The following is a 72,089-nucleotide window of genomic DNA, read 5'->3' on the forward strand; positions in this document are numbered from 1 at the left end:
GCAGCCAGCAAAGCAGCCTGCCCTGAAGTCTGTCCGGAAGTCTACCCGAGAACCTCAGAGGCAGTCAGTTCGATAGCCAGCACAGCAGCCAGCACAACAGCAGCCTCAAGATGAGGATGATGATGAGGACCTTGAGTTGAGTGACTTTGAAGTCACTGATGAAGAAGAAGAAGACATCTTCACTTAAAGTGAAGAAAATGTTTTACGGCAGGCAAGGGAAGAAACTAGCAAATGGTATCAGTCATGGGATAAACCATCTACATCAAATGAGGGATGTGATGCAATAAAAGACCCAGATGACATGTCCCCAAATAGTGAGACATTTGACAGTATGAGCAGTGAAGAGGATGATGAAGGTGAACATCATCCGAGAAGAGTGAAGAGGTATCCCGAGTGGATGTCGAAGGGGGACCTTAAAGAAAAAGTGCAATTATCAGTTGGGTTGAAGTTCAGCAACCCTACTAAGTTCAAGAAAGCCTTACAAGTGTTTGCGGTGCAAAATTCATTTGACTACAAATTCCAGCACAATGAGAAGACGCAGGTCTCCGCAGTTTGCAAGAAAAATTGTCCATGGAGAATACACGCAAGCTGGTCCAACTGCAAATCATTCTTCCATATCAAAACCTTCTACGCAAATCATAATTGTGGCAGCCATTACCATAACAAGCGGGCATCAATACCTTGGGCTGCTAATAGATACTTAGACAGTTTTCGGGACAATAGAGACTTGAAACCGAAAGCTCTGAGGGAGATGATCAGGAGGGATTACCATGTTGGGATGAACCCGTTGAGCTTCCACCGTGCAAAAAGAAAGGCACTAGAGATCTTGGATGGTATAGATGGTGAGCAATACAAGCACACCAGGGAGTACGCCAATGCATTACTGCATTGGAATCAGGGTTCCTCAGCGTACATTCAGCGGGATGGAGTGTTCTTCCAGCGGATGTATGTCTCGTTGGCTGCTTGCAAGCAAGGCTTCTTGGCTGGCTGTAGGCCGATGATCTGTGTAGATGCTTGTTTCTTGAAGGGGAAGTGGGGAGGTCAGTTGCATGCAGTAGTTGCAAGGGATGCAAATGATGACATATTTCTGATAGCATATGCTGTATGCGAGTCTGAAACCAGGGAAACATGGACCTGGTTCTTGCAGGCACTGTTGGAAGTTATTGGGTACCCTCGTGAGCGTATGTGGTCATTCATGTCCGACCGTTAAAAGGTAATATTTATGTAATTGTCTTGTGCTCCTACAAAATGTAGTAAAAAATATTTTAACATGTCTATACTGAATATTATCAAACATGGGTTGATTCAGGCTTTAGAGGAACTGAAGCCTGGCTTGGAGCACAGCTACTGTGTTAAGCACTTGCATGCCAACCTAAAAAGGAAAGGCTTTAAGGGGAAGGAGTACAAGGATGCTCTTTGGGGTGCAGCCAGGGCACCCAACGAGATACAATTCAAGTTTTACCTTGAGGTAATCAAAGGAATGCACCAGGGTGCATACAACTACCTTGAGAAGGTTGACCCTAAGATGTGGTCACGCCATGCTTTTAGACCGAGCAGCTGTAGTGACATATTGTTGAACAACATTGCGGAGAGCTTCAATGCATGGGTGATGGAAGCGAGGGACCAACCGATTCTATCTTGTTTGGAGACAATACGGAGGCAGTTGATGAATCGATTTGATAAGAAAATGGCTGGAGCTGCAAATACAACTAATATAATATGCCCTAAGATCATGAAAAACCTGGAGTGAAATAAGAAAGAGGCTGATGATTATATATGTAATTGGAGTAATAACCTCCAGTTTGAGGTTGGCCACAGCCATTAGCCCAGGAGGGTCGTTGACCTTGAAGCAAAAACTTGTGGATGTGGCCGGTGGCAGCTAAACGGTATTCCCTGCCCTCGTGTAATTTGTGCAATATACAGAAACATGCGATACCCTGAAGAGTACATCAGCAAATAGTACTTAATGGACACATAAAGATTGTCATATGCCCCTAGTATTCATCCAATGCCTGGACCCAGTGACTGGCCTATTGACTGCGATGTAGACCCTATACAGCCACCGATTCCAAAGCCACAATGCGGTAGGCCAAAAAAGCTCAAGAGAAGAGGCATTGATGAGATAGAGGCATATGAAAGTGTTAAGGTCACTCGAAAGGGCTACGATGTATGTTGTGGAAATTGTGGTAAAAAATGCTATAATGCTAGAAGCTGCAGCCAACCTAAAAATCCAAACAGGAAGAAGTATCCCAAGAGGGTTAGGGAACCGAAGCCGAAGCCAACCACTGTGAGTTCTAATATAATTTTTTTTTAACTATACGAAATAAGCATGAATTGATTTATAATTGAATGTTATGTGTTTTCTATGTCCCAGGGACGAACCTCGGAAACAGTATCTACCCCTGGAAACAGTGACCCTAGAACACTTTTGGTCAACCATCTACAAGTCAACCATTAGGCAACCCTCAAACTACATCTCAGCCCATCAGGAATAGAGAAAGGCGGGTCTCTGTCCTATACCGGAGGTTGAGACAGGTGAGCTTCTCATAAAGTTTGTGTGGATTTTCCTTTAGGGACAAAATATTAATTTGATACTTATTACTTACAGCTACGGGAACAAAATTGAAACCCAGTGCATCAGCTGCAAGGAGGATCGCAACAGTATTACAAAACTGATTGTAATCTTTGACATTTAGTTAATTAGTGGTATATGTAAATTTTGAGATCTAGCCTTTGTGAAAGATGTGGATATGTAGAGTAGTGCACAAGTTGGTCATTTTTTAAAACAGATTTAATTGTAATAGATTATTATTAGTTTTGGTCATTCAAAGTAGTGAATGTAAATTTTGTGAATCTACACATTGAATGTGAATGAATGTGAAGTTATGAACCAGTTGGTTATTATTGGTTTTGGTCATTTAAAGTGGTGTATGTACATTTTGAGATCTAGACATTGAATGTGAATGAATGTGAAGTTGTGAAACATGTGGGCATGTTATTAAAGTTTTTTGGTCAAGTTCATTTTTTTTTTTTTTTTTTGTTTACAGCTTCAATTGTTTCATCAGGTTGGTTTATGAACAGGTTATTTTGTGAAAAGGTAAGAACCGAGGTACCATTTATGATAAATTTGAAAACCCCAGGTACCATTTATTGTACATTTGAAAACCTCAAGTACCATTTATTGTACATTTGAAAACCCCAGGTACCATTTATGATACATTTGAAAACCCCAGGTAAAAACCCGAGGTACTATTTCGTGTAGTGTTTGTTTCAAAATACTACTTTGTTACAAAATTTGTTACAAAACATGTTGCAAAATATGCAACATGTTTTGTAAGCAAATTATTTTGTGTAAGTAGGTACCATTTATGATACATTTGAAAACCCCAGGTACCATTTATGTACATTTGAAAAGCCCAAGTACTATTTATGGTACATTTGAAAACCCCGCGTAAAAACCCGAGGTACCATTTCGTGTCAAGTGTTTGTTTCAAAATGCTACTTTGTTACAAAATTTGTTACAAAACATGTTGCAAAACATGCAACATGTTTGTAAGCAAATTATTTTGTGTCAGTAGGTACCATTTTTGCTAAAGTAACAAAGCTTAGGTACCTATTTTGTTACATTTTAAAAACGCAGGTACCATAACTGTTATATTTATGAAACTGAGGTACCATAAATGTTACATTTAAAAAACTCAGGTACTATATGTGGCAATATGAATATTTTTTTCAAAATGCTACTTTGTTACAACATGTTGCAAAACACAATTAAGTGGCCACACATATTGCATTGTGTTCCCAATTGTTGCATATGACTGATTGTGTATTGTTCATTTTTTGCTAACAAATGGATTAATTGTTTCGTTTCAAAATGTTAGTTTGATACAGGACAATTTAAACTTAGACTTTTCAAAACTTACATAATTCACATACATATGTGAAACTACCAAGTCACTTTAGAAGTGCAACACAAGCAACTAACAACATTGTAAACCATGACAACAACAAAGCACACATAAAAATTTTCTCTCTTGCCCTATATATGTCATTTTCCTTTTGTAGACACTTCATGATTTCCATGTGTTTATCATCCGCCTTCCCTAACTGATTAGCCCTTTCTATGCAACTTTCCATTTCATTCTCCAAGTTTTTCATCATTGCCACCAATGTTCCATTTTCATCCTTCAGGTCATTAACTTTCTTCATAATTTGTTTTAAGACCTCCACACCCCTTGCACAAGTTGGTTTGTCCAGCCATTTGAAAAATTTGCATGCAGATTTTGTCTGCATGTTTAAGTATAGGAAGTCAGTAAGAACTTACTCAAATTATCTTGTGGAAGTTCTTTAGTCATAACAACAACAAAGCATACATGAAATTGCGAGGATGAGCTTACTCTTGAGTTGTAGGTGGCGCAACCCCAAAATCTTCAACCAGGGTTTTCCTCAGTCCAGGAGGTCTTTAATGGTGCTGGTAAATCGCAATAACATATGAACGACATCCCAACACGCCCCACCGAGGAAGATCCAGTTGATAACTATGTATGTTTGACTCAAATGCCAAAACAACAAAACAAAAAATAATAAAAAAAAAATAAATCCCAACTCAAAAACAAACCAATGGGTGAAGAACACACCATGTCTAAAGAACGGGAAACTTCTTTCCCCTCGGAATTTCGTAGGCGACTTGATGATGCCATTCGTCCGATTGTTCATCAGTTGCTCGGGAGAAAAGGTTGTGCAGGACCTGTGGGACACCACAGAAATATGCGTCGGTCTTACCTGCTTTAGTTCCTAAGTTTGATTTGGGGAGATTCGTCGGGCCGGAGCTGGTTAGGGTTAGGGGTCAGGATTTTCAGACATTTGGGGAAATGGGGAGGAGGAAGACGACTTGTTCAGTTTTTAAATTTCTCTCTTTTTTAAATAATTGAATGTGATTATGTGGATTTTCATAAGCACGTAGGATGGCTGAGGTGTGCACGGAGACAGGTGTCACGCATGTACACCGACACCTGTCCAATGACGTGGGTGAACGTTAGTTTTGGACGGGAAATCAGACGGATGTACCATTTTCGTCTTTTCATATACTACAGGTACCAAATTTGAAAAAAAGAGAAACTGATGGGGCAAAAATTAAAGGTCGTAAAGCACAGGGGTGTACATGGTATTTAACCCTAAAATATATTATGTGTGCATTATTTTTGTTTTTGTGTTTTTGTGTTTTTTTTGGAATTGTTGGACTTATTCCGAAAGAGTGGGCCCAAGTTAGCGGCAACGGTTAGAAGTCCAGGCCCAGAGTAATCTTTATCTTTACCCTCACCGCCAAGCCAGAAGCAGAAACAGCTCCAACTAGCAATCTCTGCCACAGTAATCCTAACTCTTCTTCTTCTTCTTCCTAGTTATTATTGAGAAATACAAGAGAAGCAGAGGAAATGCTGCTGGCAAAAGCTCCTCCTGCTCCAATACCTGTGAACTTGAGCGCCAAACCTAAACCAAGGCTCCTTGAACCCAACTGGAAGTCATCGAGGGGGCTCAAATTGGTTGTTAGAGCTGGGTATACTCGCACACCCCTGGAAACTTCTGGAGCTTATCAGCTTATCGATGATGACACCGGTGAAAAGTTCATTGTTTGGGGAGGAAGTGATGATGATAATCATGGCTCTTCTATTCCTTCCAAACACACTCTCTCCTGGAAACCATCCACCGCTAAAATTTTGAAAAAAAAGGAACGCTACAATGGTCCGGATGATGCTGGAGATACAACGACTTCCATAACTGGTAATTATGCTAATGAACCTGCTCTTTCTGCCCAATTATTGAATTTCTGCACAATGCATTGGAACCCTACCCCAATTGAAATAATTTCTGGCTGAATCCCTTAAACCAGCGCGCAGAAACGATCGAAATGTATGACCATTCCATACTAATGCCATACGCTTAACGTTCAAATTCTACCGAGGCATTTATTTAACATCTTAATGCCATATGCTTCTAGCTTCAGAGTTAGAGAAGCTATGTCAATAAAGAGGAAAGTCTTAAGTTTTCTCTGCTTCTATCTGCTAAGAAAATCATATTAGTAGCAAATCATGGGGCCGGTGGGTGGTGGCTAGTGAGGAGTGGGTTGGCTCAACTTTCCATGCAATGGGCTCCAATGAAGAAGTGGATTGCTGGGTAGTTCTGCCTTTTATCCCTGTTAAAATCATTTCTTGTCTTGGCCCCAAAATGAATTGAACTTATTGGTCTTGCGTTCCAAATGTATGGTTTTGAAAGAATTCAATTGCAATTGGATTTTAGACCTCATCTACAGGGAGGTTCGAAGAGGCTGAATGATTTATTTTTCTCATGTTTATTCATTTAATCCATTGCCCTCATAGGTTTTTTCTTGTTTGACAGGAAATGAGTGTGTGCCAGCTACTACAGCCAGTGGTTCTCGAACAGCATTTCAGAGGGGCTTTGCAGGAAATTTTGGGAGACTAAAACCACAGAGAGTGAGAGCTGCTGTAAAAAATACTTCTCAGACGAAGCAAAATGCAAGTGAAAATGATGACAAGCTATTTATAGAAAATAAGTCATTTGGTAAGTCTGTCATTTCACACCCTAAACTTGAACATATTGGGAGAAAGCAGAAAGAAAATGCCTTCAGAAATAGAGGAATAGTTGCAGGAGCTTCCCAGTCACAAGAAGTCAGCGACATGATGAAAATAAGGGGGACATCAGATGATTTTGATCATTCTGACATAACTCTGAAACAAGGTTTTGAACCATGCTTAGACAATCTAAACAAACCGGCTAAACATTCCAAATCTGACACTGAAACTCGGATGTCGGAAATTTCAGCTCCAAGAGTTTCTGCTCGTAACTTAAGAGGTTGGGGCAGTGGAGGTTCTACGCATAACTTTAGATCTGAATCGTCTGACTTTCTAAAGCAAAGGAGGAAGTTGTCCAGTGGCAGTGGCTTTTTTAGTAAAAGATCCTTTAGAGACTTGGGCTGCAGTGACTTTATGATTGAATCTCTAAAGGAGCTGCTTTTCTTGCGCCCTTCACATATACAGGTATATCGACATTATCTTCATGTTGGGAACATATAGGTACATAAGAAATGTAATCAACGTTTATTCGAAAAAGCAACCCCAAAGATTTGGGATCTCCATTCAAAGAATTTGGTTGGGCACATGATTTGGGTCCTATTAAATTTCAGAATTGTCCAATTCGTAATATTTGCCTGAAAATTTACTAGGTTCTTTTCAATTATCTGGTCTATGAATTAGTTCCACTGCTATTCTAGTACTTCAGAGCTTCTTACTTGCAAGTAACAGGTATCTGACTTTATGGCCATCTTATCTGCTCAGTTGCCATTTGACCATAAATACGTGGCCTTATGCATGCTCTATTTTCTTCCTATCTGATTGTATTTCAAGAGCTTGCTTCTTTTGCGATATGGTAGATCTTTCATAAAATTTATCATTGTAGTTGTTCTTTTATACTTCTGTAATTAGGTTTTAACCACCTTGTCCTTTTATGTAAATTCAATCTTTGGAAAAGCTGTTTACTTCCTTTGGGATAACATCACTCTTCTTTCTCTCTCTCTCCCTCTGTGTACCGCCCCCTCCGCCCGTGTGGGGGAACAAAACTGAGTTGTACATTGTCTTCTGGTTCATTTTGGTTTGGCTTATGTAATTGCATTACAAAACTGAGATGCTTTTACTGTCTGTGCCGACAATCATATTGCATTCCAATTTCCGGGAGGTGATCTCAGACACCTTGCATCTGTCTGGATTTAACACCATACCAGTATTTTTATGACAACCTCCTGCCTTAGGTTCAAGTAAAAGTGTACCTTACCTGTTACATTTCAGATGGCAGTTTGTAAGAAAGTACCTATCGTTGTTAACGCTTTATGATTTCTTAGAGGATATGATATACATCTACTTCAATTGGAACTAAGTCGTAGTTGAATTAAGTTTTGTATGATTTACATCTAATATAGTGTGAAGTTATGTAATTCAAACTGTACAAAGGTGTGCCCTAAACCATTTTTTTATTGGCTAAAACTCATATTTGTCAAAGAAAGCTCATTAAGCTTAAGTGTTGAGTGCAACTTATGCCGATGGTGGACATCTTGAATAACAGGCAATGACATTTCCACCTGTTATTGAGGGGAAGAGCTGTATTATAGCCGATCAAAGTGGATCTGGGAAGACATTGGCATATCTTGCACCAATAATTCAGCGTCTTAGGGAAGAAGAACTGCAAGAAGTTAGCAAAAGCTCATCACAAAATCCTCGAGTTGTTATCATGGTACCAACTGCTGAGTTGGCTTCTCAGGTCAGTTGCTCTTGTGCTCAACTCATATCAGCACACTGCTTTGCTGTATCACTTTTGCACGTTTTTCTTCATTTTGCTATATTTGGCTTTTAGTTTTCTATTAAATTTTGCTCAATCGGCTAGAGACTACGCCTCATGAAGCGGAAGTCACTAGTTTGAATCTCTCATTCCCTCCCCTTGGCGATAAAAAATTACTTAAAAAAAAAAAAAAAATTTAACTTCTGGATTTTGTTCTTTTAAGCATTAATGACGATTATCTCTTGTATAGATCTTGAATACTAGGGTTGCACCCCTCTGCACTTATTAATAATATGCTTTACCTATGTAAAAAATAAAAAATAAAAAATCTCTGTTTAATTCTGGCATGTTGTTGCTTAGATGACAGTTGACCAACCATCTCATGTTTCCATCTCTTCAATTTGTTTGACCTAAGTCTCCCTGCACAAGAAAGATGCACTGTTACATTTAGTGTATGAAATTTTTTTTTGTTTTTACTTTTTAGTTGTATTCACTTGCACTTTCTCTTTGATTAATCTTCCATCACTCTTATGGACCTCCGAAACTTGTACACTGACAGTAAACTTCAAATCTTGAAGGAAATAAGTTTGTGAATTGTAAATTTTGTAGACTTGAACCAGAACCATAACCATAATCATGACTTTGTTAATATTAGATCTAATTCTAGAACCATAACGATTAACGAATACTTTGTTAATATTAGATCTAATTCCTTTCTCATTTTCCTTCTTTGTGTCCTTTCTTCTTGAACTAATCCAAGAATATCTCATCTCCAATAAATTAAGCGATTAGGAATGTCAAGTTGCAGGGCTGCTTGGATGAGTGAAAAAAGAGGACCTGGAAGAGGTAGTTTGATGCAGGACAACCCCACAAAAATTAAGGAACTATGAAAGAGGGAGAGAAGCCAGAGAAAGAAGAGAAGAAGCCCTGAAGGGAGGGAGAAACATGAAACAAGGGGGGGATAATTGACAAACCATCACTCAGTTTTCATTCATCATAAGCTGTCAATTACAATAGAAATTTATACTTAAATAGACTAAGAGACTAAACCCTAGCCCTAGGGCAACACGGTCAACACCCATTTAATAACTTGCTTAACATATTTTTATTCACTTACCTAACATAACCTAAGACACTGACAATTTACTTTTATTGAATTACAATAAGAACCGACTCATAAAAATTAAATAAAACATAAACTAATACACTAAATTAAAACTGAAATAAAAATGAAAAATCTTGCTACCGCACTCTGCATCATAGTTACTCCTACCCAAAAAATCAAAAAGAAAAAGAAAAAGAGATGAGGTAGTTACAAAAGACGCGTGTATAATATTTTACAGATTGAATGTCCCTAGATAAGGGTACTTACCAAAAGAGGTAAAGGTGAAAAAAAAAAAAAAAAAAAAACTGTATATATCGCAGAATTGTGATTTGGAAGTCATGAAGCCTGAACAAATAGTAGGGATCAAGAGATATTTGAGTTTGTGGATTTAAAAATGGATTTTGTCCATTATTGAGATGATACTCCATGAAACTCATTTGATATTGGTTATCTTGATGCCATGTGATTGTATAATACGATAGTACGCTGCCGCACATGCATCAATGTAATCTCTAATACTATTTCCTTTCAAGTATGTTAGTACTACCTTGAGTTCGATGATTTGTATGAGCCCATAATTAACTTCTTGAATATATAAGTTTCATTGTGATGTAGAATCTCTAACCCTATTTCCTTATAAGTGTATTGTAGACCACCCTGATTTGATGAACTTTTGATTTGTATGAAGCCAAACTTCACTTTTTGAATATAAAACTTTCGTTGTACATAATGACTTCCTACAAATTGGACCCTTGTTCTCTATATTTTCTATAACAAAAACCATCTCAATATCCTTATACTGGGAATAGGAATTTTTATTAGGGATGTGTGTTGCATCATTTCTACTATGGGCCCTTTGCTTGTAGGGAAACTAGTTGTTATGCTATATAGAATATGTAAGTGTTAATTGAATAGGTAATCAAGACCCATGATGAAAAAATGTCACCATTTATAAATGCAATGTGATGCTTGTTTACATTTAAGTTAATAAAAATATTTTGACATATGGTTCTGGATATGTTATGACTGTTAATTTAAATGAAAACCTTTGCAGGTTTTGTGTAATTGCAGATCGATCTCAAAATTTGGGGTACCATTCAAATCTATGGTTGTGACCGGCGGTTTTCGGCAGAGAACTCAATTGGAAAATTTACAACAAGATGTCGATATTCTAATTGCGACGCCTGGTCGGTTCTTGTTTCTGATCAAAGAAGGCTTCTTGCAGTTAACAAATCTAAGATGGTAACCTAATTTCCCGTTAATTTATAACATATTTCTTTGTCCTATAATTGTGCCCATTTGTGATTTTTGAGAATTATAAGCATTTTAATATGAATTTTTGTGCAGTGGGTGTCATCCCATTTGATCTTGTATATTGTTCTCTAAGTGTACAATAAGTAGCAGCATAGTCTTCGTCATACTTGTAATCTTTGACAGGACAGCCTTTAAAGGTCAGAATCCTTTAGAATTCCTAGGGGATACACTACAATGTTGAGAGTGATGTGGTTCCTCAGGTTCTTTATAAGATACTCTATGATGTAGTTCCTAGGGTACTCTATAAGATAGAGTTCCTTAAATTTGAATGATTGTTTTCAGTTCATATGGTTATAATTTTGCCACCTCAACATTTATCACTTTTAAAATGTTCTTAATTTCTGATAAACATGAATTTTGGTTTGATGAAGTTAAGGTTGAGTTATTAAATGCAGTAAGTGCTTAGGTGGCAAAATATGAACCATTTGTTTGAAAACAATAGTTGGGCTTTTAAGAACTTGACAAAGTAGAGTATGCTAGGAACTTTAGAGGATTCTGATCTGTCTACAAAAACCTATTGTTAGTTAGAGGGTAAAATGGGACAAACTTAACTTATCATGTTTTAGATATTGTGAAGTATCTTGCATTGGGTGATAAAGGCTATTAAATAGGGGAAAAATCATGGGTGTAAGCTTAATTTTGAACGTGGAGAGAAGTTTTTAATGCAAACATGTATATGCTTTGCACAGTAATTTAGGGGATTTTGAGAGTTGTTGGTTAGCAACCACTTACCACATTAGTTATTTTCATATTCAATAATTTATAGGAAGAGAAAGAGTGAGGGGGGTTTCTCCAATATAAAGTGGAGTGGATGAAGTAGAAGTTGAATGGGAGTGCTATGTGATTAATGAAATATTTGTATCTACATGTACACAGTATAGTATGAATATACATATGTAGTTATGTTCCTGAAAATTTTGAGGATTTTAATGTATGTTGTATTAGAAATAATTAAAAAGGAGTTATGGAGAATAAATGTATTTTCTCAGTCCCAATGTAATCAATGAATTCATTATGACTCCAGCTGGTATTAATCTACTTTGTTTACAAGCATAGCCTCCAGACTCTTCTGTATTCATGTTCAAATTTCAACCTGTTGTTCCACTCATTGATTTTAATCTAAAATTGTCCTTCTCAGTAGTTCAGCTAATCTTCTCACTTTATGCATATAGTATGAAGTGAACTTGTAGTAACATGCTATAAGAGTGTCGATACTTGGCAACCAATTTTACTTTTGATGTGGAATTGCTCTCAATATAAAATTGTTTAATGCATGTAATTGGCTGAGAACTAGAGCTGACATGCTATGTAGTGAGTAAATAAGTGCCTTTCACCCATTTAATAGGGATATTTATATAGTACATGCTTGCCTCATGGCTGCTCAGAAAATGAAGGTGATTCAACTTATGTTTTCCTTATGGCCATGATTAGGACATACTTCATGTTGGTTTCTTTCACTGGCTGGTATGTGTCCATACTAATCTGACAAAAGCTAAACAGTAGCTGTGCTGAATGTACCTTGTATCTTCCTTTGGTGCTGCAGCTGTACTGTTATTGTCTTCCACTGGAACAAATTTTAGTTTGGGGAACTCCTAGTTGTGACCCATCAAATAATCTTTATTACCTGCATTGATGGATCTACCAGCATGGCACAGCTATGTTTTACAAGATATTAAGCCAGTGCTAAAATTAATTAAAACGTTGTGTTGCAGCGCTGTGTTGGATGAGGTTGATATACTCTTTAATGATGAGGGTTTTGAAGTAGCATTGAAAAGTTTGATAAATTCTGCACCTGTTACCGCACAATATCTATTTGTGACTGCAACTTTACCACGAGAGATATACAACAAACTAGTTGAAGTATTTCCCGATTGTGAAGTGATCATGGGACCTGGTATGCACCGTATAAGCCCTGGCCTTGAAGAGGTTGGTTTCAATTGTTCTTTTCTTTTCTTTTCTTTTCTCTTTCTTTATTATTGTTGTTATTAGGCCTAATTACATTTTGATCCTTCCAAGTTAGCTTAATTGTCAGTTTGGGTCATTTAGTTTCTAGTTTGGGTGATGGTCACGCTAAAGTTTCATATTGTTGTCAATTTAATCCATCCTTCCATTTCTGTCGCTTAGATTCATTAAATATTGTGAGACTTACATGTGATTGCCAAAACAACGTCCTACTGTTAAAAGAAAAATTGTGAAAGAAAAATTGCTCTAGGAATAAGAAAAGAGAGCAAAATAACTGTCTTTCCTTCTCTCTTCTGTCTCTCTATTCTCCAGCCCTCATGCGTGGCTACAATCCTACAATCATCAAGTTTGTTCAGTACCACAGAAACCTCAAACCTCTTTCTCCGTCAAAACCTTCAAGACACATTGACAATTCCACATTGGATGACAACAGCAAAGGCGAGCTCATAGTTCCCTCGTTTTGGGCTCATTTCTGGCCCCATTTTGATTGTACTGCCACAGATGACGATGACAAGGTTGAAAGGTAGCTAACTGGGGTGTGAAAAGAAAAGAGAATGAGCTTGAGCAGTTGAGGATGTTGGGATGAGAGTACCAGGTGGTCTAAGTTCTTATGACTGAGAAGAAAGTTCGACGGTGGTACAGTTTCTATGGGATAGTGATGGATTTGGCAGTGGTGGGTGGCTAGCTTCAGTAGGAATTGGACTCAGCTTTTCCCCCTTCTTGCAAAGTGCTCCATCATATTCGAAGTATTAAATTGTAATAGCAAAAAAAAAAAAAAGTGAAAAAGAAAGAAATACCTGGAAGAAAGCAAAGTAGTGATAAAGTTTGGCCAGTAACCATTGAAAACTTGAGACTCTTTTTTTTTTTTTGATAAGTAAAAACTTGAGACTCTTTTAATGGTATGGAGTTGGTGATTTTATTTTTTTTGCTGCCATAGGTGTCTGAGCTAAAATTCAGGTGGGTCCAATAATGCACAGCACACAAAAATTTCTTCTTTAAGCATTAAAGATATACATGGGTAAGCATTGAATATAAAAATGTGTAAAATGTTCTAATCATGATTATTAATTACAAGGTCGCATGTCCAGGTTCTTGTAGACTGCAGTGGAGAAGATGGGATTGAAAAAAATCCAGAAACTGCTTTCTTGAATAAGAAATCTGCTCTTCTGCGGCTGGTGGAGGGAAGCCCAGTGTCCAAGACAATTGTTTTCTGTAACAAGGTACGTTCGAGCTCTTATATGCATTGGGGGCTCTCTGTGTAATTCTAGTATAGCTGGCTTGTGTCTCACTGTGAATTTTGCCAAGTTCTCAGTTTCTTACTTGATCAACATATATAGAGAGAACATATTAGAGTTGTAAGAATAGATTATTTATCTAACATTTAATTCATAAGTTATTTGAAAGCTTTCTGATTTACGGTAGCTTGTACCTTCTTAATTTGCAGATTGACACATGTAGAAAAGTTGAGAATGCATTAAAACGTTGTGATAGAAAAGGAACTCGTGTCCAAGTTCTGCCCTTCCACACTGCTGTGGCTCAAGAATCAAGGCTTGCAAATTTTAAGCAGTTCACCCGTTCTCAGGCTGATGAAGTCTCTCAGTTTTTGGTTTGCACTGATAGGTATTTTATTTGGGTTTTATGCATTATTCACCTTTGTTCAACTTTCATGGCACCAGCACTAGGGTCAGGTTATTAACCTTTCTATAAGATGAAATGCATAATATAGCAGCTTTGATGTAGCTGAATTTGTTTTTTCAGAGCATCCCGCGGAATTGACTTTACCGGGGTGGATCATGTTGTACTTTTTGACTTCCCACGTGATCCTAGCGAATATGTGCGCCGGGTTGGGAGAACAGCTAGAGGTGCTGGAGGGAAGGGTATGGCATTCATCTTCGTGGTTGGGAAGCAAGTTTCCCTTGCACGAAAGATAATGGAAAGAAGCCAAAAGGGTCACCCATTGCACGACTTGCCATGTGCTTAGCTGATGAGTTAGAAAGCGTTCCTAGAAGGAACGATAACTGATGCAATCGCTGACTACTGCTGGTGAATGACCGGCAACTGCGAAAGAGAGAGACCTCAATAGCTCATGCAATTGCATTCTGGAGGGAAACACGCAGTATTTCCAGCTTGTTCTCTCAGCTAGGCAATATTTTACGTAGTTGCTACTTTGTATTGTTTCCATCTGAGAAGAAAAGAAGGAAAATGAAAAAGAACGTGTACTTGCATAATCATCACTTTCAGGGCAAGTAGTAACTTAACCAACGGATCTTGCTTGCAAGTTGCTCGGTTCTTTTGAAGAAGAATCTTAACCAATGGAACAGGCTAAGGCTAAGGGCATAACATATGTTCCTTACATCTTACATCTATTCTTTTACATTGGTTTTGTACTGGTACATCTGCTCTATATTCTACAAGAAATAGTCGAAGTTATAATTGGAGTTTCTTAAGTTGAATTTAGGGAAAATGATTCTTACACAACTCAAGATACATTGGTGGGATTTATTCATGCTGGGACTCACATGTATGGGTCTCACCAATGTATTTTGCGTTATATAGGAATTGTGTAAGTCGGTTGTGCAACAAACACATCACATATCCATGACAAATCAGGATATCACAATCTCCCAACCCAAAATCCTAACATTTTTGGATAAGGCTCTTTATTGCACTGTAATGTCCTGATGCCATACCACGTTACTAGGTTAGCTCTAATACAATTTGTACACCAAGAAAAGAGCTAGCAATATCTTCACCATACCCAAAAAGAGCAGTTAAAGTTTCAATTTGATTTTCCTAGAATTATGTATAAAACCCATTCTCACCTACTACATAATGAATGTGGGACTTGGTACTAATGTAATGTCTTTACAATTTACCTTTTCAATGCGAGACTAAACACATTCATTGCATAACAATATGTGATTTCACCCTAGTTAAATCCCTATCATCCTCATTAGGGGTGTCTTTTCATTATAATCTCCTAGAACCACATTCCATAACTAGTTTGTAGTGACCCACATAAACATTAGCCACATATGCTCTATACTTCGAAAGGGCTAGTCAAAATTATATTGAGAGCTCCCTAGAATCACTTACAAAACTTAGTTCTAGCTATCACATAACCAATGGGAGACTTAATGTTACAGACCAAAGGAGCAAAAACAAAATTCTGCAGAAACAAATCAACATCAGAACAAACCATTCTGCAGAAACAGAGAGCAAGCACAAAGCTACACTAAGACCCCATTCTCAATACCCAAATTACAACAGATGTCTACATTTCCTGTAGTTCTACAAAAATGACCTTTCGTTAGCATTCTTTTTCTGCTGCGGTAGGCCGAGTGGGAGAGAAACAGAGAGGATTTTCTTTCCTGTTTTTCTCACACTGAACCGAGAGAGAGAGAGATATGCAAAGAAAGAAAGAGAGCCTCTACAAGAGAAAAACAGAGAGAATTGAGAAAAGAAGAAGCTGTTCTAGAGTTGCTGGCCAAATGAAAAACCAGAGAAAGGAGAGGCCGGGAGTGAAAACTGAAGAGGGGTTGCTTCCTAATTATATAAACCTTGAACAGTTTCGATCACTTTGGGAGGAATTGATCCAACGGCTGGGATAACAGCAGGTGTGCGATGAGTCACTAGCGTCAGCATTATATCCCTTATCATCAACTAACCGGCACTTAGCTTCTAACTTAGGAACTAACCCGCGTAATTTTGTTTCTGTAGTTCTGCGTCGATCGAGCGCCAGTTATTGGCGATCGAGCGTCATGTAGATCGATCCCCTATTTACGGGATCGATCGTCGTGTTGATCAAGCGCCAAAATGTGTAGATTGATCGTCGTCGCAATCGAGCTCCACTTCTTGTCGATCGAGCGCCATCCTTAGCTTAGCTATTTATAATATCGTGTTTTGTTCTATATATATATATATAGTTGCAATATGTTTTTATTTCTATTTTGATTTATAATTATAAACGTGCTTCAAATACTAATGAATATTTAATCTTATAAATATACATATAAATTACCAATGAATATTTAATTCTATAAATATTCATACCATTTTTATATTATTTTATCATTATTATTAGGTCATAAATTCTAATTTAAGACATTATATTTTATGTCTTAAAATCTGGGGCACTACAAAAACAACACCAACAGAAACTATACAAGCTAACAACATCAAACCGTCAAGTTAAAGTTTAGGATGTTACCTCTCGAAGGGAATAAACCCAAGATATCCTCCTCTCTCCCAAACCTTCTCCTTTTGCTTACTCTAGGGTTCTCAGGTGAAAAGGGTGACCAAAATGGGAGGGCTGGATGTAAGGATGAGTTTATAGAACTCTAATGGTTGTGCAATTGGGCTGAGTTGTCCAAGGTTTTAAAAAAAAATGCTTCCAGACACTCATCAAATGTTCGAGATCCAACATTGAACGTTCAGCATCCTACTTGATCATTTGAGATCCAACTTGAACGTAAGTCATCGAGCATTTGATGTCCCACCCGAACGTTTGGCCTTCACAAAAAATCTTAAAAGTTCAAAAACTCTACCTCTAAACACTTGTAACAATCTCCATACTCAATTATACCAATTAAAGCATACTTATCCCAAATTAAATGTCAGGGTACTACACGTTGTCCTCTACCTCGAATTCCAGTTTCCGTCTAAACTTGTAGACATAGCTCTTCTATCGACTTCAGACTGCTTCCATCCTCTATCTAATGAGAGCTACTTTGTCTCGGGTATCTTGAATCATATCTGGCCTAAACAACTGTCTCTCGCCAACGTTGTTCCAATACAACGACAACTAACATCATCATTTAGCAAAGTGATATGACCAAATTTTGTCAAAGTGATACGAGAAAATTTTGTCTTAGTTTAGCATGCAAGACTCCAAGAAAGGGTTGCTTCCCTTCAGGCATGAAGTTCCTCTTTCTAAGGAGTAGTGTCTTAAGACACCTAAAGAAGAAGAACAAATGAAGGCAGTTCCTTATGCTTTAGTAATAGGAAGCCTCATGTACATCATTTTACTAGATTGACATTTGATCTATAGTCATCATGGTCATCATATATCAGTAAAATCCTAGACCACTTCTTTGAGTAGCGATTAAGCATATGCTCAAGTATCTTTAGAAAACAAGAGATTATATGTTTGTCTACCATAGTGAGGATTTGACACCCACTGATTATATAGATTCGAACTTCTAGTCGAATCATGATTCCTGGAGATCTACCTCACGGTATGTGTTTACTTTGGGTGGTGGAAAGGCTGAATATGTTGCAGCTTGTGAAGCAGTAAATGAAGCTGTTTAGCTCAAAAAATTCTTGATGGATCTTGGTGTGATGAGTATGGAGTAGTCTCCTATCATGTTTTGTGACAACATTGGAGTGGTTGTACAATCTAAAGAACTGATAAATAGCAAGAGAGGGAAACACATTGAGTGCGAGTATCATCTTATTAAAGAGATAATGACAAGTGGAGACGTGGTTGTGACAAAGATAACTACAGCAAAGAATTTGGCATACCTTTCACTAAAACTTTGTCTCAAAAGAATTTTGAGTCTCACTCAAAGGGAATATGTGTCAAATGTATACCAAATTGGATTTGAAGGAAAGTGGGAGATTGTTAAGGATAGTGACCTAAAACCCAATTTGCTTTGTGTGACATTTTCGGTTTAATAATGAAGTTTTTTTTTCTTAATTATTTTCTTAGATAAATTAGAACATTGGGCATATCTTTACATAGATGTGTGTGACATTTATGTATATGTAGTCCTTAAGTTATATTGAATATGATTTAGATATGCTAATGAGATTATCATATAGAAGATATAAGCCATAATACCTTGTGACTTACAAACGCTCATTCATAGTAAGTGATAGAATTGAGCATTCTATCTAATAAGATTATAACATATCAATCATAATGATATATCTTGATCATGGAAGCGGAAACTTCTAATTGATATGTTAGTATGGTTACAATGCACTAAACTGGACCATATGAGTTGTTATTGTATAAACTATTGTCAATTAAATAACTTGAACTCACAACTGCTTATAGCATTGACTCTCAATCTTGAGAGGAATTTGAACTCAAATGTGAAGTGTAGGTCACTTTAGGACAGAAATTTCATACAAACCAGTTTGTAGAAAATTTCATACAACCTACATATAAAATTGACATGCGTCTCATGGCAAATAGCATGTGCTTCTCACATGCTTTTTTAAGAGCATTAATAAAAAATAAAAACATGTGCTTCTCACATGTTTAAAGGACACATGTTACTCTTATATGTGGGTTGTATGAAATTTCTTACAAACCAATTTGTAGAAAATTTTTGTCCATCACTTTAATACATTTAGAAGTGAGATCTTTCATGGTCAAAATCTGTGTAGGAACACTTCTCCAGATGGAATTCATAATCACTTTACTAAAATTAAATATACTAAATGAAATATTGACTTAGAGTGAGAATAATCATTGATAATGTCGTGTGGGAGAGAGAAAGACAAATAAGATCTCATTTTCAAACTTGCATAAGAAACTTCAGCCAGGCTGAACTTGTAGCGAGCTGTGTATGGTGTGGTAATGGCTATTTTAGTTGGCATGGGAAGAGAAAAGTATAGTGAATTTCACCACGAACACCTAGGTAGTAGCTAGCTAGCTCGTGTGAAAACGATATAAATAGAGGCGCTTCAAAACGACGTGAGCGATAGAGCAGATCGATCATATTCAAACCATGGCCTTGAAATATTTGATGACATCACTTGTGTTTCTGGGATTACTGATTACCGTTGTCTTCTCCAACAAAGCAAGCAACCCTGCAGACATCACTTCCGACGTCTCACTGATTAATATTGAGGGGAAGAAGCTTCTAACTAATAATTACAAAGGAATGGGGAGAGACATTGTTGACCAAATCATTCAAGCCTTTAAAGCAACAAAAGCTAGTGCGCCTGGGTATCCCATTCATGCTTTCTTCCCATTATGAATTTACGCTTAATTATGAAATCATAATTCTACTTGTTATTAGTTTGATGCGATTTCAGGTCTTAAGTTATTTATTCTCTAAAATAGTCATGGATTCTGCACATTACGTGTTAGACCGTCGATATATTGTTACCAAACTGAATAAGGAATAAGTACTCCTTTAACCCCAAAAGGGTGACCCGGTGGTTAAGGCATGGGGCTTTTAGGGTGTGATACCAGTAAGGTCACAAGTTTGAGACTTGCCAGGTGCTACCTCCCATTTAGGCCAGCCACTCCAATTGTGTAGAAGGGGTCTTCAGGCCTCTGACCATCTGCCGGTGATTTAAGGCCCAATGCTTGAAGTGGCATTGGACATTGAGCTAAGAGATTAGTCTAAGGATTCAAGTTGGGCCTGTACTCGGCGACGCAGGGCTTCCAACCCCCTGGCTCAGCCCGATGTAAGCCCGGCTAGTGGCGAACTGGAATACCCTGAATCTAAAACAAAAATACCTTTTGTTTTCATCTCTTTTTTTGTAAAGATGAAGAAAGAAATTCTATTTTCTCTTATGCCAACCAGGAACGCAATTTTATTGTCTGCTTTCTTATCCCTTTCTTTCGTCAGTAAAACAGAGCCAAGATTCCCCAAGGAAGAATTACCATTGATGGCACAATAGTCACCTTGGATGAACCCTAAAAGTAGTGGTGAAACTGGGTTGCATCCTACAAATTAATCACCATCAGTTTAATCGCTGACGATAAAGGCAAGATCAACCCTTAATTGCCTTTGATTTGGGAGGGACCTGAGATAGGAAAAGAAAGTTACCTCCTTCTACTAGCCTTCTCAATAATAGACAGCATGAACTTCAATGTTGGCAGATAAGAAAATATATTTGCTTCATGACAGCAAACAGGAAATCTTGTGCAGGACAATATTCTTATATGTCACGAACTTAAACCAGAAAAGGGCTAGACGTTAACATGAATAAGAGCCGATCATGAAACCACACATCACATGCAACAACAGAATGAACCGCAGATCAAGACATATCAGCAAACAGATTAAGAACCGAACACAAACAGCTGTTAGTTTAAAGACATCGGCAACCATACTCTGTACAAAGACCAAAACTGGCCAAGAGTTATAAAAGTTGGTTCATTTTATTCTTCTTCATCATCATCATCTCCATAGCAACAAGGTATCAGCTAGTGCACATGAACATTTCAGCCCTAATGGGTACCCTCAGATTTCTGCGAAAAATAAGAAAGATTATGAAATTACAATATCGAAGGAAAAAATAACAGTTACAAATATTAGATCCTGGCACCCATTTTATGAGAACACCAGAAGAAACAGAAGAAGAATAGCATAAAAGTAGGAAAAGATTTTAAGTGGAACCAACTACTCAAATGCCAAGATCATCCAAGAGAGAAGCTTTCTCAATGAATAAATAAAGGGCCACGAAATAAATAATAAAACAAACGCACTAATATGACAATCCTACACCAGACACCACTTCCACTCGAAGCATAGGATTGGGCAACAGGACAATGTCGAGGCTGATCTTAACATAAATTCACCTATTTGGCTTTAATCTCTTACATCTCAGTCATGAGAGAGAGAGAGAGAGGGTCACCAACAACTAGAACCACTTCTTACTGTATTATTTGAGGAAAGACTAGTTCGGTGTCAACGCATAAATCAAACCAAAATCTACAGCTACAGTGCATACAAGTATCATTGCACAGTACAATAGCTATTATCTAAAAGAAGGCTATACCATTTGACTTATAGTTATGGGGGTCGTGGGAGAGGGCAACAGAACCTTAAATGAAGAGGAAGGCACAATTTATGTTTTCTGGACTTTAAAATGAACAAAATGTACAACCTTGAGTACTAAATACGAATTAGAGAACCCAAGCACCTAAGTCTTCCTACTACATGCAGTACTTGATCTTCCCCCTCAAACCATGCTTTTTACTAGTTCAGTTTTCTGTGTGCAACTGTGTTTATTAATAAGACGCCTATTTTGTCAAACAAATTAATATGATTCTTATGACCTGATATTCTTGGCTCAACCTGGCTGACAGCAAGACACTTCTGCCATTGGTTACAACACCTACTCCATTATATGCTGATTTCCTTTTTAACAAGTCAAACTCATATAAACTCAGTTCGACTCGTATACCTCATATAAACTCGTATAACTTTATTTTTATTATTTTTTATAATATGATTTTTAAATTTTTTAATGAGAACATGTTAGTGAGGTGCCTCTGGGGATGTCACTTCGTTGATTGGTGTTACTTACCCTCATGCGGGGCCTCTGGTGGTATTCTTATCATGTGGGATAGAAGGGTTGTTGAGAAATTAGATGTGTATGTGGGGGAGTTTGTTGTCGCTTGTTCTTTTAGGAGCGTAGCCGATGACTTTACTTGGGCCTTCGCGGGGGTATACGGTCCTAACCTTGACTCTGTTAGAAGATTACTCTGGGACGAGCTGGCTGGCCTTGCTTCTTGGTGGGAGATGCCTTGGTGTATTGGGGGTGATTTCAATGTCATTCGTTTTCCTGCTGAAAGGTCTAGGGAAGGTCGCCTTAACGCTGCTATGATGGAGTTCTCATACTTTATTTTCGAGCAGGGCCTCATGGACTTTCCTCTCGCTGGAGGGACTTTCACGTGGTCCAATAATCAGGAGAACCCCTCCTGGTCTCGTATTGACAGATTTCTTGTCTCTCCAGATTGGGAGGTCAAGTTTCCAGGGTCTATTCAGAAAAGGCTTCCTAGATTGTGTTCTGATCATTTCCCTATCCTCCTGGATTGTAGTGGCATTCAATGGGGTTCCAGACCGTTCAAGTTTGAGAATATGTGGTTGAAGGCTGAAGGGTTTGTGGATAGGGTTCGGCTTTGGTGGGAGTCTTATCGCTTCCAGGGTTCTCCTAGCTTCATCTTCACTCAAAAGCTTAAGGCTTTAAAGATTGATCTCAAGAGGTGGAATGAACAGGAGTTTGGCAATGTGGAGTTTCGCAAAAAATTGCACATGGAAGAGTTATGTACTCTTGATAGGTTGGAGGAACAACAAGGTTTATCTTCTGAAGAAAAGGAGAGGAAATGTGCGGTCATCAGAGATCTGGAGAACTCTACCTTGCAGGAAGAGATTAGTTGGAGACAGAAGTCTAGGGTTCTGTGGCTGAAAGAGGGTGATAAATGCACTAAATTCTTCCACCGGATTGCTAACTCGAACAGGAGGTCTAATTCCATAGAGTCGCTCTCCATCAATGGCTCTGTTTCATCCGACCAGCAGGTTATCAGAGAACATGTGGCTCAATTCTATGAGTCTCTCTTTACAGAACCCTTCCCATGGAGACCTAGAATGGATAATATTGCTTTCGACACCTTGGATGCAGCTGAGGCCTCTTCTTTAGAACTTCCTTTCGAGGAGGTGGAGGTCTTAGAGGTGGTGAAAAGCATGAATAGAGACAAGGCACCTGGTCCAGATGGGTTTTCTCTTGCGTTTTTCCAAGACTGCTGGGATGTGATCAAGACAGATCTTATGAGGGTTTTCTGGGACTTTCACTCTCAAAGCAAGTTTGTTAAAAGTGTTAACGCCACTTTTATTGCCTTAATTCCGAAGAAGTCGGGGGCTGTGGATCTAAAGGACTTTCGTCCTATCAGTCTTGTTAGTGGTGTGTACAAGATCATTGCAAAAGTCCTTGCAAATAGACTTAAAAAGGTGGTGGAGAAGATTATATCATCCCCTCAAAATGCTTTTGTGAAAGGCAGGCAAATTCTTGATTCAGTTCTTATTGCCAATGAGTGTTTGGATAGTCGAATCAAATCCGGCGATCCAGGGTTACTTTGTAAGTTGGATGTTGAGAAGGCCTACGATCACGTTAACTGGGATTTTTTACTGTATATGTTGAGAAGATGTGGCTTTGGGGAGAGATGGTGCTCTTGGATAGCGCATTGTATATCTACGGTGCGATTCTCTGTGCTGGTGAATGGCTCCCCAACCGGTTTTTTCAGTAGCTCCCGTGGCCTTAGACAGGGTGATCCTCTGTCACCATTATTGTTTGTCATTGTGATGGAGGCTCTTAGTAAGTTCTTCTTCGCTACTGTTCAAAAGGGCTACCTTTCAGGGTTCTCTGTGGGTTCTGGCAACAGCGAAGCTATTAACATTTCTCACATATTGTTCGCAGACGATACTTTAGTCTTTTGTGGGGCTAATTCTGATCATCTTCATTATCTTCGTATGCTCCTTATTTCTTTTGAAGCTGTGTCAGGATTGAAGATTAATCTGGCCAAATCTGTGATGGTTCCTGTGGGTGAGGTGGATAATATGGACGGTCTGGCTAACATATTGGGTTGTGGAGTGTCCTCTCTTCCTATTAAGTATCTTGGTCTTCCGTTGGGAGCTCCTTTCAAGGCTAAGTCTTGTTGGGATGAAGTTGTAGGGAACATTGAGAGGCGGTTGGCTAGCTGGAAGCGGCTGTATTTGTCGAAGGGGGGTAGGGTTACCCTTATAAAGAGTACTCTCTCCAACCTTCCTACATATTTTCTCTCTCTATTCCCTATTCCCTCCAGTGTTGCTAGTCGCATTGAGAAGCTGCATCGTGACTTTTTGTGGGGTGGCATAGGCGACGAATTCAAATACCACTTGGTCAGTTGGTCCAAGGTTTGTCATCCTATTTCTGAAGGTGGTTTGGGCATAAGAAACTTGAGAATTTTCAACAAGGCGCTGTTAGGGAAGTGGTTGTGGCGTTATGCTTATGAGAGAGAAGCTTTGTGGAAATCCGTGGTGGATGCGAAGTATGGCTCTACTAGGGCTGGTTGGTGTTCCTTAGATACCCCTGGGTCTCACGGTGTGGGGAGTTGGAAGAACATTAGGAAGGGGTGGAGCTTGTTTTGTAGATATACCAGACTTATCTTGGGTAATGGGTCGAGGATTCGTTTTTGGGATGATGTTTGGTGTGGAGAGATGTCCCTCAAGGAAGCCTTTCCAGTTCTATATGATATAGCTTGTGTCAAGGATTCTTTGGTAGAAGACCATTTGGTAGTGGTAAGTGGTTCCTATCAGTGGGATGTCAGATTTTTCCGTGATGTTCACGATTGGGAGGTGGAAGTTATGGCTTCCTTTTTCTCCTTACTGTATTCATCCAAGGTGGCTCAAGATGGGGGGGACAGGCTTTGGTGGACCCTCTCTTGTAAAGGGTTTTTTGATGTTAGATCATTCTATAAGGCTCTTGCCTGCAAAGAAGCTTCTTTTTTCTCCTGGAAAAGTATTTGGCGGACCAAGGCCCCATTGAAAGTGGCCTTCTTCGCTTGGACGGCAGCGTTAGGGAAAATCCTCATCTTGGACAATCTCAGAAAGAAGCGTGTCATTGTGATTGATAGATGCTGCATGTGTAAAATGACCGGGGAGACTGTGGATCATCTTCTTCTTCATTGCGAGGTTGCACGCGCTCTTTGGTATGTCATCCTTAGCCGGTTCGGTCTGTATTGGGTGATGCCTTCTCGGGTGATAGACTTATTTGCATGTTGGTGGTCGGGGGGACGGTCCCGTAGTGCGGTCGTGTGGAAGATGGCTCCTTGTTGTCTTATGTGGTGCTTGTGGACGGAACGCAACGATAGACAGTTTGAGGACAGAGAAAGAACCATAGAGGAGCTCACTTCCTTTTTTCTTCATTCTTTGTACTCCTGGACGGCTGCGTATTTAGCACCTCTAGAGATTAGTTATAACGATTTCCTTGTATTGCTTTCTTCTTCTTCTTCTTAATTGTCTCTCTTGTATACCCCCTGTATACTTGATTGCGCTTTTCGTTTTTCTAATAAAATTTTCTTCTTACTTATCAAAAAAAAGTATTTTAAAAAGTAAAAATGAATTCTTTTCGTAATTTAATAGATATAGCTTAAATTATCGTAATTATGAGCCTTTATATAGATATGTGTATTTGTGGGTATATGAGTGGGTTTGTGTGTATGTATCTATGTGTGTTTGTAATGAATATATATACATATTATAGGACAAACATATAAATTCGAGATTATATTGGTTAAGATTCGAGTGAACTTATCTAATTACTCTAATAATAAATCTTAACAATAATTAAATAACTAATAATAAGTATGGATTTACGAAGAAAAAAAACCCTTAAACAATCACAACATTTAATTTACATATGGAATGAATAAATTGATTGAGTAGCTTGTGAACAACCTCGAGTTCATTTGAAAAATTAAATGAGCCAATCTTGAATATTCAATACTCAGCTCGACTCGGCTCAATTACAGCCCTACTACTAGGTTTACATACATATAACGAGCATTTGGAGCCCTAATGCTTGATTTCATTGCTGGGTAAAGTAAGTCAGAAAAGAAATTTAAACTTCCAAAATATGAAACTTTACCAGGATAATTACAGCCTAGGATATCCAACGACTTCAAAAGAACTGAACGAGGAGCCGTATGAGGTGAAAATCTCATGTACAGTTATGAGGAGACGACAACTTCATTTTCTGACCCTAAAACAACTATGTGGCTTTTTAGCAGAATTTTTCTATTTGTGGAAACAAAATCCAAGCGTAAAATAGTTTCAAGATTACCACTCTTAGCCCCCCATCATTATCAGAGAAAAAAAGAGCATATCATATTCTGTCCACAAACTGTGAGCTTCTAAGAAACCTAGTGACCAATAAACATGCCCTGCAGAAGGGAAATTCTGATGACAATGAAGTTAGCCAGCTTGCTCAGTTGATCTCAACATTTTAAATGCGCTCAAAAGCATATCTAAACTCAGGAATCCGGACCAACACAAGAGCTAAGGCCTCATTTGGTTGCACATACGCAATTATTCAAACGTTTTTCTGTTTATTTATTTATTTCTTGTTTAGAAGAAGCAAAAAATGACAGAATCAGAAATTGCATCTGCTGGATGAGTCAATAACTCAGAAAATCGCAACACTGGAAAGATTTTAGAAACAGAGCACCATATAATAACATAAGGCTCCATATATTTTTGCAAGAGTGATGCGGAGGGTCCATACCTTGTCACTGTCAGCATCCTCTTTCTCTTTAGCAGCTTTCTCTTTCTCAGCCTTTCTCTTCAGTTTCTCCGCCCTCTCCCTCTCCATTCTCTTCACACAAAGAAACAAATCGGTTGATCAATGGTCAAGAACGAAGGGAGACAAAGCCAAACAAGAAGCAAGAAAGTGATTACAGAAACGAAAAAAGGGAAATGGATAACAAAAGAATAGGACGAAAAATTAAACTGTGGTTGATGTTTCTGAGAAAGACTCCGAAAATAAAATAAAAAATAAAACAAAATGTTTCCTTCAAAGCGTCTCAGATTAAGAAAAAAAAAAGCATTGAATATCAAAATTTCTTCTCTTCTACTCTTTCTCAGCATCCAAACAGAGGTTCTTTCTTTCGATGAATAAGTAATAATTAAAAAAAAAAAAAAAAAAAAATCCGAACAGAGGTTCGCTTAATATGTTGGACTGGAATCGCTTTGATCGTTTGAAGGAAAAAGATTCCGAGACAAACAGTAGCGTGACTATTTTTTTTCCAGCGCTATATACATTTCCTCAGAAACCAAACAGAAAAATAATAGAACACCTGGATGTAGACGTTCTCAGCAGCGCGCTCCTCCTCGCTCAGAACCCGGCCCTTGCCGTCGCTGAAGTAGCGAGTTGCACCCCGAGTCGACTCCATTCGACGCGTCACACTCACTGAGACTCGGCTAAGCACGGATCTCATGGCCATTTCACGATTTGGGCTTTTCTTCGTTCCTAGTCAACTCACGGCTTTTATAGCCAGTTCGGACCCGGGTCGACGATCGAAAGCGATGTAGAAGCAACTGGGTGTAGTGTCGGCGCACGTGGTTTTGCGTTACTTGCGTCAGGGTGTAGTCTATCCGTTTGCACGTGAGAGACGCGACCTGTTTTTGGAATATGATGAGGAGCTTTTTTCCGCTTTTCACCGTTCATGAATAGTTCGTTTGGCAACACGATCTCAAAAACAAATATCATTCTGTTTTTGCTTTTTTTAAAAAAAAAAATTAATTATATTTAATTTAATTTTTTCTAAAAAATTATATTTTATTCAATTTTTTTTTTTTTAATTTCATCTCACAAAATCAAATTTTAGAATTCGGACACCAAATAAGAATTGAATTCTGATTTTAAAAATCGAACATCCGAAGTTCTTTTAAGAGTTCCTATAAATATGTTTCATGCACTTACTATTAATTAGTCTGGATAATAATTTCTAAAGAAAATTGACATAAACCAGGTTTTTGCCCTCCCCCCTTTACTTGAGCATGAAAAAAGAAAAAGAAAAAGTTGAGTTAAACGAATATACTTTTGGTTGGAAAATAATCCCACCGAGACCGGCCCATATTGAAATTATGGCCGGAAAGATTACCCAAAGCTCACGCAGACACAGTTTATCTACAAATACCTTTAGTTCGGTACTCACCAGTCTCAGATAGAAAATATCTCGAGAACGTCATGAAGAATACTTACTAAGTCACCCTAGAGGCCAATGCACCTTGAGAGACCATGATCGGTAAGTACAATACAAGTTAGTCTCGGGACAGGAACGTCCCAGATTGTGAAAATAACTTGTTCAATACAACTTGGTCTAATTGGTTTTGGGACAGATGCTTCCCGAGACTTCTAAAAGGAGACCGAGATAGAATATATACAGGATCTTTATCCCGATATGCTAGGAGGGATTCACGGGGAGAATCCTCCCCGAGATCCCATAGAAGGTTGAATGGGACTCCAAGTCGAACAAGATTTCCTGTTCAACATGACATCCTGCCTATAAGTAGGCACATGCCCCAAGTATGAAACACACTCTAAATTATTGTGGTTTCACTACTCCATACGAATTGTCTTAAGAACCTGATTTAAGCATCGAAGTGAGACTCCCCCAGCACACCTAACAAAATCTTTTTTTCTTTTCTTTATTTTGTAGCTAAGGGTGTAAACGAGCCAATCTTGAATGAGTAATTCTTGTTCAAGCTCAACTCTTTTTTTTTCTTTTTTTTTTTTGTTTGACTCGAGCTCAACACGAGCCTCCATTTTGTGTTTGAACTCGGCTCTCTAGGGTGGGATCCATGTGTGAGCTCGAGTTCGTTCATTTTGGCTGAGCTTGAGCTCAAGTACGTGGCTCGAGTTCGGCTCAAGTAAGCTAAAAAGATTGGCATGCCCCTGCGTCGAAATTGTAATGTCCAAGACATTAATTAAGAGTTTAAAACATGAATTAGACTAATTAAGTAAGAGATTAAGAGAAAATGTAAGAAAAACACTTAGCAAATACTTAGAATGGATTTTCTGTGAACTGTGTCCAGACGGGCTAAAACTTGTGTCTGGACGGGACTTACAAAAAGTTTTCATCTGCGACTCCTAAAATGCGTGCCCGGACAGGCTATTATTGTGTCCAGACAGGCCTTAATTGAAAATGTTGAAGTGAGCCCTTTAGCTCATTTCCTCTAAAATTCTCTCTCTCTCTCTCTCTCTCTCTCTCTCTCTCTCTCTCACACACACACACACACACACACACACATACAAGAAAAACACTATCTCTTATGGTTTTGCCATAAAACCTTATATCTTTGAAGATTTAAGCCTCCAATCTCAAATTCGACTTTGGAAACATGATCCTTGAAGCCAGATCTATGTTTTTACCGTTCAATTTAAGGTAAAATCCGAAAAATTTGTATCTCTCTAGATTTTGAGTTGATTTTCAGAGATTGAGCTTAATCTTTCAATATTATTTAGGTTTTGAGCATTTTGGAGTACTCTTAACCTTCCCCAAGCTTTGGGTCACGTTTTGGTGGATTTAAAGTAAAACCATAAAACCCTAGTTTTTGTTTAAGTGTTTAAGTTGTGGTTTTAAGTGTCTAATCCTAAGATAACCTTATGGGTTAGTATTATTTGTTGTTAGGCTATCAAATGGAACCCTAAAAATTCTATGGGTTTTTCATGAGTTTATCCCTTGAGCAATTCAAGAGTTAGTTTGAGGTTTAAAATTAGAAATACTAATGTGTCATGCAATGTGGTGATGAAGCAGCACATTGTGAGTATTTTGCTTACTGAGAACTCATGGTATTTTATAAGCCAATGTTATTTCAATTGATTATATACATGTGAATATAAAATAATAATTGAAATGTGAATAAGAAATGAAGTTAGAAATGTGCTTTGATAAGCCTTATGTGAAGTTTAAGTTTGAGAACATGTAAGTTGAAAAAAGTTATGCGATGCATGTGTTGATGAAAGTGTGTGAAAAAGTATGAGATGTGAATTGAGAATGATTTATGAGATATGTTTCTATGACACATTTGGATGAAAATTATGTAAGTTGAGTTTTCGAGATTGGATGAAAAGAAAGAATATGATGCTATGGAAAATGAAATGAATCGAAAGACTATGTGGAAGTATGTACATGGAAAGAAAATGTGAAAGAAAATACCACTAAGTTGTGTCCCCTTTGGTAAAGTAAAATGAAAGACCACTGGACTGCGTCCATATAATGATGATGTATGACATGTTTATGATGATTCAATTGATGATAATGGTTGGTATGCTTAGAGATGCCGGTATGTTTGTGAAATATTGTGAAAATCAGTGTGTAATATACTTTTAAGTTGATGAACTCATACTTTCACCTATACAAATATGACTAACAGTAACACCACGACCGTGTATATGCTAATGCTTTGGTTGCAGGTACCGTAGACGTCGATGAGGACCCTATGGCGCTATACTTGAGATACTACGATTGAAACATATTGTGATGGTTGTAGGAGTTGGACTTATAGATAGTCCGTATCTTGTAGAGACATTTTTATATATGGCGTGTGTCGTATGTGACACGTATTTTGTACAACCATTCTTTTGATGTGTATAATACTTTGATTAAGCTTTAAACATATAGACAATGTAATGGCTTTGTGTTGCAGGTAACATTTGGTAGTTTTGTAAGATTTAATTTTTGGTGCATAGATGTTCATCTCTCTTATATCAGGTACATATTATGGGATGTGTACATTGAGTTGGCTGAGTGACTAATCGTCAAGCCACTATGATGATTCTATTTTGTAAATAAAATAAAATGGGTCGTCACAGGAACTTCTCAAGGCGAAAGACGGCAACGCACAAAATGACTGTGAACAAAACCTTTGCATGATGGGGAAAAAGAAGAAAATGGCTGAGAAAATAAAATGAAAAAGAAAAAGACCATGCTTGAAAAAAGAAAAATGAAGAAGTGAAAAAGAAGAAGAATATGGCAAACAGACATGTTTGATTTGGGTGGATTAAAGAAGAAAGGGAGAAGATAGGAAGATGATTTAAGAAGCAAGCTGTTGAGTTGGGTAAGTGAAGAGTTGGGTGTGCTACTTTGCGTGCAAAGTAATACTATTTTAGCTTATTTTCCTGCACTCGCATAAGACTTGTTCAATTTGCCCAAGATGACAGCTCATTTTCCAACACACCTCATGTGGCATTCTAGATTTCCTAAGATAAGGCTAGTAAAGTGGATGTCAGCGAGGCGTGAAACTTGATTTTTTTTTTTTCCTACAAGTGAAACTTGAAAGCTTTTGCAAGAAACTTTTTGTATTCTGAAAGCAAAAGTAGGTCTATACTTAGGGTTGTATTCGAGCCGAGCTGAGATTGGGGCTGCCGAATTCAGCTCGACTACATAGAATAAGGGCTCGAACTCGGCTCGACTCGAGCCAAGTTTTGAAGGGTTGTTCAAATTCAACTTGTTAAGAGCCTAACTAAGTTTGAGTTTGGCTTGAACTCGGCTAACTTAATAAGCCGAGCCTCAAATCAAGCTCGATTGGATTTTTATAATGTTTTTTACTTAAAGAAACATATATTATGTTTAACTTTGATATATATTTCACTTTCTAAATAGAACGTTTGTACTATTACATATATTATGTTTACTATGTTAATATTTATATTTCACCTTCTGTGAGTTTGCCGTTCAATTTTACCATAGAGCGTTAGTGCCACATCAACGATTTTGCTTAAAATAATGTTTTTGTTATTTAATTAAAAATTAAAATCTAAAGAATAAATTTTACAAATAAAGCCTTAAAAAAATGTTAAAAAAAAAAAAAAAAAAAAAAAGAAAGAAAGCAAGAAAAAAAAAAGTCTTCTTTAACCTCTTCATCTTCTTCCTGGACCTCTGTACACGAACAAGTTAATCCATAAACTATGGTTTCACTCAGAATCAGGAACTCTAAAGGAAACAAAATTTTCAGACAGAAAGCAAAACAAAAACAAAAACAAAACAGTGCCACGAGCTCCTAGGACTCACGCGTATCACCCAAATATGGAAATCACCGAACAAAAGGGTATCTTGTATCTATTGGTGCTGGCCATCAAATGGTCTTTGATGTTTGTGCTTCATGAAATAAAAATAATAATAATAATTTTATTTATTTATTTTTTTTTACAAAATATTTCATCTTTTCATCTTTTATGGGGTTGTAGCTATACATTCTATTATCATGTGTAGAGTAACAATATGACAACCTTCAACTTCGGCCAACACAAAATAAAGTCAAAAAGGATTCAACCAAAATCAAACCCATAAACTCAATCAACAACAGGAGGTATGTTTGTCTCTTTTTTGGAGGTGTGTTTTGTCATTGGAAGACAAAAAAAGCTGTAGAACTTGGTAATTTATCTTTTAAATTTTTTATTTTTTAGACTTACTTAAGAGAGGGTTGTGGATTGTTGTTATTGAAAGAGCCTTGATGAGGTTAAAGAAGAAGAAGATGAAGGATTGTTCCACATAAATCATTCTATGCATTCCAGCTGTAAGGATATATATATATATGCTATGTTCCATTCAAACACATATACATATTGGTACAACTAGTCATGAAAATATCATAAATCATGCCATGCATCATGGCATGTTTGCCTTTCATCCATTTTTCTTGTTTTGTTGTTGACGCCATGGGTCTTTCACCCAATTGGTCTTACACTTAAGCTACCAATGAGACTTTAACTTAATAGTTTTACATTGCATTATGCCGATGGGACTTCAACCCAAGCGGTATTGTTGCCGAGGCCAATGAGACTCTCACTGAACTGGTCTTGCACATGAGTAGCCAATGAGAGTTCAACCCAAACGGTTTTACGTTCAATGTTCATAATTTTGTTCCATGCTATAATCATCTCATCATTTCACATATTCATTATGTTCATGCTATCATGCACATACGCATCATATTCTTCTCATCTCATTCTAAAACATATCATGAAATCCATAAATCTTACCGTAATTTCTCAATTTCCACAATATACTTTAAAACATATATCATCATCAAATCATATCTCAACATATTTTAAGATATTGAAAGCATTCATAATTCATATATTATTCTAAAATATTATCGGCTCGAGTTATCACATATGTAGCATTTTAAGATTTCACAAAACATTAAAAGTAGTATATTTTCTCACTGAGTTAAATACTCATATTGGCTGCTTGACTATCAGCTATGAAGTAATTCTCTACGTAAGCCACTTAATGTACCATTGTACAATATATTGCAAGTACACATTAAAACTAGTTCTACAACACTTCTAACTCTAAACTCCACTTAGGTTATTGATTTTTCCAAGACCCATAACCCATGGAAACCCATAGAATTTCTAGTGTTTCAATTGAAAACCCAATAACTACAAACAATAACCCATAAGAAAATCTTAGGGTTAGAAATACAAATTACCAATTTACAACGCTTAATAAAATCTAGGATTTTGAGTCTTAGCTTGGTTTCTCACCAAAGATGGAATCCAATGCTTGAAAATATTTTAGAGCACCTCTAAACATGGACTGCCTAGAGAAATTTGAGAGATTAAGCTTAAACTCCCATGGGTAAATCACAAATACAAGAAAAGCCAGGATTTTCGAATTTATCTCAAACCAATTAGTGAAAGCAATGATTTACACTAAGGATCACGTTTTCGGTGTCGGATTCATGTTTGGAGGCTTCAAAAATGTTAGAATCTAGGGATTAGTATCAAACCCTAGGGGGGAGAGAGAGAGAGAGAGAGAGAGAGAGAGAGAGAGAGAGAGAGAGAGAGAGAGAGAGAGAGAGAGAGAGAGACATCGTAAAGAAAAAAAAAAGTAGAGAAAATGAGCTTTTGGAACTCATCCAACAACATAAATCTTAACCTGTCCGACATGTTAATACGTCCAGACACGCCTATGTGATACGCACATCCAACACTCTCGGGTCGCACTGTCTGGACGCTTAAATGTCCCGTTTGGACACGCGTGAAGAAATGAACTCTCGGGGAAAGCTGTCCGAACACAAATTGGACTCTCAATAAGATTTGTCTACTAGCTGTTCGGACACGGTAGCGAACAAGGCTCTATGCATGACCCGTTCAGACATAGCAAGTTCCCTGTCCAAACACCCAACCTAGAGTGTAATACCCCAGTTTTTTTTTAAAATCAATTAATAAATTTTTTAAAAAAACTGGTGTGACGTCCCACATCGCCTGGGAATGAGGATGTGCTTATATGTATAAATGCACCCTTTATGACACAACGCGTTTTAAAGCCGTGATGGTCATGAACCTATCAGAACTCCGCAGTTAAGCGAGCCGCTGCGAGAGCAATCCCAGGATGGGTGACCTCTTGGGAAGTCTGATATGGGGAGCCAAAAGCGGACAGTATTGTGTCATTGGGGGTGGATCGTTACAAATGGTATCAGAGCCATTGCCCAGCCTGAGATGGTGGGAGCGTGCACAAGCCTAATGAGGGACGCCAGCGGGGACGCTGGGTCCAAAGAGGGGGTGATTGTGACGTCCCACATCGCCTGGGAATGAGGATGTGCTTATATGTATAAATGCACCCTTTATGACACAACGCGTTTTAAAGCCGTGATGGTCATGAACCTATCAGAACTCCGCAGTTAAGCGAGCCGCTGCGAGAGCAATCCCAGGATGGGTGACCTCCTGGAAAGTCTGATATGGGGAGCCAAAAGCGGACAGTATTGTGTCATTGGATGGTGATGGTTACATTGAAAGTCATAGTTATGGCAAGATGATATAAAGTATGCTTTATTTTTTTTTCGTTAAGGAAAATTTTCTAGTTTTTGAATTTCGAGGACGAAATTCTTTTAAGGGGGGAAGATTGTAATACCCCAGTTTTTTTAAAAAATTTATTAATTGGTTTTTTTTTTTTTTTTTTTTTTTTTTTTTTTTAAAAAAAAAAAAAAAAAACAACAACAACAACAACTTGCACGGCAAGTTGATTCATCCTTTTAAAATTTTCCTCTTATCTCTCTCTTTCTTGGTCTTCTTTCTTCTTCCTTCTTCGTTACTTTTTCTTTCTTCTTTTCCTATACTTCCTGAGCACGCACTGAAACAGAGAGAGAGAGAGAGAGAGATCAGAGAGATGTTAAGAGAGAGATGAGAGTCTGAGCGAGAGAGGAGAGACAGGATCAGAGGAAGGAGAAAACCCGATCCACCATGGATCCTGTGGATCCGAGAGCTGGGACCCGGAGAAAGAGGTAGTCGGAGAGGGAGAGAACCGGTGAGCTCGTGACCCGGGGGAGGCTGATCCTCCGGTGGGTGACGCCGGCGACGCGATTCTCGGTGGATCGCCTTGCAAGACCCGTGATCATGATCCAAACCAAGAGAACCCGTGTGACCCGATTTTCTGTGGCGATTTCCGGCGACCAGAAACCAAAATCCGGCGATTCCAGAAGCGGTTTCTGGCGATCCCGTGACCGTGTGTGCGTAAAACCAGGAAGACCCATCAAACCGGTGCAACCCGAGACCAACAAAGGAAGAAAACCCGATTTTTCTGGCAACTTCATGACTTGATTTTCCGGTAGATTTCTAAGAAACTTCCTAAACTAAATTCTATGATTTAATTTGATTAAATCAGTTGTTAGTTGGTTTCCTTGTTGATCGGATTACAGATGATTTTTGATATGAATGTTATTTGGTTTCGTTATTGAAATATAGTATGGATTTGGTGATTTGTGGATGACTTTACTGTTGAAGGCCGATTGGGTTGCTGATTTATTAGGAGTTTGAAGTCTAAATATGATAATGGATTGATTTCTTGTGTCTTTCTTTTACCCGTGTGAGTGTTGATTTCCTATGGGTTTTAGGTAGGTTGATTTCATGGAGATATTTATGGGTTATTTTGATGCTGTTTGGTGGGTGTTCTTGAGGTATTATTACTGATGGCAGGTTGATGAGTTGATTTTATTTTCTTTTTGTTTTGTTTAATGTTTGAAGGGGTATTGTGTGATTTTGGAATATATATTTTACAGTTGGTTTGGAAGGTAAAAGGCAGTAAATTATTTTAATTAAATGAATGAGTTTTTGATTAGTTAAGGGGTTTTGAATTATGGATTTGGTGATTGAGAACTTTTGTGGTTATGATTTTTCTAGATGGTCTTGTTGGAGAATTTCTAAGAAAACTTTTGAGTAGTAGTTGATGTTGGCAGTGAGGGTGTTGAGTTGTGCTTTGAATTGGGTTAGCATTATAAGCTTTGATAGTTGTCTTGATGATATGTGAAATAAGGAGTTTGGTTGTCTTATTTTGGATATATACATTTTGTGGTCTATAGGGATTGGCTATTGAGTTGGAGGAATTTTTATAGCACTTTTTGGATTGAATTTTTAATTGAGGGTTAACATATTCAAACAAATGTGTTACTTGTGATTCCTAGAGTTGAGTATTGACTATAGCTTTAGGTTTGATTATGAGCTTAGTTATTGTGAGCTATTTATTAATAATATCTTATATCTACAGGGAAATTTGGGTAGAGATTTTGTATTAATAGGAAGTATTTGAAGAGTTATGATTGCTTGTTATGAAGGATATTTATATAGGATATTTTAATTTAAGTCTTAAAACTGAAATATCAGAACGCTCCTCTAAATTCATCCTTATGTTTTATTTAGGTAGAAGCTCGACCCTGACGCTAATGGCAAGTCCAGGTAAGGGGATACAACACCGAAAAACCCCCAACAAGATTTTATTATAAATATTTTGAAAAAGTGTTGGGGAATTTTACAAAGCGTTGCTCATGTGATTTTTAATGCCAAGCTTTATTACTCATATGATATTGTTTAAGACTTTTGAGCATAAATCACAGTTTTGGTTAAGAGCATTTTTTTAAGAATTATGATTTATGCATAATTACAGATATGATCAAAAGCATTTCAAAGTTATGAATTATGCATACTTACAATGATGAAAAGAGAGCATTTGAAAGTATATGACTCTATTCATGAATTCAGTTTTGAAAGAAAAGAGATTCTAAAGTTAAATTCTGCACATGACTACAGTTATGAAAGCGGCTCTTACAGTTTTGAAATAAAGTATACAGATAAAGCAGAGCCTACAGTACTACAGAAAAACGTTCATGTGCAGTAATTGTTTAACCCTGAGGCACTATTACAGTTAGGATTGGTACCCATAGGGTAGCATGGCAAGCATACCATAAGTTGGTGTGTGCTACCAGCCGAGGTTGGCCTTCACCTAGGGAAGATCCTCAACTCGGAACGGCTCTCCCTTGTGACGACAGGCTGAGTCCATAGGTCTGTGTGACAAAAGCCAACGTGCTCCGCTCACGGGTAACAGCGGTTTAGAGTCTGTAAAGGGTTAAACCACAGATAAAGGTTTAAAGAGAAAACTGATAAAAAGAATTTGTTGAATCATTAAAAAAATCTATTTAATTGTTCATCTTATTAATCTGCATAAATTGTCATTCTTATATCATTATTAATATTCTTCAAATTCTATTTAATTGTTCATATGTTATGCCACTTGTCCTAAAACAATACATTTCATTTTATCAATCATGCTTTAATATGTGTTTTCTTATAAAACATAAACAGCCTAGCATAACACTTCTCAGACAATTTTCATAACTTGAATCTCCAACTTATACTCAATTTAAAATCACATATCATATTCATACTTTTAAACATCATCGTAAATTTTAATATACTCAAAAACACTTAATTCATCTAAAATAAATTAAAATCAACATACTATTGGTTTAGGTTATAAATCAATTTACATTATGCAATTCATCATATGTGAAAATAATTCTTATCAGTGAGTAGAATAAATCTGTCATTATGCATGACTAAAGATTATGGCATAAAGGGTTATAACATGTTTTATTCCCCTGGTGTTGTATTTTCCTTACTGAGTTGTCGAACTCACCCCTTTTTCCTCCACCCCTTTCCAGATGACAACAGTAAGACGAAGTCTTTTCCTTGTAAGGGCGTAGACCTCGCTGAAAGCGATAGTTCGTGATGAACCGGCCAAACCCTAGTATTATATAGTATGTTTTGTTCTTTTTGGAGTTCATGATCTTGTAAAGAATTATTAATAGAAAGGTTTAATAAAATAGGAGATTTAAATTTATATGTTGTAAATGCACGCTTCCATTTATATGATTTTAGTACTCAAACTCACGTTTTCCTTATATCCCAAAACGGGGGCGTGACATAGAGTTTCTAACTTCGACAATTTCTAAGTGTTCTTTTTTCGTGTTTTACATAATTACTCACTTAAATAGTCTAATTCATTTTTTTAACACCTAATTTATATCTTGGGCATTACATCCATCCCTCCTTATAAGAATTTCATCATTGAAATTTAAATTATAAATTCCTAAACAAGTTCACAATTATGATTTAAATCTAAACAAAACACATTAAAATAGTATGGTAAAGTAATAATACCTTAGTTTACTAAAACAAGTGTGGGTATTGATCTCCCATGAGGCTTCTTCTACGCCATGTTTTCTCCATAGAACTTTGACAATTGTAATGGTCTTGGTTCTCAATTGTTGGTCCTTGTAATCCAACACTTGCATGGGGAGCTCTTCATATGTCAAGTTTTCTTGAATATCAAGAAGTTCGCAGATAATAACATGTAATGGATCATGAACACACTTCCTTAAATGAGAAACGTGGAATGCATCATGAATACCCACCAAATTAGGAGGCAATTCGACCTTGTACGCTAGAGAACATACTTTGGACTAAACTTGCCCTTATTGCCAAAACACATTACGCCCTTCATACCTTGAGATACACAAAGTCACCAACTTTGAGCTCAAGCTTGCAGCGATACTTTTCTATGTAACTCTTCTGTCGACTTTGGGCGGTGTGCATTCGGTTTCGGATAAGCGTGACCTTCTCTCTTATGTCTTGTATCGTTTCTAGGCCTAACAATTTCCTTCTGCCAACTTTGAAAAATGAAATTGACTTCTAAAATAAATATCAAGTGTGTGCAAAAAGTGTTAACAAAAATAAATAATGCGAAAAATAAACAACACAAGAATTTTTGTTAACAAAGTGGAAACTCAAGATGAAAAAAACCACTCTGGGGCAGCCAAACTCAGGATATCCACTATTCAGAAGACAAAGCTAGATACAAAGCAATAACACTCACATACCCCTGATGCAGTGGTCGTACCTTGATCTCTAACGTGTAACCCAACACGAACGCTTTCCAACCAGGTCTCCTACCTGAAGGGGTCTTCAATGAAATCCTTTGCCTCAGGGTCGACCTAAGATAGACTTCAGTTGTAGCGCAGTAACAACACACTTGCAATGGCTTCAGAGGAAACTTAATCAGCTCAACAATATCTCAAAATAACTTCTCTGAGCACTTGTGGAATTCAATACCGAATTCTTGCAATTCTTAATGCCTAGGGGCCTCTATTTATAGGCTAAGGTACAGAATGGGCGACTGCAGTGATATATGTGGGTGCTGTCCGGACGGTGGACATAGGCCGTCCGGACGGACAACTGTGCGACAGATTTTTTCGAAAATTTCGCTGAGAAATCTTTCCTGTTTAAGAGCCGCATCCGGACAGTGAGGCACTATTGTCCGGACGGTCGCACGTCTGCTGCAAGTAATTTCCTTATAAGGCTTCGCGCATCCAGACCACGAGGGATGAACTTCCGGACGGCTAATCTTCAACACGCAATTTCCATATCTGCTATGTGCGCGTCCGGACCATAATAGGCAGTTGTCCGAACGGTTGAAGTCAAATCCGCAATTTCCTTAACTGTTGAACGCGTGTCCAAACCAAGGCTGATTGACGTCTGGACGGTGATAATTGAATTACGATTCTTGCCTTATGTATGAGTGCATCTGGACGGGAGTCCACTTCGTCCAGACGGTTGAAGCAATCTTCCCTTAAATTGAACTTTGAAAGAATTTGAAGTTGATCGATCACTGAGAGGCGTCCGGACGGGCTGCTGAGACGTCCAGACGGATGCAAGCTGGAACAGTAGCTTCTCGAAACAGTGAAGGTCTGGACGGAGATACACGTCGTTCGGACGGATGATACTTGGCTATCTGGCGTCCGGACGGTATGGCATGTTCCGTACGAAGCCATTCCAATAGTTGTTTGAAAACTATTCTTATAAGCAAATTCGACTAGAAGCAAGTACCGTATCTAATTACCCTTGAAGTCCAACACGCACAACCTAAGCATGTCTACACTACGCAATCACATTGAAGTTAGCTTACTAATGTGAGAGTGAAAAAGGTGCCATGTAAACAAACATAAGTCATATAAACAAAATCCTATTAGAGTTTTCATATTTTAAGTCTTTGTTATAAGCTTTTAGAATACTTATGCTTTGGTGTCACGTTTAGACTCTAACACAACTCTAGACTCTACTCCCCTAGTGACTGTCAGAGCTATCTACTTTGATACTATAAACTATGACTACCCATTGTAATTTTCTTTTATACAAAACAGATCATCACAGTGACATGATATTTAGCCATGAACCAATATAACATAAACACATATCATAACATATACCTAACACATCAGAGATAATACACATAGTAACAAAAACTAATTCATTAACTAAAAAGCATAATTTCAACACCAGAGCCATTGAATTGTCTATCTGTTTAAGGCTTAACCAAATAATGTTTATATCAAAAGAATGACTATACAAAAATGTCATATCCGACACACGCCATATATATCTAAAGTCTATACAAAGTATAGGCTATCCACAAGTCCAACACATACAACCATCGTGAAAAGCTTTAGTCTTAGTATCCCAAATGCAATGCCACAAGTAGGGCTGGCAATTTTGACACGACCCGATAATTCGACACGAACATGACACGATACGAAATTAATGGGTTTGGGTTTACCTTAAACGGGTTTGGGTCATAAACGGGTCGACCCGTTTATCTTGGCTTGGTGACTCGTGTCGTGACCCACTAGACATGATTATTGTTTTATATATATATATATATATATATATATATATATATATATATATATATATATATATATATATATATATATATAATTTTTAATTTATTAATTTATTATTATTAGCTGAACAGTAAAAAGTAAAAACACAAAAAAAACCCTATCATCTTTTCTTCTTCACGCCGCCCCCTGCTCTTCTTTCTTCTTCTTCCATTTTCTTCTTCACGCCTCCCCCCTCCTCTTATTTCTTCTTCTTCCATTTTCTTCTTCCTCTCCCCGTCTCTCTGCTACGTTAAGAATCTGTCGCGCCACGTCGGCGAGCTTGGGCTCGGAGAAGGTCCCGTGGGTCTTAAGCAGCGAGTCCAGGGTGCCAACGTTCATGTACTCCATGAGAATCGCGATGTCCCCTGACGGTTTCTCGAAGGTGCCGTGGCAGCGAACCACGTGGGGGGAGTCGGTGAGGTGGAGGATCTCCATCTCCCGGCGGACCTGGCGGCTGACATCGATCTTGGATTCATATCATAATTTTTCCTTTCAATGGCGTTCAACTTGCATCTGCTAAGGCTGCTCAACATAGGCTATAAAACGTGGGGTTTGGACTAGCGTACGTTTTGGGGACATGAGGCGCGCATTATCTAGTATGTACTATATGTAGATTTTACTCCTAGTATATAGTATATTCTTCTTCTTTCTGCTTCTGAGCCGATGTCACTAGAAACTTCTTGTTGAGATGTTTTCATCTAAAACCATAGATCCTACATGCTTGCCACATTCTGCAATGCTTTCCACTTAATGCCGGACTCATGATAATTTGGCATAGAGTTTTATTAGGAGTCAACTAATCAATGGTGGTGCAATAATTCATTTATTCGTGCATACTGCATATAGTTTTAGAGTCAGGATGAGCTAAACGGGTTAAACGGGTCGTGTTGACCCTTTATGACCCGATATGATAAACGGGTCGTGTCGGATCGTGTCGACCCGATATGACCCGTTATACTAAACGGGTTTAACGGGTCGTGTCGGGTGACCCGTGAAATAGCCGTGTCGTGTCTGGGTCTAGCCTAAACGGGTCACGGATCTTAACTGGTCGTAAACGGGTCGTGTCGGGTACCCGTTTTGTCAGCCCTAGCCACAAGGTTCTCATCTCTGCAATACCTGCAGCGATCGTGGTGGTTGCCACGTTTGCATAAATGGATTAATGAGTCCACAATTTCAGTAGTATAAAACTCACTATGTTAAATATATATATATATCATGCGACTCAGCTATACTTATATACAAGCTTTTCAAGTCTTTGGGAAATACAAGCATATGAATACATCTAAACAATAAACAAATAACATCATATCTCAACTATACTTGTAGACAAGCTTTCCAAACACTTGGGAAATACAAGCAAACTAATACATCTAAGCATAATATCGCATATAAATCATCATATGCAATCTAACTATAATGATATACATATGTTCTGTTCTATTCAAACTCATAGGCATATAGGTACGTCTAGCATAAAATTCAACATAAATCATTCTATGTAGAGGTGTTAGATGAGCTCAGCCACTCATGAATTCGACTCGATTCGGCTCGGATAAATTCGATTCAGTCTCGGTTTGAATAATAAATGAGTCGTTTGTGAACACAATAATTTACTCAAATATTAAATAAGATATACTCGTATAAACTTGACTCGACTCGGATAAAGTTCGTGTGCTTGGCTTGTATAAGTTCGACTTGACTCGTTTGACTCGAATCGTTAGCTTGCTCGTGTGTGTGTGTGTGTATAAAATAAATTTTTATATAATATTTATTAATGTATATAAATATGTTTTATAAATATAAGAGGTTACTTTTCTTTTCTATTTTTTTTTTTTAAAAAAAAAATATGGGTGTATAAGTAATGCCTAACATGCATGACTCATGAACGCACACGTGGAAAACCTTATGACACAAGGCTAACATGGGCAACAAACAAATTATAAGAGTGAAGAGTGAAGATGCAACACACAGGTAGGGTAGAAAGTCATAGAGGCTAGAAGCATAGCTGTCAATGATGAGTGACAATGCTCAATGACCAAAGTCCTTCACACGTTACCTTCTTGTTTTTCCTCTGCCCAAGAACCATCTTAGCCTCTCCACTCATTCCAACTTCCAAGAACCATCTCAGCCATTAAAAATTCTCAATCTCCACTATCCAACTCTATTAACCCTATGATAATCTTCAAACTTCTAAGGCATTCTCAATCCTTCTTTCAACGCTCCTTCTCTACCATAAGTCCATAACCTCTTTCATTTTAAAAAACAACGAAGAACTATGTTTCTTTGTTTGTCAAGATATAGTAACAAATTACTCATTTTCACCGTCGATGGCCGCTACTTGTTGTGTGTGGGAGTGCAAGAGACATGGAACAGTGAAGTGAGTTGCAGATGTGTTGTCGTGTGAGAAGAGAAATGGGTGTAAAGGGGGAGCAACGGGTCGCAATGGGAAGTGGCTACTACCATCGGCCCACTGGTGGGGTAGCCACTGTTTATTTTACTATTTTTTTAGTTAAAATATTATAAAATTTCAATCGAGCTCGAACCGCTCGGGCTCGATTAAAGGCTCTGCTTGTTAAGCTAGCCGAGTTCGAGTCAAGCTCGAACTTGGCTAGGCTTTTAACAAGCCGAATTCGAACGTACTTTTAAAATTCGGCTTGAGCTCGACTCGAGCTCAAGCTCTTAAGTTATGTATTCTAGCCGAGTCTGGCAGCCTTAAGCTCGGCTCGAATACAGCCCTAATTCTATGCATTCCAGCTATAACGACATATATATGCTTTGTTCCATTCATACATTTATACATATTGGTACATCTAGTCATGAAAACATCATAAATCATAAATCATGTCATACATCATGCCATGCTTGCCTCATCCGTTTTCTTTGTGTTGTTGATGACACCAATGGGACTTTCACCTAATTGGTCTTACATTTGATCAGCTGCCGATGGGACTTTAACCATATGGTCTTACGTTGTATTGTGCCAATAGGACTTCAAACCAAACGGTCTTGTTGTTGAGGCTAATGGGATTCTCACCCATGATTGGTCTTACACATGAGTGGCTGATGGGACTTCAACCCAAACGGTCTTATGTTTAGCGTTTATGATTTCGTTCTATGCTATGCTCATCTCATCATTTCACATATTCATGATGCTCATGCTATCATGCACATATGCATCAGATCCTTCTCATTTCATTTTCAAACATGTCATAAAATCGATAAATCTTACCACAATTTTTAATTTCCATAACATACTTAAGAACTCATAAATCATCATCAAATCATGTCTCAACATAATTCAAAATATTGAAAGCATTCATAATTCATATATTATTCCAAAATATCATCGACTCGAGTTATCACATGTTGGGTTTTTAATATTGGCAAATTCGGTGTCAACACTTTTTTTGTTTTGTTCCAGAAAGGAAAGAGCCAAGTGAGAAGAATATTACAGAATATTATTCAAAAAAGGAAAGAGCCGAATGAAAAGAATATTGCAGAATATTAATCAATAAATGAAAGAGCCAAAGAAGAAGAATATTGCAGAATATTAATCAAGAAAGGAAAGAGTTGAGTAAGGAAATATTGCAGAATATTTATCAAGAAAAGGAAAGAGCTGTGATTTGGAAAATATTCTATATAATTATTTGTCTCTAAATTTTTGGATTTTCAGCAACAATATATTCTGGAAAATATGTCTGGACACCATCGCCTAGAAATTCGTTCATGACTTGTTTTAGGATTTCCAGAACCTATTTAAAAGGGCTTCTAGACAGTGTTTCTTTAAGGAATTCAATGTTCTAAGAGAAGATTATTTAGGCTTAAATAGATTTATGTATTTCTCTTAGAGTGTTTCTTTTGTATTTGTTGTTCGACTGTTCAACCATTGAAGTCTAACTGGAGAGGAGTTCTAGTAAATAGATCAATAGAAGAATTCTCCAGAGGGATCTGGGAAAGAGGCAGACAAGTAGACGCTTGTTAGAATTCAAGAGAGTAGCTATTGTAAAGGATTGTGAGTACGAACTTATTTTAATTTACTATTTATTTTGATAATTGATTTTCTGGGTTTGGTTGCTCCGGAACAGTTTTCTCTTTGATGCAAAGAGTTTCCACTTTATAACCAAATATATGTGTTATTTACTTTAACTGCTTTATATATTTGGTTAATTGTTTGGTTGAGGTTGCTTAGGAGCCCAAATTTATTTTTCATCACATATGTAACGTTTTAAGATTTCACAAAACATTAAAAGTAATATATTTTCTTAGTTAATTAAATACTTACATTGGCTGCTTGACTATCGGCTATGAAGTAATTCTTTACGTAAGTCACACAATGTACCACAATATAATACATTGCAAGTGCATATTAAAACTAGTCCCACACTATTTCTAACTCTAAATTCCACTTAGGTTCCTGATTTTCCCAAAAGCAATAACTCATGAAAACCCATAAAATTTCAATGGTTCCAATTAACAACTCAACAATTACAAATACTAATCCGTATGAAAATCTTAGGTTTAGAAACAAATTATCAATTCACAACACTTAAGAAAATTTAGGGTTTTGGGTCTTATCTTAATTTTTCACCAAAGATATAACCCAATACTTGAAAATCATTTAGGATACCTCTAAACACGGAATACCTAGAAAAATTTGAGAAATTAAATTTAAACTCCCAAAGGTAAATCACAAATACAAGAAAAGTTAGGATTTTCGAATTTACTTCAAACTAATCGGTGAAAATAATGATTTTACACTGAGAATCAAGTTTCCGGCATCGGATTCCCATTTGGAGGCTTCAAAATGCTGAAATACAGGGTTTAGTATCAAATCGAGAGAGAGAGAGAGAGAGAGAGAGAGAGAGAGACAGAGACAGAGAGAGAGAGAGACAGAGAGACAGAGAGACAGAGAGACAGAGAGAGAGAGAGAGAGAGAGAGAGAGAGAGAGAGAGAGAGAGAGAGAGAGAGAGAGAGAAATCATGTGGAATAAGAGAGGAGGAGAGAAAATGAGCTGGAGGAACTTGTCTAAAAACATAAATCTCAACTTGTCTGGATACGCCTGTGTGATACACGCATCCAACACTCTCAAGTCGTACTGTCTGGACGCTTAAATGTCTTGCCCAGACACGCATGAAGAAATGAACTCTCAGCCAAATTTGTTCGAATACAAAATTGTCCTGTTTGGACACACTTTGAACTATGACTGTCAGTAAGATCTGTTCGCTAGTCATTTGGACATTGCTCTATTGCCTGGCTCGTTTGGACACGACAAGTGCCTCGTTCGGACACCCAGCCCAAAATTTCTAACTTTACTAGTTTCTAAGTGTTCTTTTTTTGCATTTTTTTTTAATTATTCACTTAATTAGTTTAATTCATGTTTTTACCACTTAATTAATATTTTGAACTTTACAGTTGACATAGAGTCTAACCCTCTGGTTGAAGAAGACTTTTTTTTTTTTTTTTCTTAAACTTTTTTTAGGTTTTATTTTTAATAAAATAATAAAAATATTATTTTAAGCAAAAATGTTGGTGTGACACCAACAATTTACAGTAAACTTGGATGGCAAACTCACGGAGTGATTTATTGCGAATAATTGAAAATTCAAATATCTAATTTTTAAAATTAAAAAGTGAGAAAGTGAAATCAAATATCGTGTTTACTCAAGGATTTATCTTATATTTACCCTTTAATTTTTTTAAAGATTTGTTAATATTGACATCATGTAGATCATAAGATGCATCGACTTTAAATTTTAACTTAATAAAAAAACAAAAACTTTAAATTTTAATAAAAAGGTAAAAATAATATCAATTTCAAATGACGACAGAATCCTTGTCCTTGAAAACCACAATGTTTGTCACAATTAATGGAGTCAAAACGGCAACGTTTCTCCACCTGTTAACCACAAGGGAATTGTGGAACTCGGAATTTGATCCGACTCATCGACCAAAAACCGGAGCAACGGAAGGCGAAGAGGTCTCCTGATGTATCATCCTACTAGAGGTGGCGTTCGCGGTGGGCGAGATCGTAAGCTCTCTTTCTCTCTCTCTCTCTCTGTGGCGCTCTCTGTATTGTTTTAAGGGTTTTGTGGCGCTCAAATTTAGCTACATATTCTCTTCACGCATAATCCGTTACCCGATGTAATTTGATTTCATAGAATTATCTTTCCCGAGAGTTTGGGAAATTGTGGTATTATTGCCTTAGTAATTTTGAACGAACCCTAGTTTTCTCATTCGCTTAAGCGAAGAAACCCAGAAATCGTGGATGTAAAAGAATTAAATATGTTGGTTGATTATAAGTGAAGGCTTAGGAAATTTTGTTTTAGTTTTTACTAACGGTAAGTGGAACTATGAGATGATGGGTTTTGATTGGGTAATTGACGGCACAGTGATGTTTGGTTGCTTGATATGGGACAGGTAATAGGATGAACTCTTTTGCTTCAAGTAGTAGAGCATTTTACTGCAATTCCGGTGATTGAATTGGGTCTCTTGTGTGACGCATTGCTATCTTTGATGATGAGCTTAATAGATTGCTTCACATTGGACATGGGGTTTGGATGGCATATAAGCATAGTGATATAAATGGATTGATTGAAGACAATGGATTTAAAGACATAACACTTGGGAAAAAATTATATGTCAAAATTTTATGGAGAAACTATGAAAAATAATATATAAGCTTTACATGAAATTGTTATATTATTTACTTACAATTATATATTTATCAATGAATTCATTAACATGTGCTAACTATATCATATTCTAATTTCTCAAAAATTGTCCTATCTTCGAATTTGGTTTGTATCGCATTGTTGCCTCATGTCGTCTTTGGTGCTTTTTGGAATTTGATGTCATGAAATAGATATATTACTAAACCTAGTTGTATAATTGCAATTGTATTAACAAAGATATGCCAACCTCTTGAAGGTCATACTGCAATGCATCTAGCATTGTGATGAGTCTGATGACTAGTATCTCTTGCTGGGAATGACTTAGTGAACCCAGAGCCAACGATTAAGTGGAAAAGCATAATGAGTCTAATGGTGAAATCATGCTTGAAAGGAATGCAAATCAATCAAGATCTAAGTAGTTGTTTTGACTTATTGCATGCAGTATCCGAGCCTTGCCCATTTAAAGAATTTGGAGTGGGTGTGTTTCCTCTTAGTCACACCTTGACCAATCTCAGATCAGCTTGAACTCATATTGCCCACATCTGTTGATAATTGCTCTCGTTTTTATAGGCTGTTTATAAGTTGTGCTTGTGTTTAGTTTTGTAATTGGTTAGCTTTTTTTTTTTTTTTGTAATTATTTGGGAAATGCCTCCTAGTATCCATAGCTCTTCAAGTTCTTTTGGAAATACACATATGGTCATGGTACATTGCCTAGATAATATTTTGATAAGCATAATGTTTTTTGATAAATAATGTCATATCATTAAAAAGCGCAGAGGAGCACAACCGTTGATAAGCATAATTGATCACCTTGAGGGTTTTGCTTTAGATTTGGTGACTTGGTAAGCAATTAATGCATATGATTCTTCTGGAAAAGTGCATAGATATTGTTGAAATCCTCTTAAATGAATTGAAACCAACAATCTATCAGATGGATTTCTATTTTCTCTAATTGGCATTACTATCAAACATAGTTTTGGTAGGATGTCACCTTGATGTTGCCCAAAGTAGTTGATAGGTAGTTTATGCGAGTATCTACATGATTGTTAAACATAGTTCTGTTCTTACTCTTTTTTTTTTTTTCTTTTTTTTTTCCTTTCAGAATTTCTCATTTGAATCTTTCTGTTAATTTTTGGTGCTTTGCTTGTAATGTACAGAATTTAGTTGGGAGGATGTAAAAGCTGATAAACATAGAGAGAACTACCTTGGTCACAGTATCAAGGCTCCTGTGGGAAGATGGCAGAAAGGTAACAATTTCTCATTACTTCGACTTGATTGTCTTAGCATGATATATCCAGAGTATCAACAGAAACAACCACTTTGATTACTTCTCTGAAAAAATATTTTAGACGCCACTAGCCCTTGGTTGTGTTCTACATCGCATTTTACAGGGTATTATTTATTTATATTTACAGTTCTTTGTAAAATCTATATTATGTATGGTAAACTTTCACCACAGATTCAATATAAGGTGCCATGTTTTATGTTTTATTTTATTTTATTTTATTTTTTATGATATTGTGTAAGTTCATGAGACTAAAACAGGAGTTAACTCTAAGTTGGAAGTTTGAAGGGATAAAAAAGTTTTTGATAAGCAATAAACCAATCTCATTGAAAGCGTAAGGTGCCCCTTAGTACACTGGAGTATACAAATAAAGACATCAAAGCTAAAAGACAAAGGGTACACAGGCTGTAGTCTAAAGGTACAACGTATGGTAGAAAGAGGATAAAATCTCCTCCAAGGGCATTTCCAAATCCTCAAAGTTTTTATTGTTCATTTCTCTCCAAATGCACCAAAAGAGACAAAAATGCGCCATTTTCCACACTGCAGCACTCCTCGACCTTCCAGAGGACTACCAACAAGCAAGCAAGTCGATAACCCTTTTGGGCATAATCCAGGACAACCCAAGACGATTGAAGAGAGAACTTCACAAAGCAGAAGCCACGACGCAGTGAAGAAGAAGATGATCTACTGACTCACCAGTCTTCTTACACCTGTAGCATCTGTCTATAACGATAACATGCTGCTTCCTGAGATTATCTAGGATAAGAATCTTGCCAAGAGCCGCTGACCACGCAAAATAAAGCTGCCCTTGAAGGGGTGTGAGTGCACCACACTTTTCTAGGTGAAGCAGCTACCTTCAGAAGAGGCCAAAGAGCAACAAAAGGATTTGATCTTGAAAAAACCTTTTTTGGAGGGGACCCACCACAACTTGTCTTCTCTGTCAATTCCCACTCTAACTGAATGCAGCGTATGGAGAAAAGAAGCAAAAGCATCCATCTCCTAATCGTGTGCCTCTCTAGTAAAGCTCACGTTCCACTGATTAGCATTGCCCAAAAACTCTAATTTGTCTGCAACATAGGTATCCTGAGCTTGAGCAATACCAAATAGGGTTGGGAAAGATACCTTAAGGGCTATGCCTCCACACCACAAAACATGCCAAAAGCTGATCATGGATCCGTCGCCCACAACAACTGTAGTAAAGCTAGAGAAAGAGTCCCAACCTTTTCTAATGAACTTCCACACCCCCACCCCAAAGGCTCCTACTGGCTTAGAAGAACACCACCCACCCCAAGAACTGCCGTATTTGGAGAGAAAGAGCAATATTTGATGTTCAATAGATACCAAAGAGCAATCACTTTAGGTATCTTCAATTGATAATTCATAAAGATGGGAAGATTCAAGAGGATGTGGGTCATAGAATAAGAGTGGGGTGGATGGAATATAGAAATGCTTCTAAAGCATTATGTGGCTGTAGAATATATTAAGTTGAAGAAAATTCCTATAGTACTGGTACATAATTTTTAGCTATTAAGAAGCAATATGTTCACAAAATGAGCATAATCAAAATGAGAATGTTGAGTTGTATTTGTAAATCATGGAATAGTATCTGGTGATTAAAGGCTCATTTGAGGGTTGTGTTTTTTGTGTGGACAGTAGCCTTAGGGAAAATTTTGACACATGATAATCTATGAAAGAGGAATGTTGTGATGGTTGAGTGGTGCTATCTGTGTAAGAAGAGTGGGGAGTCCATTGATCACCTAATGCTTCACTGTGACGTCGCCAGAGAACTATGGAGCTATCTTCTTACTCTGTTTGGAGTAGAGCAGGTTATGCCGAGACGAGTCTTGTTGTATAGTTGGGGCGGTTGGGTTGGGTGTGGTACGGTTAAGGAAATCTGGCGGTTGGCTCTGTTGTGTTTAATGTGGTGTCTTTGGCGTGAGAGGAATGTTCAGCATTTTGAAGACGTAGAGACATCGATAATAGATTTGAGGAAGCTTATGCTTAACATGTTACATCTCTGGATAGCGGAACATCTTAGTTTGATTGTTTCTACTTTTGCAGATTTTTTTGAATTTATGTTCTTATCTTTCTTCCCTATTAGGAGCTCTTTTTTATACTTTCTGTATACTAGAGTTGCGCCCCTTTGCACTTTATTGATGATATGGAATTACATATAAAAAAAAAAATTGTATTTGTAAAAATAATGGAGAAATATAAGGAAAGGAATGAAACCATTGGCTCAAAAGTATTGAGATGGTTTGGTAATTATGAATGTATTCAGAATGTTGGCTTGTATGAAGAAAAAATGAGAGAGAATACCTTGAGATGGTTTGGTTATGTGCAATGGAGACCGGTTAATGCACCAGCAAGAAAAGGTGATTAACTCAAGTTGACAGAGTGAAAAGAGGTAGAGGGAGGCCTAGAATAGCATGGGGGGAACTAGTAGAGAGTGATATATTATATTGGGAGCCAACGAAGAATATTGATTTGGATAGGATATTGGAAAAAATATGTGGGTGACCATAATCAGTTGGCCAGGATTCATAAGACCTACCCCAATTTATTTGGATGAAGGCTTAATTGATTTGAGTTGAGGTTTCTCACTAATTCTATCAGAATTACTGCTATTCTTTTTTTCTTTTTTCTTTTTGGATGAATAATTCCTACTATTCTGAATGACTACGCCCATGGCTGACCAATACGTGGCTTGTGCACTTGTGTATGCTATTTGTATGTGATATTTACATATATATATTTTTTTGATAAGTAATATTTACATATATATATGTGTGTGTGTGTGTTAGTTATACATGTACAAGTTACTTGTACATACATGTATTATTACTTTGAACTGATCCCATTTTAGTGGGCTCTTGAGAGGGGGGTGTTTTGGATAGTTTTGTACATTTCAACAATTTTTTTGCATGAAGTGGTTGCTTCAATATCATAAATGTATACATGCATTTAGGTGCTATGTAAGTACATTCACAAATGTTCAAACAAGAGTATGGGTTGATCAACTGTTTTATGGGATGGCCTAGGTGAAGAGATCAAAAATCACCTGGTGAGTTGTTCAAAGGTGTGTACGCTGATCTGAGGGAGGGTTGGGGATTAGGAACCTTTTGAGGTTCAATCATGCTTTCTTAGTTAAATGACTTTTGGTGATATGGGCTTAAGAGAGAGGCTTGGTGGAGAGTGGTGGTTGACTCTAAATATGGAAGTTCATGGAGAGGGTGGTATTCTAGTGAGCCTATTGGGGGCATTTAGGGTGGGTTTATGGAAGAATATTAGGAGGGGTTGGGGGAAGTTTTGTAGTCACACTAGATTTGAAAAGTGGGTGATGGCTCTAAGGTTAGATTCTGAAAGGATCTTTGGTGTGGGGATATGGCCCTTAAGGATGCCTTTCCAGTTTTATTTGGTATTCCTCGTGCAAAGGATGCTCCTATTGAGGCTCACATGGATTTTTCTGAAGGCGCTATTCAGTGGGATGTGAGCTTTGCTAGAGCGGCTCAGGATTGGAGTTGGATGCCTTTTCCTCATTCTACAGGTTGTTATATTTAGCAAGAATGAGATGGGAAGAAGACAGGTTGTGGTGGGTTCTTCCAAAAAAGGGTTCTTTGGTGTTAAATCCTTCTAAAGTGTCATGGGTTGTCATGATGGTTTCCGTTTCCCTTGGAAGAGTGTTTGGAGGACTAAGATTCCGTTGATGGTGGCCTTTTTTGTGTGCTCGGTGGCCTTAGGGAAGATTTTACCTTGGACAATCTTCGGAAGTGGGACGTCATTTTAGTTGATTGGTGTGTTATGTGTAAAAAGAATGGGGAGTCTGTGGACCACCACCTTCTTCATTGTGAGGTTGATTGTGTCATTTGGAATGTCTTTTTCAAATGATCCAAGTTGTCTTGGGTTATGCCTAAATGAGTAGTCGATTTGTTTGCTTGTTGGTGGACTGCCGACAACACTCGGAGTGCTGCTCTTTGAAAGATGGTGCCTTTTTTGGTGTCTATAGAGAGAAATGAATGATTAGTGTTTTGAGGACCGTAAGAGGACTTTAGACGAGCTGAAATATTTATTTTTCAACAATTTGTATCTTTGGACAGCTGCTTATGTTTCTCCTTTAGTGATTAGTTATCATGATTTTTTTGTTCTTTTTGCCCATATAACCTAAGTGGCTTCTCTTGTATACTTCCTGTGTACATGGGGGGTGCTACTGTTTTTCATGATATCTCAATTAATTATCTCAGTTAAGGAAGCGTGTGCTTAACATGCTATATCTTTGGATAGCGTCCGGTCTTTACCACCTAGGTGTTTCTACTTTTGTAGACTTTCTAAATTTATTAGTTGTTCCTCCCGTTTAGGGGCACTCTTGTATACTTCCCATGTATTAGGGTTGCGCCTATTTGCGCTTTTTTATTGAATTTGAAATTACTTATATAAAAAAAAAAAATTAATTAACAACAAAGGAAAAAAAAAAAAAAAATTGCTTTATCTGGTAAGGCATAGTGTTTTATTTCCATTCATTTTCATGAAATTTTGAAGATGCTTTTCTTTCTTCAGAAACTTTTTCTTTTTCTTTCCTTTTTTTATTGGTAAGTACGAAAGTGCTGGAGTTGGACTCCAGTGCCAGTGATATTTATCGGGATCCTAAGATCTTATTTGAACATCGTTGCAAACCTCCTTAGCTTCCTTCAATAGTTCTGTTTATGAATATTTCTAGGTCAGTCTAGTCATTTGATTGGCGGAATGTTTTGGCATGCAGCTTGAAAAAGAGTGTTGCTATGATAAGGATCTCTTGGTAAGATGCATCTTTTTATCAACCTGTGTGAGGTCTCAGTCCTTTACCCCAATCATGTGTTGGTGGTACTGTTATGGAGGATCCCTAAGGACAGCTTTTTATTACACTCAACCTTAAATTCTTTTGTCTCATCAATTTTATGTGTCAGAGATGTTTTCCTGTATACTAGGATCCATAAGTGATGAACTTTGAAGAGCTATGTGATATTTTCAAGGAATATCTCTAGATATATCTTCTGGTTATTGTGTCTATGATGGTTCAGTAATTATGTAAGATCAATTGCATTTTGTAGCTTATATGGTAGATGTTAAATTACCACTTATTCCAAAAGCTTAAGCTGATAGGAATAGATAAATTTAATCATTTAATCAACACTCTAACAGTAGACATTCTAGAGACTCGTGAATGGCCTAGTAAGGGATAATCTCTAGTTATGGTCAAAATAGATAGGTGCTAAACTTTTGCTTCTTTGTTTGATTGTTTGGCTATTTTAAAAGTCCATCTCTCGAAACATTGATAGAGGGTAGTACACTTAGCATTTTCCCCAGTTTTGGCTGCGTAATTGAGAGTTCTTGAAGTTTTTTCAGTATGAGGCTGATGGCTTGATTTGAAATGGTTCTCTGATTGTATAGCAATAGCAAAGTGGTTTTGATGCTGAAATCAGTACAAGCTTTGTTTCTGGATTTTTAGAAATATAGCTTTATGTTATCTTTCATGCCCTCATAGACAAATTCTAGGTTCTTATTGCTCCTTTTGATGATGCAACAGGGAAAGATCTACACTGGTATACCAGGGACAAAAAATCTCGGGATTCAGAGATGGAGGCTGCAAAAGAAGAAATAAAAAGAATAAAGGAAGAGGAGGAGCAGGCCATGAGGGAGGCTCTAGGCTTAGCTCCTAAGCGTGCTAGCCGACCTCAAGGTAATCGGCTTGATAAGCATGAGTTTTCTGAACTTGTGAAGCGAAGCTCTACTGCAGAGGACTTGGGTGCAGGGCATGCTGAAGCTGCTCAGGTTCAGGGTCTTGGTTTCTCAAGGTATCCCGTCTGAAGACAAAAATAAATAAATAAATAAAAAGAAAAAGTGGGTTAGGTTCTGCTGATATGCCATTCTTCCAATTTATTTATATGTTTAGATTTTTCATGATGCATACCAGACTTACAAACTTTTTTGGAGAAAGTTTTTAAAATATTCTGCACGTACAAGTAGTGATGGATGCCATCCTTTTTTTTTCCCCTGGCAGTTGTGAGGGTTAGTGATGACAGGTTTATTACGTGGCTGACTTAAACTGGTTGGGCAAGGTATAACATGCCATATGCTTGAACAGCCAGACAAGCTTGTCAAGGGATACTGTGCCTTTTGAGCCAACTATCCCTTTCCCGGCCCTATATGATAAAGAATATAAGAAGTACCCACTCAAGTGACTTAAATCATCATTAGGTTGTATATTTAAATCTTTGTCCTACGTTACCTTGATCTAGTATTCAATTAGTCTGTAAATGGTTATTTCTAGTGTGATAGCTTTGTAATTCTTTAGCAACAGGAATTGCATGGGCCTCTTTTCGTGCATGGATCAGCCAGATTTTAGCTTCTGTTCTCTATTTTTGGTTGGTTGGGTGGGTGGGTGGTTGGGGGATAGAAGTAATGCTTCTCATCTTTTGAATGTGGTTCCTGAAATATGCTCACGTGTCTTTTGAACAGTATTAGTTCGATTGCTCATCATCATGCTTATGCTGCCTGTTAAATGCACACTTCCAGTTCTTGCATCTGCGTCTTTGTGTTTGCACCCTCCTAGAGAAGAAACATGACTTGTAATACTATTGGTTAAGTTCTGTCGGAGTATTCTATGCTTAATTTGTTTCAAAGTAAATGATTTTCTTGCACATTACATATGATAAAAGACTGAATTTTTATGGCCCATTAGGTAAATCACATTACATATTTTATAAAAAATAAAAATAAAAAACCCAAGAGAATGATGTCTACGATGGAGAACTTGCAATTTATTATCAGTGTTGGATGTTCGAGGGCTGACAGTTCAAGAAAAACAAATTTGAAATAGTTCTAGAGAAAAATAGGGCACCGTCAGAAAGTTAAGGATACACCATACTAAATTCGTTTTCCACATTAATTTTCATTTTTATTGTTCTTGATTTAGAGAATGGTTTGCATATCTACTACCAAATGGAACCTTTCCCCCTGTATCTTATTGGTAGGGAACGTGGAGCATCCTAACCTATCAAGATTTGCCATCAATTAATACTAAAGACAGTATCGCTTTAAGGATAACTTCTAACTGAATTTTCATTTTCTAATTTAGACCTAATGGATATCCTACTGATTTGGTTACGCAAAAGTTATATCATAGTAGCTGTCTACTTCCTATTTTCTTTGACCTGACGTACTGTCATGGACTAAATATTTTGGACTTGGATAGGGATATATCAAGCATTAGAATAAATAACTGAACTAATGCTATCAGGGGCATTCAGAAAAGATGTTCAGAATTATTTTTTTTATTCATTTCTTGGTGTTACAGTTGCTCTTTCTAATACTTGAAAAGACTAAGACTGACAAACATTTGACATCTTACCCTGTTAACTCTAACTTGGTAGCTTTTACTATTTTTTGGTTCCCTCATTTTAATTTTATGGAGGCTCATTGAATGTAAATGTTAGTCTTGACGCCAACCCTTGTACAGACAATGATACACTGCCTTCTATTTCTTTTCTTTTTCCCCTTTTCTCCCTTATGCTAATTCTTTTTATGTACTGCAGGGCGCCCCGCCCTTGGGAAGAAACAAGTTCTCTTCAACCCACTCTGAAGGATGTTTCACCTGAAGCAGAAAAGGAGGTTGTGCCTGATCTGTCACCTAGAAATCCTCAACAAGAGGAATCTGAGGATGAAAGTAATAGAAAGAAAAGGAGGCGTGAAGAGAAGAAAAAAGAGAAGCATGAAAGGCGTGAGAAACGGCGTTCTCGTGATTCGGAGGACAGGAGGAAACCCAGGAAAGACAAGGAGAAAAGGAGGCATGACTCTGACTCTGACTAATATGTTTATAAAAATCTGAAGTCGTGTTTCGCGGTAGATTTTATTATTATTTTTTTTTTCTGGAATTAAATTTGATGTACTCTATGTAATTCCAAATAAGGATTATATGTTTGCATTTATGCTGTTGATGGATGGACAGACATAGCCCAGAAAGATTAAATGGTATGGTCTGGTATGGGTCACTGGTATTTTATACCTTTAAGCCTGTTAGGCACAATGGGGAATCTCCATACTCAGGTTAGGAGCACTGGCAAGAATGATATACTAGGAGATATTGATGCTGTGAATAGGAATCTAGTTCAATGAAGGGGGAGTTGTTGGGCCAGAATGTGAATTGTTGAGTCTAGCAAGATTAATGGAAATGAAGATGAAACACATCGGTCCTATATTGAGAATAGATAAATAATTTGTATAGAGTGAGTGATTTATAAGAGATAATCATAAGTGTTAAGTCTTACATTGCCTAATTATTAGGTGAAATTGAGTTTTATAAGGAATTTTAGAGAAGTTTCAAATTGACTAATTATTTTGAGGTGATAGCGCAAATCTGGTTAGCATTTTTCTATTGGTCGTTAGAAGATGCGGATAAATTAGAGGGGAACTTGGCAGCACCAATGGCCCTATTGAGTCGATTTGCAAACAAAAACAAAACTGAGTCAAGGAGGTGCATAAAACAAGGATTGCGGGGAAAATTACACAACATGAAATGTAATGTGCTACTATGAGTTTGCTGGACAAATGTGGGATATTGCGGCTCTACTCTCTCGGACTCAAACTGACCAGATTATTCATTATATCCAATCAAGCGGGGGAAAAAGAAAAACAATAAGTGGAGCTGTGTGATATTTATAGTGTACGGGGGATAATTTCCAAACAAGAAGACTATTACCAAACGCGGTAATTTTTTATACGACATGCAAGTCCATTGGGTTAAGGTTGATGAGTCTGGCCCGTTTAATTAAATAGGTTAGGCTAGGGTTGACCTAGTCTTATACCCTTACATTGACACAACTTGAACCCAACACGCTATATAACAGTTGGCAACTTTTAACACGATTCGCGAATCCGACACGAATTCAACACGGAATTAGGTGGTTACAGTTGAAGGGTCTAATTCGTTAAATTAAATTAATCGAGTTAAGATAACATATATAATTTTATATTTATGCCTTAAAATGACCTGAATTAGATGACTTGCCACCCCTACTATTATCTCATAAGAAAAAGTACACATACTTCTTCAAACTAATACTTAATTTTCAATGTCTTTTGCACTAAAAAATGTATCTTTGTCTCTTCCAAATTACAAAAAAAAATTGCAATGTACCACTTTTTGTATTGTAAAAACACAAAAATGCTCTTAAATTTTTTTCAACAAGACAACAATACTCCTAGAAATTCGAATAAAAAGGAAAAAAGCCATGGGTATGTGACATGGCTCTACCTTTTTAAAAAATAAAATCTTTTGGAGTACATTGCAAATTTTGGTAGTTTTTTTTGAAAAAGAACATTCAAGCTGTTTGGCAAGCAATTCCCACTTAAAGTCCATCGCCTTTTTCCCCATCAGCAATAGTAGACCCATATGACAACTCTGCTAAAAAATCCTGCCAAGCTGCCACGCTCAGTCGCTCAATTTTGAAATTTCTTCCCGTTGAATTTTCGGTCATCCCGCTTAGCCCATTTTTCTCAGTTTTCTAATGTGCGCCTCATCTCTTCTCACCGACTTTGAGCCTTTCGGATTCCTTCTTCAGTCTTCACGCCATCAACCCACCTCCCCACCAACACGCCATCACACGCTCAGTCTCTTCAGATCTCCATCTCCTCTCTCTCAGAATCGCTTTTATCACCTCTTTATTTTGAAAATTGATCTCCTCTCTCCATATCCCCTCAGTAGCAGGCGAATAAAGGAAAAGCCAGTGAGATTCCTCATTTTCAAGCCAAACGCCATCAACGCGCCATGCTCTGTGATTCAGACAATGGGCAGAGATTTGTGACTGTTTCCCCATCAATTTTTCCCCTATCCTTCCTCACCTCTCTCCATTATTACCCCAACCACCAACTTAATTATCCTCTGCACTTAAGTCGACGGAAATCTCTTATCAGGATCTCCCCATCACCTCCCTCTATTTGGTTTCTGCGCTCTATGAATTAGAGGTGTCAACGGTCACTTCTAACAGCACTAACCTCCGTACCAGCAAGGCCTCTACAAAATTAGAGCCCCTTGCCCTCATTTGAAGCATGGGCAAGCAAAGGGATCCGAACTCTACATTCGTTTACAAAAGGGAGGCTGCGCTAAGAAGTTGCCATCCGAGGAGGGCCACCAACGGGACGAAGGGGAAACGTCGTTTTGCAAGACTCATATTCAAAGGTCCAGTCGCTAGATCCCATAGCAAGGTTAGTTTCCCTATTATGCAGGATTTGTTTTCCTAGATTTATGCTACCGTCTGTAGTTGTGTATCACTAGTATTTTGATGATATTTGTAGACTGAGATGTATTTGTGTATATTGGGTAATTTGATGATATTTATAGATTGAGATGTATTTTATTGGGTGTGGTTGACTAAAAGCAACACTTGAATTTGTTCTATATGTTTCCAGTTCTAAATATTGTCCTTATGTTTTCCTTTTTGACTAATGTTAATGGTTTAACAAATTTAGCACGGAGTTCTGTTTCGGTGCGTTGAGAACATAATGGAGAAAAAATAAACATCTAAAAACAACTTCGGTTTGATACTTATCTGTTTGGTTTTGAGGAAAATTGATACTTATCTGCATGCGTGGTGAAGCCTATATAGTGAAATGGAATATATTTATGCAATCATTATGGTTATGGATCGAATAGGGGAAAAAATGTTTATTGATTGTTTCATGGCAGGCTCACTTTGAGCATCATTGGAATAGATCGAGGCATGCAAAGTTTGGTTTACACATAAAAGATCCCATTTTTATTTGCCATTTTTCCAAATTGGACAATAAATATTTTTCAACACTTTCTAGTGTACATTGAGTCAGTTTTTTTGAAACAAAGTGAGGCTAAATTATATAATAATTATAAGAACTCGTTTACAATCATCTTATGTATAAATGTTAAGTTCCTGTAAATGGATTTGCTTTTAGCTAATCTAGTATAGTTATAAACGTGCTTGGTAGTGTACGTTGAGTCAGTTTTTTGGAAATAAAGTGAGATGAAATTATATAACAATTAAGAGAACTCATTTACCACACTACTTATATTTAAATGTTAAGTATGCCTGTAAATGGATATATTTTTAGCTAATCTAGTATAGCTATAAACGTGCTTGGTAGTGTACATTGAGTTAGTTTTTTGGAAACAAAGTTAGGCTAAATTATATAATAATTATAATAACTCATTTACAATCATCTCATGTTTAAATGTTAAGTTTCTGTAAATGGATCTGTTTTTAGCTGATTTAGTATAGCTGATGAGTGCCAAAAAGTGTATATTTGGACCCCTTAATTTACATTAGTTAAACCTTTAGCTTTGTTACTTTCTAATGTTTTGGGTAGTTTTTGTGTTTTCTGTTTCTGTAGGACAATAAGAGAGGAATGACACAATTCATAAAGAAATAGCAGGAAATTCGGAGACCCTGAAAGATCGATCGATCGAACTTAAAAGTCGATCGATCGAATATTTTCCCGAAGTCGATCGATCGAAATAAAATCGATCGATCAAATTTTCCCAGACAAAGCTGAGTGCGCCAGAACAGAAAGTCAAAAAGGAACCCCTAAAATCCTCTGCAGAAAACGCGGAATCCGTGTTTTGTGAGTGTCTCCAGCTGTAGAAGAGCACTAAAGAAGGGTGGAAGAGTCATTTCTTGCCATGGCCTTCTTCTATAAAAGCCCTAGCCATTCCCTTTGAACAAGGTAGAATGTAGATATGGTAGATGTAGATGTAGATAGAAGAGTAGTATAATGTAGAGTAGGGTAGAATAGAGTAGAGATTCTGTAATTAGGTTTAATTTCGTGCTTCTTGTAGTTTAAATCAGTAGTTTATTTTCATATATTTTCTCTTTGTAAATCTTCTTTTACTTCCATGGGTGTTCATCATGTTCTTGTGGTGTTCTTAGTCATGGAGGGGTAGTAACCTCAACTAGGGTTAAGGATGAAACCTTTCCATTGATAACACTCACAATCTTGGTGCACCACTTGCTCATTTAATGATATATCTTGTTAGTTGTTCAAGTTCCATTCATTTAAAGCTTTATCTTTTGGAATGAATGTGATTATTGGTGGATAGAGGACATTTTATGTGTTTCAACCAAGCTAATACATTGTTTTATCGGTTTGAATGAAGATATCCATTGTGATTGAATGATACATTGGATGTTTGGATTTCAATTGGTACTCTTTGTGATTTGTCAAAGTGTTGGATTCATTTAATGGTTCTTTGGGATGTGGTTAAGAGACTTGAATAACACCCTAAGCTTAATGTTCTTTGGATGTTCAAGTGGAAACCAAGAGTGTGAGTTGTAGGATTTGGTTTGGTGGATTCTTTAGCCTTAGTTTCTCTTCATTTGCATATTTCTTTACATTTCTTGTCATTAGTCTTTTGTTCTTAAGCATCAAACTTTTGGAACTAGGTTAAAACAAGGTTAATTAAGCAAGACACTAATATTTGACCATTTCCTTGTGGGATCGACCTCGCACTTGCAATACGCTATATTGCATAACGATTCGTGCACTTGCGAGTATAATTTAAGACACATCAAGTTTTTGGCGCCGTTGCCGGGGAAATCGGTTCAAAAATTGGTTTTTGTTTGATTGATTTTGTTTTTCTACTAGTTAGATAGATTTTTGTTTCATTTTTTCTGTTATTTAGTTTCTGTTCTGCATTCTAAGTTTTTCTTTTGTCTTTCCCGAATCTGTTCTGCAGCTTCTGCAACTTTCTGGATACCCTGGAGAATCGATCGATCGAATTTATTTTCGATCGATCGAAACTCGATCGAGCGAGTTTTCATCTGCCTTAAAGTGGATCGATCGAACATATATTCGATCGATCGAAATATACTTCGATCGAGCGAATTTTCCTGCACAACAGCAGCTCGGAACAAGGTAGGTATCTTTATTCCGGTATTTTTTTTTTAGTCCATTTTGTTCATACTTTGTTTCTGTTTAAAGGTATTTCGTTGTTTGCTTAATTTTCTTTTGGTTCATTATAATTTAGTTCAAATTCTGTGTAGTATGTGTTTCATATTATTTTCAATTTGTTTTATTTTGTTCTAAAAAAAAAAAAAACAAAAAAAAACAAAAAAAAAAAAACTTTGCTAGTGTGGTCTACGGCGCTATCCAAGTGTCTAGGCAAGTTCTGGCTAGGAAAGTCTTGGGATTTAAGTGTGTCCGGTGTGACCCCCCTCACTTTCCTGGGAACGAACCTGGGCTCTTAGAGAATTCTGTCTGCCCCACTTGCAGCAAAAAAAATTGGTTCATATCTTTGGTGGGATATCTTCTTGCTATAGGGTGTAAGTGAAACATGGATTCTTACTTTGATAATTATTGTGATTCTTCTGCACAACATGTTTCACCTAGTGGTAGGACACTTGCTCCAACCAACTACCCTTACAGTTTCAACCCACATGAACCATGTTCATATTGCTCTGACCCTTATCATAGTGCTAGTAATTGTCCCTCCTGGGGACAGTTCTATAATTTTTCACCTGAGCAATTGAACACAAACTCCTCCAGCCCGGGATTCGATTCAAATCCCAATTTTTACAACCCGGACTGGAGCGACCATCCTGATTTCTCGTGGCAAGCTCAAGCCATGGGAAATTGTGCTCCCCAATTTCAGGAACTGCACTATCCTGATATTTAAATGTTAAGTATGCCTGTAAATGGATCTATTTTTAGCTAATCTAGTATAGCTATAAACGTGCTTGGTAGTGTACATTGAGTCAGTTTTTTGGAAACAAAGTTAGGCTAAATTATATAATAATTATAATAACTCATTTACAATCATCTCATGTTTAAATGTTAAGTTTCTGTAAATGGATCTGTTTTTAGCTGATTTAGTATAGCTATAAACGTGCTTGGTAGTGTACATTGAGTCAGTTTTTTGGAAACAAAGTGAGGCTAAATTCGTAAGCATAATTATAAGAACTTATTTTCAATCATCTTATGTTTAAATGTTAAGTTTCTGTAAATGGATATGTTTTTAGCTAATATAGTATAGTTATAAACGTGCTTCGAGAAATTTTGATTTAATTAATAGGACAAAAAGAAAACTACTCTAGTGAACTTCATAATCATATATTAGAAGCTACAAATTAAGATCAGTAGCCAACAAAACAAAAGTGGGGCAGCAAAGTTTCTAACTATTACATGATTTGCATAAACAACTACACGTGATCGTATGGTTTCTTTCCCTTCATCAATTTAGAGAGACATAATATATTAATGTAATAAGATGGCATATTATTAAAAGAAGATTTAAACCATTTAATGTTATACTTCTCGTCCAAACCATGTTTTAATATCATTTGTGTATCTGTCTGTTACCTGTTGGCAACTTTGTTGGGATTAGAATCATTCTACTGGCTGTTTTGGGTGGTTCTCTGCTTGCAACTTTCGGTGGTTACATGGATGTGTAAGTTTGTATTATGATTAAAAAAGAAAAAACAGAACATGAACCTTGGTAGAACTAGTCCTAGCATATTTATTTTGTGCAAGTTTCTAGCATATTATTTAAGCTTAGGATTTTCACACTAATTTCTTGGTCCCCTGAATTTTATATCTATATTTTATTTACATATAGAAAAATGTGTTATTTCCACTCATATAAATATATAATATCGGTACCCCCTGAAAATCCCCAAGGAAGCACCGGGTTAGGGGTTCGCGTTAGCCCAAGCCCCCTCCCGCTGTATGGTCACGGGAAAATGAAGAACACTTGATCTTTATTCTACTGGGGTTTGCCCAAAAAAGAGTTCGGCCTTCGTTTGGCAGCCACGTGAATAAAATCACCGAGGACCTCAATGATCGTATTGACAATTGTCAATACAGCACCAACCAAGTGAAGAATAAAATAGGAAGCTTAAAACAAAATCACAAAGAGTTCATATGCTCTTAAGCAGCAAGGTGGGTACAGGGTTCGGTTGGGACCACACGACGAACACGGTCACCAATAGTGAGGACAAGTGGGAGCAACTGAAATTCGTAAGCATCAACGAAGTTTTTTCTTATAAATTTCATATTAAATATTCCGTTGCAAACTAACGAATTGCTTCATGCTCTATTTGTTTTGAAGGAGTATGGTGCGGATAAATACTACAGATTCAAGACAATCCGCCGCACCTCTTCCCATTGTTAACCACCATATTTATGGGATCGTATGCCACGGGGGAGTTCGCCTACTCCAGCACACAGGATCCGCCCGACACCGATGACGAATGCGGCTTTGATGACCCGTTGATTGACCTAAATAACCCGTGTACCGTAATTGACTTGGAAGAGCCCGATATGCCCTGTGCTGGCATAAGGATGCCACCAAACAAGGGTAAGCGGCATGCAACACCTCTCCAATCCTCCCGGAGCAACAAGTGTACTAACACAACCACTGAAGACTTGGAAGTCGGAAAAATGTCTAGTGAATGGTCAGAAATGAAGAGAGAATTTGACCAACTACAGTGTAACTTAAGAACAGCCAAAGGGCCAGCAGCTACTAGTAGACCAGATGTAATTGCAGAGGCGATGGCGGTCCTGAACGATGTGGTGGCTGAGCACCCCGTGACAGAGGAAAATTATTGGAGGGTTGCCAATTCCTTCACCGACAGGACAAAAGCAAGGGTATTCATTGGCATGGAGCCGATGAAGAGAGTGGGATGAGTCATGTGAGCGATTAATATTAAGGACCTGTGATATTGCAGTTTCGTTATCTAGTTGTTGTGCTAATCCTTTAGAAATTTTTAGACTATTGCATCTGAATTTCAGACATTGTCCTTATTTTAATTCCATTGACATTTTAATTGGCACTATTTATATATTTCAGTCCTTTTTATCTTCTTCATATTTATATATTTCTAACTTTTTTTTTTTTTTTTTGCAAAATATTTGACACAACATACTTTATGTTCATATATTGGATTTGAATATTTCTCAACTATTGTCTAATGATAAGTACATAAGTGGCAAAATGGATGCCGGTGGACCGTCAAGTCTTGAAAATTCAAACTGGGAGGAGGAATTGGACACATGTTTCGATTCTAATGCATCGTGGGGTGATGAGGATGATTTAGACAAAGAATCAATTGCATCATCGCTTGAAAGCGACGATGCTTTTTTCAGCCATCCCGAGACCATGGAAGTTGAATTACAGCTTGGACAAATGTTCATCAGGATAGCTGAGTGGAGGGAACAACTTGAAGAAAGACAAAGGTTCCCTATACCTCAAAGAACATCTGAGTTAACGAGCCCTATGTGGGTTTATTGGGTGTTAACAAATCCCAACCCGATAACATGCTACAAGCACTTCAGAATGTGGCTTGACACATTTCTTGCGCTTTGTAACATCTTAAAATAGAATGGCTTATTGCGTAGCAGTCGATACGTGAAGATCACGGAGCAAGTGGCTGTATTTTGCCTCCTAATGACAAACAATTGGTCGTAGAGGGACGTGTTTGATCGGCTCCAACGATCATTGCATACCGTGAGCGTATACTGCAGAAGGACATGCAAAGCTATTTGTAGGTTGGGTAAAACAATCATCCAACCCATGCAGACAATGAAGCCACACCCTGTCGTTGCCCGAAATGGGGACTTCTACCCGTGGTTTTCAATGAGCAATGCTTTTCATTTTTATCTAAGTTCAGCAAATATTTTTAAGATTATTGCTATTACATACAGCACTATACTAACAAACAATACATTCATTGCAGGAATGTATAGGTGCTATTGATGGCACACACATCCATGTGAAGGTGACCGGTGTGAATAACACGACGTATCGAGGTAGAAAGCATACAACCACTCAAAACGTCATGTGTATTGTAGACCTAGATCTCTGCTTCACCTTTGTGTATGTTGGTTGGGAGGGGAGTGTGCACGATGCCCGCATTTTTACAATGTGTGTGAATGATCTGACACTACGCTTCCCAACCCCAAAAGAAGGTAATATACCGCACAAATATTTCAGATGTAACATGTAAGCATCCTCGTTATTGTACTTTGGTTAATTACAAATTTATATTTGTACATGAGGTGCAGGTTCATTCTACCTGGTGGATTCTGGATATGGTTGCTATCAGGGGTTCTTACTGCCATATCGGTGTGAACGGTATCATTTGGCAACATTTCAAAATGGCCAAGAACTTTCCAAGAATTTGAGGGAGCTATTCAACTATAGGCACTCATCTCTACGGACCATCGTGGAACGAGCTTTTGCAGTGTTGAAGAACTAGTTTCCAATTTTAGAAAAAATGCCCCCATACCCACTACGATACCAACGCCTATTTGTAATTGCGTGCTGCACTTTACGTAACTTTATTAAGAAATATAACGGGATAACTGATCCACTATTTCGAGCGGCTTTGCGCAGACTAAACCCTTGGGTTGATGTTGATGATCAGCAGGAATTGGGATTGGGGCAAAATATTGCACCTGGGGAACGACCAGACCAATCAGATGCTAGTTTTGTTTATATGGGGAAAGTAAGGGATGCAATGGCCTTGAGTATGTGGAGTCACCTTTAAGTTATTCACCAAAATAGTATGCAATTGTTTTATGTATGTGGTTTTTGAGAAACCATTATTGATTTGTATTTGGAGGGATATGTGTTATGGCTAATGTATGAAAAATCCCATGCTTTTAGAAAGGCTTCTTAAGTTTCCAATGAAGAGTATGCTCATTTTAGATCATAAGCATGCCTCAAAATTCAATCCATTTCGTCCTATAGACTGCTTTAAGTTGCTGTGATAAAACATGCTCATTTTGTTATTGGTTGATTCTGATTTTAGATGTTTGCCATTCTTACTTTTAGGGATATTCTTAGTTTAAAGTGGGGCATTAGTTTAATGCATTCTCTTGTTGGAATTATTCTGTTGACATATTGAAATAACAAATATCAATTAAGTAGTAATGGAAAATTCTACAATTTAAAATAACAAATGTCCATGGCTTCTCTTCCCTTTGTAGTTGAATAATAATTATCAAAATATCATACTACTAGATAGCAAATGGCAGCCAGTAGATCAGCTCAATGCGAATTAATGACTTAAACCCATAATGAAGTTTAAAAAGTAACAAGTGGACCATACAAGACCCAAAAGCACAAGTAATAGGATACAATAAGGATGTTGATGCTACTGAGTAAATGAAATCTCCAGCTTGTGACTAAATAATACAGATGTGCAAAAGGATGCATTATTACCAACCCATCGTCAAAGAACTCCTAAAAGGGTTGCATCCCTTGAATATGACAGAATTTGACAACTCCGAACGAGATGCTCCATTTGGTAAATATACACACATAACGTTCGAAACAGACAAGTTCAAAATCACAAAAACTGGTACAGTTGAACTTCTTTCATAATTGTCATTTTAACATCAACGTGGTACTTCTAGGTCCACTAAAACCACTAAAATAAAAGACTAAAAGTAAAATGACAACTAACAACGCAGTCCTTAACATATTCCCATTATTTTGACCATACCCTAACTCCCGCCGTAGTTTATCACAATGTTCATTGCATTTTCATTCAATGAGTTCCTCAACTCTGACATTATTAGCATGCATTCTCTCCTCCATTTGTTGCAAATATTTTATTAATCTCTTCTCGCAAGCAGTAATTTCCTTATCAGCCCACTCAAAGAAATCACAATCATCGGGTTTCTAGATGATAAAAAAAAAAAAGGCAAAAGTGTCATAGGCTACTAACGACGAAATATAGGCACTCAACGCTAAGTTCAAGAATTACCTTGTAGTTAATACATCCATACCACTTTCTACCGGGATTGGTCTCGGTCCTAGAGTTCCTTAGACGTGTAAGAATTCCACAGTGACATAACAGGGAACCACTTGACAAATCACTTGTTGTAGACATTTACTCGTGCTTATATTGGAAAGCACATGACATGAGAATCTTATAACATTCATAATTGAATTCTATACCATACCAACAAATGGCTTGCATAATCTGCTTAGTAATAATGCATTTAACCAAGAAAATAATCCTTACCCTCAGAGCATAATCTATATTCAAATAAATCCAACTTTTATTAACAAGAATAGATTAGCAAAGATAAGTCAAATTTGAATTAAGGCAACATCACAAGTTTGTATCATTCAGAAAAATTTATTCTGAAAAAGCAAGTTGCTAAGAAACTTAAAGAAGTTACTTCGTTAAAAGGGTCACGAAATCAGCTACATATACCCATCATAAATTCATTTCCTTAAAAGGATACCAAAAAACTAAAATCTCGTAAACAAGACAAGGCCCAATAGATGTACAACTTCAGTAAACAACTCAACTGAACTTAGTCGCAAGTAAATACTTACAAAAAGTACACCGACCAACTTAAGTGTCACCACAAATGATGAAAAAAAAAATAATTTTAACTATTGTAATCTACAGGTATCTACCATTGTATGTAAAATGAGTAAGGAATGGTTAATAAATAATACATTCCTCACTTCATGCCAAAACACCAATTCAAATGCAATATGATCGTGCACCCACATAATCCAGAACGTCAATATCATATTCCATATGCAAAAATCCTAACACTTAATCCAAGATGTCAATATCATATTCCATATGATAACATTTCTGATATGCAAAGACTTTGAATGCTTCCTTGTTCAGGTCTGCTTTTAGCGCAACATCTCATAGAGACATAATGATCAATCAATATTTGTTTCTTTTTCTCTCTTGGTCAATAACTTGGGAGGCAAATGAAACAGAAGAATAGAATCACAAAAAGATCCCATATTGAAGAAAATCACAAAAAGATTCAATAGCAAAAGCCAATCACATTCATATATGACCATGAATCCTAACAAGAAAGGCCTCAGAATCTCTCCAGCAAATAAACCAGGAGAACCAAAATACCAACCGAGGATGCAATTGAGAGTCATAAAATCACACTATATATGAAGAGAAAAATCAATGGGATAAGTGTATCTCTCACCTGTGTTGCTGAATCCGCCTCTGAAGATATGGCGTACCCTGTTTCCTTAATCAAGGTGTTCCAATCTCGCGCTTTGCGAACCTCGGTGCACTTTTTAAGATGTACCTAAACCGTTTTCACTTTCGCAATGTCCTCGCCGTCGATACTTCCTATTTCCACCAGTCTCAAACCGGACCAGAACCAAATATGTCTGGGCAGAAACCACGGGCGAATGGACCAAATGTTTGGGCAGATCCGTGAGAGAGAGGAGATGGAGATCTGAAGAGAGATGGGTTGATGGCGCGAAGAACGGTTCTGTCTATAATGGCTTGTCGGTGGGGAGGTGGGTTGATGGCGTGAAGACTGAAGAATGAATCTGAAAGGCTAAAAGTCGATGAGAAGAGATGAGGCACACATTAGAAAACTAAGAAAAATGGGTTGAGCGGGAGGACCAAAAACTCAACGGGAAGAAATTAACAGCATTGAGCCACTGAGCGTGGCAGCTTGGCATGAGCCTTTTAGCAGAGTTGTCATATGGGTCTACTGTTGCTGATGGACAAAAAGGTGATGGACTTTAAGTGGGAATTGCTTGCCAAACAGCTCCATTATAAATGGAGTGTTAATTTGAAAAAAGTATGGTGTACTTTTCCCTACCTCTTAGTATTTGCCTATTTGGCGGTAAAAAAAAAAAAAAAAGAGCAAAAAGGTAAGAAAAAGAGCAAATTCCAAAGCAAACCCAACGAACTGGCGCAGTCCCAAAAAGAAAGAGGGAAGCAAGTGGGTAAAGGCTATTCCGGAAATAAAACCATATGGTCGAGGGCATTCTAGTAAACAAGAGCCAGCTTTTTTAATTTGCAGGGAAGGCGTGTGCCTGTGTAGAAACACAAAAGGAAAAGACAGTCTAGACAGAGAAAGGGAGAAGAGGAAAGGAAAAAAGCTTCTTTGTGCTCCCTCTCTCTCTCTCTCTCTCTCTCTCTCTCTCTAGCCTCTTCCATGATCCGCAATTATTTCAGGGACCAATCTCTCCTTCTCTCTCCATTAACATATAAAAGCAGAAACAGCTAACGAAACCTGCTCCAAAAAAAGAATCTGATCATATATTCATTTAAGAAAAAAAACATTTTCCTGTTGTTTTGTTTGACGTTTCGCAAAAGAAAAAGAGCGAACATGGTGTCGGCGAACCGTGAGATGGTGGTCTTCTGCTTCGACACCCTTGTCGCTCACTACAACAGCGAAGATGCTCCTCTCCCGGCCTTCGATGAGGGTCACCAGTAATTCTCAACTAAAACCCTGCTTCCTAATGTTTCATCCATTTTCATCTTCTTAATTTCCCGAGTTTCGGATTTTTCCTGCTTTTTTGGAGCTCGATTTCGTCGTTACAGTTTGTTTCTTGATATTGAGTCCTATTATTAATTTATTATCCGGTTTGCATTTAGTGGAAGGGTGATTTTTTTTTTTTTTTTTTTTTTTATTCTCTTATTCATGATGTGTTGGATGTTAGGATTGCTATCTTCTTCACCAAGAGAAGCTGCCATTCTTATTCGCTGTTTAATTTTGTTGCAATTTTGTTTCGGCGAAGATATTGTAAATCAAACCATTTTAAGATTTCCAAAAATTAAAAGACCAGAGTAATGAAACTTCACTCTGCTGACTGATGTGATTCTTTGTGATTGTTTAGTTGATATTTTTGGAATAAAAATAGTAAATGAAAACGGTGTTAAATGGTGACCTGAGATTCTGAATGCGGAGTTTTTATGGAGATGAGTAAAGAGAGGGTGCCTTTATTTGTTGGAGAATTGCTTTGAGGGTAATGATGAGAAGGGTTTAAGCCCTGCAAGATTAATCCTATTCTAAATTGGGTTGGTTAAGTCTGGTATAGTCAAGGGTCAAAATCACCGTGGTTTTGACTTCGCCAATGGATAAAGCGTGTGGTGGGATTTTTTGGTTATTGGCTTACTCTCATGCAGAAAGTACAGTTCCTATGCAGGAAGTCCTTCTTAACTACTGGCCTTTCTCTTATATTAAGCAAAATGTGATATGGGACTTGCGTCTATCTTGTCTTGTTGAAGATGCCTCAATATGCTTTCGTGTTGAATCAAGAACTGAGGGAGGTAACCCCTTTCTTTCTAAAGAATCTATAATTTGAAGTTTGGAGAAGCTTTTTGATACATGTGGTACTTTCATGTCCACTTTTCCTTAACAAAATATGTGTGTGTAGAGAGAGAGAGAGAAAGAGAGAGTCGGCCCAACTTTCCCAAATGCCCACCACCAGTCCTCCTTTCCGGGTCTGGATTTTCCACATTGTTTCAGTTGTTGTGGTCGACGAGGAAGAAAGAAATGAATAAATGCTCTTTTGGGAAAATGTATACTAACACATTATGTTCTTCATTTCCTTAACCACATGAGTGAGCCAATTAGTTGCTTAAAGGACTAGGATGCCAACAGCCGTTAGTTGAGTGTATTTACTTTAACCATTTAGACTTTTACTTATCATGTTGGTTGAAGTGTTAAGAAAACTGATTCAAAATTCTGCTGAATAATAGCAATCTTGCATTTGTAGCTCATATTATGGGATTTTGGTGGATTGTATTCTTTTGTCATGTGTCTTACATTCATGATCTGTTGTTTTGTCTTCAGACTTGGCATTAGTATGGATGTGTATAAAAATGAAAACTATAAATAAATTTTTTAATGTTACCATATTCATGGCATGTAATGGACTTGAGTTTGTGAATAAAATTTACTTTTGATCCAAATATTTAATCTGGCATTTCAATTTTATTACTAATGCACAACTTTTGACGTAATACTGATAGTGTTTATGCTTGAAAATTCAAAAATTTACAACTAGCATATCAACTGTACACTTACTAAGTATCAACACCACCATGCATATCATTCTGGATGTTTTGTATTTATGTCAGCAGCCTCTACAGTTGGTAAACCCTGATTTATTTTGGTAGCTAACTTCACCATTTCATAGTTTTGAGTATATTTTTGTGCCAGTACTTATTGTCTCAATCACTTGCATTCACAAATTGTTCATCTTTTAGGTTCTAAACCTTTTTTTTTTTTGGGAAAGGAAGGGGGAAACCCTGGTGTGGAGTTTGGAGACAAGAAAAAAATTTAATGTTGATATTTTCTTGATCGCTTCTAGCTT

General features: G+C 37.4%; 4 protein-coding genes and 1 long non-coding RNA gene across 5 annotated transcripts in view; 4 read left to right on the forward strand and 1 right to left on the reverse strand.

Annotated features, from left to right (window-relative positions):
- Positions 1 to 5,329: 5,329 nt before the first annotated feature.
- Positions 5,330 to 15,171, forward strand: LOC133880515 (DEAD-box ATP-dependent RNA helicase 50). The gene is made up of 8 exons (XM_062319465.1): positions 5,330 to 5,778; positions 6,394 to 7,052; positions 8,131 to 8,325; positions 10,503 to 10,690; positions 12,475 to 12,688; positions 13,813 to 13,944; positions 14,169 to 14,344; positions 14,483 to 15,171. Exons 1-8 carry the CDS (start codon positions 5,433 to 5,435, stop codon positions 14,703 to 14,705), a joined length of 2,133 nt encoding a protein of 710 aa, XP_062175449.1. The 5' UTR covers positions 5,330 to 5,432; the 3' UTR covers positions 14,706 to 15,171.
- A 5,549-nt stretch (positions 15,172 to 20,720) lies between these two features.
- On the reverse strand, positions 20,721 to 27,493 carry LOC133879381 (uncharacterized protein At2g27730, mitochondrial). Its single transcript, XM_062317921.1, has 3 exons — positions 27,306 to 27,493; positions 26,735 to 26,824; positions 20,721 to 20,942 (listed from the first exon to the last, which is right to left on the reverse strand). Exons 1-3 carry the CDS (start codon positions 27,450 to 27,452, stop codon positions 20,922 to 20,924), a joined length of 258 nt encoding a protein of 85 aa, XP_062173905.1. The 5' UTR covers positions 27,453 to 27,493; the 3' UTR covers positions 20,721 to 20,921.
- Positions 27,494 to 35,430: 7,937 nt separating this feature from the next.
- LOC133878777 (uncharacterized) lies at positions 35,431 to 38,145 on the forward strand. The gene is made up of 3 exons (XR_009901981.1): positions 35,431 to 35,567; positions 36,656 to 36,691; positions 37,954 to 38,145. It is a non-coding gene; the product is annotated as an uncharacterized LOC133878777 (long non-coding RNA).
- Positions 38,146 to 46,875: 8,730 nt separating this feature from the next.
- Positions 46,876 to 56,926, forward strand: LOC133878886 (uncharacterized). Its single transcript, XM_062317448.1, has 4 exons — positions 46,876 to 47,039; positions 48,840 to 48,929; positions 54,528 to 54,795; positions 56,536 to 56,926. Exons 1-4 carry the CDS (start codon positions 46,997 to 46,999, stop codon positions 56,807 to 56,809), a joined length of 675 nt encoding a protein of 224 aa, XP_062173432.1. The 5' UTR covers positions 46,876 to 46,996; the 3' UTR covers positions 56,810 to 56,926.
- Positions 56,927 to 69,806: 12,880 nt separating this feature from the next.
- Positions 69,807 to 72,089, forward strand: part of LOC133879703 (uncharacterized protein At2g38710) — a 15,560-nt gene continuing 13,277 nt past the window's right edge. The window contains exon 1 of the mRNA XM_062318405.1: positions 69,807 to 70,200. Coding sequence (XP_062174389.1) covers positions 70,097 to 70,200 — 104 coding nt within the window. The 5' untranslated portion in view covers positions 69,807 to 70,096. The remainder of the gene's footprint in view (positions 70,201 to 72,089) is intronic.

Source organism: Alnus glutinosa, chromosome 10 (genome assembly GCF_958979055.1).
Source record: "Alnus glutinosa chromosome 10, dhAlnGlut1.1, whole genome shotgun sequence".
NCBI classification, from domain to species: Eukaryota; Viridiplantae; Streptophyta; class Magnoliopsida; order Fagales; family Betulaceae; genus Alnus; species Alnus glutinosa.

Bases quoted from the DNA above. Each gene is read 5' to 3' on its own strand.
- LOC133880515 (XM_062319465.1), top strand. From the start codon at position 5,433: ATGCTGCTGGCAAAAGCTCCTCCTGCTCCAATACCTGTGAACTTGAGC. The intron at 10,691-12,474 runs GTAACCTAATTT...GTTGTGTTGCAG, and splicing joins CAGTTAACAAATCTAAGATG to CGCTGTGTTGGATGAGGTTG. The intron at 14,345-14,482 runs GTATTTTATTTG...TTGTTTTTTCAG, and splicing joins TTTTTGGTTTGCACTGATAG to AGCATCCCGCGGAATTGACT.
- LOC133878886 (XM_062317448.1), top strand. From the start codon at position 46,997: ATGTATCATCCTACTAGAGGTGGCGTTCGCGGTGGGCGAGATC. The intron at 47,040-48,839 runs GTAAGCTCTCTT...TGTAATGTACAG, and splicing joins CGTTCGCGGTGGGCGAGATC to AATTTAGTTGGGAGGATGTA. The intron at 54,796-56,535 runs GTATCCCGTCTG...TATGTACTGCAG, and splicing joins CAGGGTCTTGGTTTCTCAAG to GGCGCCCCGCCCTTGGGAAG.
- LOC133879381 (XM_062317921.1), bottom strand. From the start codon at position 27,452: ATGGCCATGAGATCCGTGCTTAGCCGAGTCTCAGTGAGTGTGACGCGT. The intron at 26,825-27,305 runs GTGTTCTATTAT...CTTTGTGTGAAG, and splicing joins CTGAGAACGTCTACATCCAG to AGAATGGAGAGGGAGAGGGC. The intron at 20,943-26,734 runs GTATGGACCCTC...TATTTTTCGCAG, and splicing joins AGGATGCTGACAGTGACAAG to AAATCTGAGGGTACCCATTA.